Raw genomic sequence first — 71164 nt, 5'->3', positions numbered from 1 at the left:
TTGGACCTCATTCCAATTTGGGGTGGGGGGGTCCATATAGAATAAAGCTTAAGAACCACACTTCCACAGTGCATTGGATATCTAAAGTGTTACTTTCACTCCATGAGCCACAATGTCAAGGAATATTTGAAACTTTATGAGGCTAGAGTTGTAACTCAGTGGTAGAGCGCTTGCCTCGTGTGGGTGAGGTACTGGGTTCCATCCTCAGCACCACATTAAAATAAAAATAAAGATATTGTTTCCAACTACAACTAAAAAACTACTTTTTAAAAAAACTTTATTCCTTCATAAGCAACCTTGGAAAGAGAAATTCACATCAGAACTCAGAGCAAGGCAAATACCCCCAAATATTTGGCTATAGAAGTCATAGCAGAATTTAAACCAAGCCAGACCCACTCTAACTCTGGCCACAGCCTCATCTCTACATCCTGGACCCAATCACATGGGCTGGAAACTGGCTTCACTTCATCCAAGGGCTTAGTTCCAGAGCATTCATTGCTTCCTCGAGTTTGAGCATTCCTAAACCAGAAAGAGCAACAGTGAGAATGTGAGCAGAGGGAGGGAGAGAGAGAGGGAGAGGGAGAGGGAGGATAACAGCCCTGACCGTTCTCCAAGTCTTTCGGGGTTGTCTTGTGGACTTTCTGAACCAGGCGTTCTGGGCCTGAAATTCTAGGGACCCTCCAAAAACTAGGCCCGTTTTTCTCACCCTCCAAGAAGTCTGGGGCAGGGGTGGAGTCTGAATTCAGATTTGTCAGATAAGACGACCAGCCTCGCCCCTCAATCTTCAAACTCCCAAAGAACTTCCAGGAACAGCCCAGACGCACAGGGCGCTCCTGGTGATAACCGAGGTTGTCTGGGGCAGCGAAGAAGAGAGAGGGGAGAAACAAAAAGGACTGCTGGAGGAAAGGGAAAGTGAAGCTCCCCCCCCCCCTCGACTTCCCCGCCTCGAGCACTTTGTCACGGCGTCTCTTACCTCGCTCCTGTCGCTGGCGGTGCCACTCAGCCAAGGACTGAAGCATCCATCTGGTCCGGAGCTTGGACAAGTAGGAGCCATAAACCACGATCTCGGTGAATTCTGAAGATTCCAGAGTCTTCAGCTCGAGCATGGCCTTGCTCACCTGCTCGATGTAAGGGATCCGACATCCGCACGGGCCTGTTCGGGAAGGAAGTGAGCGCTCCACCCAGGCCGCGGAGACCGCGACGCTGGTGACTGGGCAGCGGGGCCAGGACTGGGCACTCACCGAACAGGGCTTCCAGCAGCCGCGTCGGGACCTGGAACACCTCTGGGTCTTTCAGGTCTTCGGGAACTTTCACCCATGCTGGGATATCTCTACGTTCCGCGAGCGCACCCATCTTGAGTCCTTAAAAATTACTCTCCAGCGGGGATGAGTCCCAACGGTGCTGCCCAGAGCCGCGGCGCCCGCAGTGTCTCCAGCTGGACGGCCCCGCCCCCGGCCTGCGGCCCAATCCCACCCTTCAGGCTCTCGGCCCGCCCCGCCCACCTTTTGGCCCCGCGGATTACAAACTCCTGGGCACCCCGACCCAGCTGTCTCCTAGTTAACTAGGGTTTCCACCAGCTTTGATCGAGTCTTCTGCGCGGAAATACCGAAGGCTTGAGCTTGAGTAGGAAGAAGATGCTGTATACTTTCCCCGCAGAAAACAAAAGGTTGGACATATTCCCAGAAAGTAAGAATGCAGGCTGGACGGTGCAAGGGCTCCCCAAGAACTGCCGAATCAGTGCCTCCTGCCTCTCAGGTTCCAAATGAGGTCGTTTCCTCTAGTTCCAAAGGAGCTTGTCCCGGTTCTTCACTGTGTAGGTGACTCAGGCGACTACCAGGAACTAAGCAATAATTCCTGCCATTTAACGAAGAGGAAATCGGGATTCGGAAATTCATTATCTTACTTGAAGGGACCAGAAGGTGCTCGAAAATGCTCCCACAGTCCCATTCTTTGAGGCCTCTGTTACCTGTTCTGGAGCTTTTTGAACTGACTTGTTTCAAAGTTCACTAGTGCCCTACCGGGCCACACAGCCCAAATGGGTGAGGGCTTCCTAAGTTAACTTGATTTACTCGTTTTTTGTTTTTTATTTACTTTTGGTATTCGGGATTGAACCAAGGGACAGTTCACCACTGAGCTACATTACCATTCCTTTTTATTTATTTATATTCTTATTTATTTATTTATTTATTTTGAGACAAGATCTTGCCTAATAACTTAGGACATCGCTAAATTGCTTGCTGAGGCTGACCTTGAACTTCCGATCCTCCTCCTTCTTTGGAATTACAGGCACGCTGCTGCTGTGCCAGCCTCAAACAATATATTTTGAAAGCGGATGAACAGGTGGTCACAGAAGCTCATGCCTGAAATCCCAGCAGTCTGGTAGGGACTTGTAACACCTCTGGCAACTTTAGGGATACCCTGTCTCAAAAGATTAAAAGAGCTGGGGATGAAGCTTAGTCTCTCGGTTCCACCCCCAGTACCAGTAGGAAAAGAAAACAAACAAACAAACAAACAAACAGGTTGTTTTACAGGCCACTGTGTAATCTATCTAAAAAAGGATCATCAACAGCTGAAACTATCAGATGAAAGTTATTGAAGACTAGATATTTAAAAGATCTAGAAGTCCTAGCCCACAAATTATGAGTTTTAAAGAAGAAAAATCATTCCTTTATAATACCTAGAGAGTACCACCATAACCAAAGTTAACATCATCAGTAATGGGACAAATGGATGACTGGTCAATGTCATCAAAACAAAAAAAATCAGAAGACTGCTATTAACAACTAAATGATCTGTATGATTCAAGTAATCTTGAATCAGAACATTTCAGAACAATGAAGAAAATTTGAACATGGACTAAATTGCAAAGTTGTGTTTTATTAATGTTTAGAAATTTCTAGAGTGTATACAACTTATACAAGATAAGTCCTTGTTCTCAGGAGCCTCATACTGATAAAAAGTAATTTGCTATATCTGCAGTTTATTTATTTGTTTGTTTGTTTGTTTATTTTTAGTACTGGGGATTGAATGCAGGGGTGCTTTACCACTGAGTTACATCCCCAGTGTTTTATTTTTTATTTTAAGATGGGAACTCACTAAGTTGCTTAAGGTCTGGCCAAGTTGCTGGGGCTAACCTCAAAACAGCCTCAAATCTTCCTCCTCAGCTTTCACAGCTGCTGGAATTACAGGCAATAGCCATTGGGCCTGATGTATCTCCAGTTAAATGACAAGTATTTGGGCTGGGGATGTGGCTCAAGAGTAGCCCGCTCGCCTGGCATGCGTACAGCACCACAAACAGACAAAGATGTTGTGTCCGCCAAATACTAAAAAAAATAAATAAATAAATATTAAAATTCTCTCTCTCTCTCCCAATCTCTCACTCTCTCTCACTCTTTCTTAAAAAAAAAAATGACAAATATTAAACCCCCTTTAAAAAAAAAAAAAAAAAAAAAAAAAAAAACCTCCAGAATTTTATATGTATTGAGAGAGAGCCAATGTGACAAACATTAACAGTTGGGTCTAGCTAACAATTTTTTTTATATAGTCTCTCATCCTTTCTGTAATGTTATTAATAAAATTCAGAAGATGAAGTATTATAGAGTGTTGAGTAGCTAATAAAAAGAAACTTTTCCAGGGGAGAAAATGTAACACATCTCTTCAAAAAGGACTTCTATTACACTTTCTAAGTTATCTTCATCTCCCATTCCTTTGACTGCAAGTGTTAGAGTCTGTAAACAAGTCAGGATGGCGCCTGGCATTTTGCCAGAGAAATATTAGAGTCTGTAAATAAGTCTGGATGGCGCCTGGCAAAATGCCAGAGGGAGTGGTTTGTGAAATAACAAAAGCGAGCCATTAAGTGTGGAGATTCCTTACTGGTTGACTGCTGTATCTAGTTTATGCTAATTAAGATAAGCTGTGTGGAATGTATAAATATTGATCCAGTCCTACAATAAATGGCTCCTACTCCTGCTGTATCAAGGTAACCTGCCCACCCGTTATTTTGCTGCACCAGGTCTGCTGCATGCAAGTTCAATGTAACATTTTTAAAATTTTTTTTAGTTATGCATAAGCACAATACCTTTACTTTACTTTATTTTTATGTGGTGCTGAGGATCAAACCCAATGCCTCACATGTGTGAGGCAAGCGCTGGCTCTGCCACTGAGCCACAATCTCAGCCCTCAACATTTTTTAAAGCACATGCAGAGAACTAGGGGTGTAGCTCAGTGGTAGAGTGCTTGCCTAGCACATGTAAGGATTGTGTTCTTCACAAGCAAGGCAGCGGGGTGGGGGATTGTGGGGACATGGGAAAGCATATTAAAAGGTACTGAAAACTGAAACATAGGAAGCTGAGCCATCTTATCCACCATAGACTCCCTCTCTTCCACGTGGAGTGTTTAGGTTGCTGGGAGGCACTTGGAGAGCCTCTGAGGCAGGCCTAAGTGACTAATCAGGTAAACCCTAGGTAAGTCTAACCAGAGGTGGCTGAGACCTCCAAGACACTCCCATCTGGCCTCTGGGGACCTCAAGGGGCCCGACCTATTGGGCTACACCCAGTCTGGGATTCAAAGGCTTCCAGCCACTATAAAGGCAGAGTACAGGAACTGTTGTGTTGAAGATGTTTCCAGGACTCAGAGTTCACCCAGGAAGTAATTACAGTGCGGTTCCGCGGTTCCCTCAGGCCACCACCTGCAGCACCAGAACCACTCGACCTGCTTCCTGTTGGGCGGTCAGTATGGTAGACTGAGCATCAACCAGGTAGTCTTCTACTTTCAAGTCCGGAAACCAGAGAAATACAATTCCCAGGCCAGACTTGGGAACGGCAGAGACTGGCCTAGGCTGGCCTCAAACTTGCGATCCACCGAGAGTAGCTGGGATTGAGAGTAGCTGGGATTACAGGCTGCGCCACCACACCCGGTATAGACCAGATTGCTTTAAAATAAGATTTATATAGCTATAGCTATTGTTAAACTGTGTGGTATTAACAAAAGGATAGACACAGATGGATGGAAAAAAACAAAGAACCCAGAACCAACCCCACAAATATTCCTGATTCTTGATAAAGGAGCAAAAGAAATTCAATAGAGGAGAGAGAGCCTTTTCATTAAATGATATTGGGGGCAATGGAACATCAATAGACAAAAATAAAAAATATTGAACCTCAATGCATATCTCATTCCCTAAACAAAAAAAATTAACTCAGGTTGATCTCATTGCTTAAATGTTAATTGCATTAATTATAAAGGCTTTAGGGTCTAAGAAAAAAATTAGGATTTAGAGCTAACCAAAGAACGAATATATATATCTCATGTATATAACCAGGGGCCCTTAAGCACTGAGCTACATCTTCAACCCACCCTCTTTTTGTTTGTTTGTTTGTTTTGTTTTGTTGCTGTTGTTGCTTGGGGGTTTTTTGTTTGTTTGTTTTTTGTTTGTTTGTTTTCATGGAGTTTCCCTAAATTGCTGAGGCTTGCTATCCTCCTGCCTCAGCCTCTCCAGTGATTACAGGTGTTTGCCACCACGCCCAACAGAATTCGTAGATTTGTCACCAAAAGCATTATCCATTTTTTAAAAATTAACTAATTGGATCGCATCTAAAGTAATAAAAATAAAAAATGCATCCCAGATACTCAGGAGGCTGAGGCGCGCGCGCGCGCGCGCGCGCGCGCGCACACACACACACACACACACAAATTGCTTTGTGGAAGTTCTGTTTAAGTAAACCATTGTTTTCTTCCAGCAACGGAACTGCCCGTGGAATAGCACTTTTAGCTGCGCGACTGGTCTAGAACGGTCATTTTCCCTCCATAAGGGAGGAAGGCCATGCCCATCACTGAGGCCCGCGTTCAGCAGAAAGACCAGAGTCTGCAACGTTTTCGCTGAGAATTCCCCTACTGTGAAAGGAATGTGGGCCCCCGTTTTTCCTTAAAAATGCGCCAACTATCTTCCAGAACAAACTTACGCCCCAGGAGCGGAGCACATTCCGACCCCAGCCTTCCTGGCTGCTTGGGTAAGAGTCCGCTGCATCCCGCACCTTCATGCCAGCGAGGTTGTGCGCCCTCGCACGGAGTCAGGGACCTCCCGCAGAAGCCCAGTTTCGAAGACCCTGGAAGCTATCGGCCTCAATTCACAATTCCTGGCCAGAAGTGGTTCACTATACACTGTCCTTCTTCATGGATTTAGGCTTTTTACAAGCTGCATCTTGTCACTTCCCTCACTCTTCCCGCTAAGGAATATAATGTGCCTTTAGGAAAATTTGCAAATTACAGGGTTCTTCCGGGAGAGGAGCTCAGTCTACAGGGAAGATTCTAATAAATTCAGGAGCTGGGCATGATGGTGCCAGCTGCTTAGGAGGCCGAGGCAGGAGGATTGCAAGTTCAAACCCAACCTTGGCAATTTAGCAAGGACCTAAGCAATTTAGTGAGACCTTGTCTCAAAATAAATAAATAGAAAGTGCTGAGGATGGAACTCAGTGATAAAGCACCTCTGGTGTCAATTCCCAGTACCCACCTCCCCCCAATATATATATGGAGGAATTCTTGCCAGGGGGAAGAGGATTGTTCAGAAAAGCTGCACACGGGATACTGTAGCCTTTCCATTTATGTCAAGTGATGCTGGATAAAACCCACTCTCAATCCTCAAAGTAAGCAGTGTGTCAACTCCCTTCTTGGTTCCCACCACTTAGTGGTTACTGATGCCTGCCTTATTCCCTCTCTACTTCTCCCAGAGCCTGGTTTCTGTTAAATTGGCTGCTTCTCCACATATCTCAATATTTTCTTGCAAAAGGAGATTTTTGCGGGGAAAGCAAGAGGCAGAATTTCAGTTTTAGTTTTAGACATTTAAAAGGTTAACACTTTTTTTTTTTTTTTTTTATCCTTTGCAATGTTAGAGATCAAACCCAAGGCCTCACACAAGCTAGGCAAGTGTTCAACCACTGAGCTATATCCCCAACCCCTGAAATCTTTATAACCAATTGTATGTTGGTTGTAATAGCCACACTACCCAAATCGATTTGCAGAATCTTTAAAATCCAGTTGAAATATTATCCTAGATGACAACCTAGAAAGTCTCAACATTACATGGGCTCTGTTTGCCACCTAACCTCACAGACATTTTTCAATACATTTTTTTTTCAAAGAAGGAGCGCTTAAAAGTATACCTATTAGTTTTGTCCAAAAATAAATTGCAAGTTTTCTTATTATAATATTAGCAATAAGACTAATGATATATAAATTGGTTCAATCTTAATGGGACACCATTTGGCAACTTTTTTTTTTTTTTGTACCAGAGATTAAACTCAGAGGCACTCAACCACTGAGCCACATCCAGCAGCCCTATTTTGTATTTTATTTATAGATAAGGTCTCCCCGACTTGCTTAGTTGCCTTGCTGTTGCTGAGGCTGGCTTTGAAGTCCCAATCCTTCTGCCCCTGTGATTACAGGCATTTGCCACCACACCCATCTTGGCAACCTCTTATCAATAGAAAAGAAACAAAGCCTTTGACCTAGCAATTCTACATTTAGAATTTTATCCTATAGTTTTACCTTCACACATAAGAAATTACATGCCCAAGGATATTTACTGAAATAGCATTACTTTTTAAAAGTACAAAATAGAACACAAGGTAAGTATTCATGAAAATATATATATATATTTTAAAAGCACTGAAGAGGAAGGCAAACTGTATAAGACTTATGAAATTTGTATTTTAGTGAGAGAAATAAAAATGGTAAGTAAATTTGTAGTATCTTATGAAGTAACTGCCAAATTGAACAATACTTAAGATACATTATTGAGGGGAGAAATGGTGGAAACTGTGTATATTGTATGCTATCTTTTGCGTTAGAAGTATGTGTTTGTTCTGAAGAAATTGACAAGGACATTGGAAGGAGAAAAAACCTCTATCTGCATGGATTAGATGAAACATATTGTTAAATTGGCCATACTACCCAAAGTGATCTACAGATGCAATGCAATCCCCATCAAAATTACTAATGACATTGTTTGCAGAACTAGAAAAAATAATTCTAAAATTCATATGGAAGCACAAAGACCTTGCATATGCAGAGCAATTCTGGAGGCATTACAATACCTGATTTCAAAACATAACCTAGAAGCAGGATATGGTGACCCATGGCTGTAATTCCAGCTTGGGAAAGCTGAGGCAAGAGAATCTCAAGCTCATAGGTCTGCCTGGGCAGTTTAGGGAGACACTGTCTTAAACTACAAATTAAAAGGCGGGGGTAGTAATGTAGTTCGGTTGTAGAGTGCCCTGGGTTCAATTCCCAGTACCACCATAAATCAATCTGCCATGTTATATTCATTTTTTTTTTCCAGTGCTGGGAATGGAGCCAGAGTCTCACACTTGCATGCTTTCTACCATTGAGCTGCAGCTACGTGTACTCTGCTGAGCAGAAAGCTTTTTTTTCAAGTGATATTTTCTATGTTCAGGGAAAATCAGCTCTTCCTCTGCTTCCACCAAAGTCTGGTCTCTGGTCTCCAATCACTGGGGGTCTCGACTGTCCCCATCTGAAGGGTCAATAAAACCATAGCTAGGATTAGGGAATGGTTGAGGATACAGTCAACAAAGAGGGGAACCAGCCAGGACTCAGAGTCTGTCCCACTTCCACCTATCCCCAGGTGGAATTGTCTGGGTTTTTTCTGTAAAACACCTGCTGTGATGATCACCTACATTCTGCAACTTATCTTATTCTGCAACCACCATCTTAGAGCCTAGTTGTAAAGTGTCTACCTGGATTAGGGTGCCCCCACCACTAAGAGTGGGAGACAGGGCTGGGGTTGTGGCTCAGTGGTAGAGTACTTGCCTCGCACATGTGAGGTACTGGGATCAATCCTCAGCACGGTATAGAAATAAATAAATAAAGATACTGTACCCATCTACAACTAAGATAATTTTTTAAAAAAAGAGAGGGGAAGGGGCTGGGGATGTGGCTTAAGCGGTAGCACGCTTGCATGGCATGCGTGTGGCCCGGGTTCAATCCTCAGCACCACATACAAACAAAGATGTTGTGTCTGCCGAAAACTAAAAAATAATAAAAAAAAAATTAAAATTCTCTCTCTCTCTCTCTCTGTCTCTCTCTCTCTTAAAAAAAAGAGAGGGGAAGACAAACACTACTTGTTTGTGCAGTACAAAACTTAAAAAAAAAAAAAAAAAAAGGTTTTCTTCTAACCTCAAATAATGAAGGGAAACTTGAATAAAATGCTTGTGCCCAAAGACCAGAGTAAGGAAATGGAGGGGCAGTAAGAAAAAACATTGGCCACACTACTGCAGCATTAAGTATCAAGGCAAGGTAGAAACAGTTGATCAGCACACAGCTTCAGCTGGGTCCTGCCTCAGGAGACCAGCTCTGACTACACCTCCAGAGTCTGCTCATAGTTGCCAGTCTCAGCACTCTGGCTCCAGGGTCAATTATCAAATTGGTTTCAGGTTGGGTCAGCTTTGGAAACACCTCTTGTTTACGACTCACTGTCTCAACAAAAATGGGATGGGAAGAGAGGTATCCCATTCCTCTCCTAAATGGACCATATCCAACTAATGGATGGGGTGGGCAGCTGTCCAGAATTTTGGGTGCATCATAAGGATCTAGAACATGGGCCAATTTGGCCCTTTGTAGTACAGGTTGAGTGGAGGGTGTGTGGGATCCAGGTCAATTCCTGTCTTCTCCTTGCTTCACCTTCCATCCTTGAAAGCTGCCATCTGTTCCCTGTGCCCCATACCCTGTTACCTGAGATTGGCTTTGAGGGCATAGTCATGAATAGTCTGCGGTGCTTCTTCAGTTTCACCTGGAAAATGGTTTTGGACATCAGCTCCAAGAGAAGCAGAGATCTATCATGAGTGGGCAGGAGGATTTCCAGAACCCCCAGGATTGTGGGTGGGACTCTACCCACAGTCACTCAAGGAGGGGACCGCAAAGAAGAGCACCTAGATGAAAGACCTAATGATACTGCATAGGAGCTCTCAAGGAATGGTCCTCTTGTGAATGTAGAGACTAACATGCTCAGAGTTTCCAGTTAGTTTTTGTTTTTGTTTTTGTTTTGTTTTGTTCAACTCCCAAGCCTTCATGATTAGGAGACAATATAAGAGCAAAGAGATGAAAAAGAAGAATATCAGTCAAGAGGAACCAACTTTTCTTTTCTGGATCTGGGGATGGAACTCAGGGGTGCTCTACCACTGAACCACACCCTCAACCCTTTCTATTTTTTGAGACAGGAGCTCTCTAGTAGCCCTGGCTGGCCTCAAACTCAAAATTCTCCTGCCTCTGCCTTTTAAGTGGCTGGAAATTATGCATCACTTTGTAGGCTCAGATAGCCAACTTTTTTTTTTTTTTTTTTTTTTTTTTTTTTGCACTAGAGATTGAACAAAGGGGTGCTTAATCACTGAGCCACATCGCAGCTGGGATTATAAATGTATACTACTGTACCCAGCTAAGAGGGTCAACTAAATTTTGAGTAACAGAATTCTAGAAAGAAAAAAAAAAACAGAATGGCCTAAAATTCTCAAAAGGATTACTGCAAGTTAGGGGAAAATCAAAGCATGACACTTACTTTTTCTTTTTATTTATTTACTTATTTATTTTTGGTGGTGCTGGGGATTGAACCCAAGGCCGTGTACATGGGAGGTAAGAACTCTACCAACTGAGCTATATCCCCAGCCAAAGCATGAAATTTTGAAGGAATTTTTTCTTTTGGAGGTGGTGGGGTACTAGAGATTTAACCCAGGGACAGTTTACCACTGAGCTACATCCTCAGCCTTTTTTATTTTGAGACAGGTTCTCACTAAGTTGGTTAGGACCTTGCTAAGTTGCAGAGACTGGCCTCAAACTTGTGGTCCTCCTGTTTTAACCTCCCAAGTCACTGGGATTACAGGCATGCACCACTGTGCCTGGCAATAGAAAATTTTATTTCTAATGAAGAAGAATTCTATGGCTATTTTGATGAATAACTGAAGTACAATAAACTGGTTATATTAAAATGTGTACAATTCATTACTTTTGACACATACAAATACACCAATTACTGTAATCAAGACAATGCACATTTCCATCATCCTTAAGAGTTTTCTACTACTTCTTTCCACTCTATATGTTTCTCCATATCCATTCCCAGGCAGTAGCTCACTGGTTTCTGCACTATATATTAGTCTCCATCAGTTAGAATTTTTAACACAAACTAGTTATACTACAATTTTAATTCTCTTAAATATTTCAACTCTATTTTGAAATTTCAGGAAGGAAAGATAATCTACACACACCAAAACACACATGTACGCAAAAGAATAACATGCCTAGAATTTTAAGTACCCTCTTACAACAACTAAGGAACAATTTATCATTGTGGTATAAGAAATAGATTTCAGACTAGAAATTTTCATGCAAATGATAGATTAGATTCTTGTGGGTAACACTGACAGTACATCAAATTTCAATTTTCAGTTGTATGTCAATGTCTCCATCATCTCTAGGTGGGATGATTATGGTTGTAGAGCCCAGATCCTTGAGTTTCTGTTATATGATCACCTAATTGTTCTGCCTACCCACAGAAGTTTATTACTCCATCATTTAATGGGTTTTTGTGTGTGTGTGTGTGTGTGTGTGTGTGTGTGTTTTTTTTTTTTTTTTTTTTTAAACAGGATCTTGCTAAGTTGCTATTGTCTCCTACTTGAAATCCTCACCTCCTGAACAGCTGGGATTACAGGTCACCACACCTGGCCTTTTGATTCTTAATTCATATTCTGTTTAGATTTCAAGACTTTTGATCCTTTTAGATATTTGCAATTTCTTAGATGTTTCCTTGAATTACAGAGTTCCCACAGAGAATACAAGAAGCAGACTGACAGTTCTAGGAATCTCTTCCCTCTGGTTTGGGCATTACACCCCTCCTACTGACACCAGAATCATAACTTCATCTCTTGAATAACACTTAATAAACAGTGCTTTAAGTGGAACAGGAAAATAAACAGAAATAATGTTGTTTAGAGAATGGAGACATTAGAAAAGTTTCAAGCACTCCCTCTTCTAGTATCCAAACCACGTGAATCATCTGTTGTTGGTTAAGGCTGTATTAAAGGTACGCACGTAACCCTTGCCTGTGCTCTGCTGTCTCAAAAAGATAGGAGAAGAATCTAGAAATGTGGTGGCCAGAAGGAGAGAACTCGGTGGCCGAAAGTCAGAAGGATGTGGAGGTTTGAATTTAGTCCTTTAAGTAAATATTAGTCCCACAAGAATCGGTACGTTCCCCCCCACCCCCGTAAGAGATTCTGTGCAGACGTTGGTTCTCTCCTACGCCACTGGAACTGTCCTCACTTTCCTGAGTCCCAGATTGGATGTCTCAAGTCCAGATCCCCGCTTTCCCTCCAGGCGCGCGAGAAGAGCGCGGGTCCAGAAAGCCCAGATACCAGGGCTTTCGCCTGGGGTGGAGAAGTGGGAAGCGAGGCCTGGGATCCAATGAGAAGAGCTCGATTGGGAGGGGCTAGCCGAAAGCCCTTGAAATAAGACTCCTGGGAGAGCCGCAGCTCCTTCCAGCTGTCTCCAGCACAGATTTAGCATCTCCTCGGACACTTTTCGCCGGCCCTTAGCTCCTGCGGCATGGCCACTTCCAAGAAGTTTCACACGCTTGTGGAAGTGCAACAAAAAGGAGGAAAAATTTTTGAGGTCCTGGGAGACCCCACCGAGGTACCTAGCTGGTTCCACTCCCAATACCTAAAGTGTCCGAGAGTGGTGTACCTGGAGGCGTGGCTGGTGGAAGCAATGTTCGGTGAGTGGGCCATCAAGGGACGGGCGATGGAGCCTCCTTTCCTGCCACTTGTACCTACGCCCCTCACAGTCCGAGCGCGTCCCAGGGAAAGGCTCTCCAGGGGCCCAGATCCCAAGTTCTTGCCCCAGCGCGGCACCTTCCCCTCCCAAGCCCGGTGAGTCTTTTGTACCCTCTTGACCTCCCTGCGCAGGCCGGGACGGAGAGAAAATCCCGCATGTCGAGTGTGTGACCCACACCGTGCTTCACGTGAATCAGTGGAATCCTGAAGGCGATGCTAAGATCTTGATATTTGGGAGGCCTAATTTCCAACTGGAGGTATTCGAGATGATCAGACACCTGGCTAACTACTTCCGCCTGCGCCGCGGGGTGCTAAGTACGCAGGGGCCCGGGAATCGGGAGGACCATCCCCCACAAAGCCCCTTTACTTGGGAGGGACCCCGAAGTTTTCTGAGAACCAGGGTGGCAGTCTCGCCCTCTCGGTCGGGCCGGGAAAGGGTTTCGTCTTTGCAAGGATTCTAGAAAGCCAAATTCACTCAGCGCTCTGGGACTCTGGCCCCACATCCTCAGCCAGCAGGAGTGACAATACATTTGTGGGGAGGGGTGAAAATACAGGTGCATTCTCTTCACATTACTTTTCTTCCAGGCTCAAAGAAAGCCGCTGCCCAGATGGATGAGACCCAGGAGACTGGGGCCAAGGAGGCTGAGACCCAGGAGACTGGGACTCGGAGATCTCCAGATGAGATTCCTGAGGCCGGGACCCAGCTGTCTCCGGACCTGAAAGTCCCAGAAGCCGGGACTCAGCAGCCTACCGAGGCAGCCCAGGACCTGGTTACCAGGTTATGAAGGCATCTTTGTGTCGGGAGCGCCAGGAGTTAAAGTGGAAGTCTCCGAAGAAATCGTATTCCTAATAGTTCTCCTTCTACCCTAAAAGCTGGGGAAAGATTGTGTGATATGATTTGTTTCCCCCCTATGTTAAATGTAAACATGAATTTAAAAAGTTCTAATAAAAAAAATCAAATTTCCCTAAGGACTGTTAATTGGAAGGTAGAAAGAGAATACTACATTCCTCCCCAAATTCTGTGTGCTGTTCTCTACCCCAAGGCAGGTGAGACCTTTTGGATTGCTAGCTGCCCAGGACCAATAGTCCCCAGCTGAGGTCAGGTTTCGCTTGTGCTCCTTAACACAGGGCACCTGACTTTGCAAAAGGTAAGAGACCTTCCCATTGAGTCAGTCCTTGTATGGAAACCTCTCCAAACCTTAATTCTACTCAAGGTGACTTGGGATTTAGAAACCTGGTAACTGGGATCCAGTGGCTGCTACCCAGCTGAATATGAAAGGCCCACTTGGGTGTACCCCCCCTCTGCCACCCAATGCTTCCCAACTGGGGCAACTGACCGCAGAGAGGAGGGAAACTGCAAGAGTCGGGAGGCAATGCTGAGATCCTCAATCCTTGTCAGGGTCAACCAAGCTTTGGTGAAATTGGACATGAACCAGCCCCAGGCAGAATAAGGTTAATCTCCTTAGTTAATTCAGCAACTGGAAGATGGGAGACGTGGGGGAGACCCCTCTTGGTTCCCTCTAGAGTTCTAGAGCCCAGCACGGTACAGGAATGCCAGTCCTGACTTGTGCACACTGGAAGTTTGCACACTAACAGTCTTGTATCAGCATACCAGGATTTTTTTCCCTTTATATTGTTTTAATAGGATACTAGGATAAAACTAACACACAAGAATCTTCTTGACATGAAATGTTTCATTTAAAACATTCAAGGAAGCCCGGCTCAGGAGGTTGAGGCAGGAGGATCGGGAGTTCAAAGCCAGCCTCAGCATCTTAGTGAGACCCTGTCAGCTCAGTGGGATCCTATCTCTAAATAAAATACAAAATAGGGCTGGTGATATGGCTCAGTGGTTAAATTCCCTGATTTCAATCCCCGGTACAAAATAAAAATAAAACATTCAATGAGGAGAGGAAAGCAGAGCACAGCAGCTGGAAAAGCGTTCTGGATTGAGGACATAGTGCCAAAGTTAAACATGGAGAGGAAACGGAATTTTCGTGAGGATGCATTTCCTTATACAACTTCCTCACCTGCGCGGCCCTTTTGCCACTCATTCCTATGTGCTTAAGTTGTACAGCATATAAAGCATCACATGTAAATACATAGGATGAAGAACTTGGTTGGTTTCTAATCTATTCCTATCTGCAAGTGAATACCCTCAGGATGATGTAAGAGCTCACTGGTAAGCACTTGCCTAGCATGCCCAAGGCCCTGGGTTAAACCCCCAGCAGAGGTTGGAGGGTATCTACTCTTTAAGAACAAGTTTGGCTGGCACTGTGGTGAATGTCTGTAATCCCAGCAACTCTGAAGACTGAGGCAGGAGGACTTCAAGTTTGAGGCCAGCCTCAACAAATTATTGGGGCCCTAAGAAACTTAGCAAGAACTTGTCCCAAGATAAAATTTAAAAACCAAGGATGTAGCTCAGTGATAAAGCATTCCTGGGCTAAATCCCGTACACCAATAGAAAAAAAAAAGCAAGTTTGGCTTTAATAAACTATGGTGCTACATTAAACTTCCTTGATTGGAGGCTGGCAGAAGCCAAAGGCAAAAGAAGGCAGAATTTAAATAATATCATGCTTATTTTTAAAATTTTTTAAATGTATATAGATAAGTTTTTGTAGTACTGGGGATTGAACCCAGGACCTTGTAGCTTAGGAGACAAGCACTCTACCAACTGAGCTACATCCCTAGACCCAAGTTTTTTTTTTTTTGGTTTGTTTTGTTTTTGTTTTTGTTTTTAAAGCAATGCTTTTGGGGCTATGGTGGTGGCTCAGTGGTAGGGAGCACTTTCCTAGCATGTGTGAGTCACTGGGTTTGATCCTCAGCACCACGTATAAATAAAGGTATAAAAAACTTTTAAAAATTTTTTAAAAAGCAATACTTATTACAAATTCTGACAAATAAAAAACATTTAACTTTAGCAAGCCCCTGTCTCAAAAAAATGAAAGAAGTAGCCAGGCATGGTGGTGCCCACCTGTCCCAGTAGCTCTGGAGGCTGAATCAAGTGGATCACAAAATTCAAAGCCAGCCTCAGCCTGTATCAAATTATAGAAAGGGCTGGGGATATGACTCAGTGATTAAGCACTCCTGGGTTCAATCTCTGAGAAAGAAAGGAAAGGAAGGAAAGAAAGGAAGAAAATTAAAGTTCTGGGGATGTAGCTCGATGGTGCAGTGCCCCTGGATTCAATCCCCAGTACTGCTGAAAAGAGTTTTCACTCAGATCAAAATCTCCAGAGCTTTTCTATTGCCCTCCCAAACTCACTTCCTTACAAGACATCACTTTTAATTTTTTATTCAACTGTTAAATGATTGTTATACCTTTTTTCTTCTACCACAATTTTCCTAAGAATGGATATACTTTATTCAACTCATCCCTTACTGCTGATTCATATGTTCCCAAATATCTCAATTACAAACTGGTGCATCGAATTTCATTTTTTTTTTCCCCTCTGTAACAGGAATTGAACCCAGTGGCGCTTAACCACTAAGCCACATTCCCAGTACTTTCCCCTGATTATGCAGAGTGGGGTCACTGTAGAAGGGGTGGTGGGTCCCTCATAGCTATTGGTACCAGTCCTAGCTTACTGTCTCATAATAAAGGATGGTGCAAGGTCTTCTCCCAAAGGCACAGGACTCCACAGCACTTCCTGAGTTCCTGGAGTCTCTCAATTAGAAGATGGGGGTGGGAGTGCACAGCAACAACTAGTTACAGTGGGAAAGGAGCAGTCCAGCCTTGCCTGGGTAGAGGAAGAAATCTCCCACACCTATCCCCACTCCAATCAATAGCCAGAAAAGGGTTCATCCACTGGAGGGTAATAACAGTTGGGCCAGTAGTCAGGAAGAACCAGGTCAGATATCCCCAGCCTCTGATCACACAGGGAAAAAAAAAAAAAAAAAAAAAATCAAGATAATAAACATGAATCCTCACACTAAGAGTAAAGAAAGGGAGTGAAAGGAAGTTCCAACCCCGACTGCCTACAGGCTAGAAAAAGGCAGCCCTTGGCTTATGAAGTGCTGTGACCTCAAGGAAGGCAAATCAGGAATAAACCAGGTTTTGTGTTTTAAGGTACTGGTGATCGAACTCAGGAGCGCTTTACCACGGAGCTAAGTCCCCAGCTCTTTTTTATCTTTATCTCGCTATCTCTTTATCTCGCTAAATTGTGAGACAATTTGCAATCATCCTGCCTCAGCCTCCGGAGTCACTGGGATAATGGCGCGTGCCATTGCACGGGCTCAATTCCTCTCACCAAAACAAGGCTTTTTTAGTCGGTCGCAAATCTGCAACCTACTGCCGAGAGTGACTGGGGAGGGGGAGAATCGCAGGAGTTAAACCGAAGCCAACTTTGAAAACAAAGACCTCTTGGCACCTCTGACCCAAGAATTCCGCTTCTGGAAAGTGCGGGATACCATGCGAGGGGAATGTCTTGGACAGACTGGACGCTGCAGTGTGATAGGTAATGAAAAAAAACAGCCCCCTCGATCCTGAAACAAACACCTGTGTGTTATCACATAAAACCTACAGACGACTCAAACAGGACGCCCTCCGCGGACGAAGGACCTGGGACACTGAATCTTGTGGGAGTCTCAACCAGCCCAGAATATTAAGGGTGGACGACTGAGTGTTTGAACGCCACCTGTGCTCAAGCCAGGTTCCAAGAAATCGCACACCCGGTGTTCCGCGGGAGTCAAACTACCAGGTTTAGAGCCCCTCAAACCTAGACCAGGAGCCCTGGGTAGAACCGCTCACCTGTATTCCCAGGTACTCCAGGAGAGGCAGGAGAATTGCAGTTCTAGGCCAGCCTCAGCAACTTAGAGACATCGTCTCAAAAATAAGAAGTAGTGGAGATGTGACTCATTGGGAAAGCACTCCTGGGTTAAATTTAAAGTACAGAAATACTCCAGATACTTCACCATTTGTGAAATTAGTGAAATCATCAGCTCTCTGCCCTTGAGGACCCAGTTCTGACCATAAGATCAAAAAAGATTAGGACTTTCAAAATGATAAACTAAAATGTAGAAGCAAAACAAATGATCAGCTTCTACCCACCCCTCACATCAAGTAAAGTCAATGTTTTGTAAATTTGCTTTATTTCACGTGAAAAGACTATTCCAGACAAAAATTCCATTAGAATAGTTCTACAAATTTACCACAAAATAAACCACTATTCAAAAGGCACAGGAAAAAGTAATGTAGAGACTTAAGAATACTTGTCTTCCATCTTTTCAGCAGGCTGTCCTCGTTGGCCTAATTATTGCCATCTTGTTTGTATTAAACTGGATGCTGGATAGTTTCTGGATATGGTGAACTAGCCTTCAAGAACTCCTCAAGGCGTTTTATCTTCTTAGCTGGAAGGCAAGCAACTGATAAGCATCCACAAGGACTGGGGAGAAGTTCTGCGACAGTTTCTCAGCGGAGTCCTGAAGCTGGGATCTAGCTATAGTGATATGCCCCAGCTAAGGTTGAATTGGACATTGTGGGCCTGAATGCTTCGGATCTCCGCTGTCTTTCCCAAGGATCCTTCGCTAAAGGGATCACCAGGGCCTCTGCAGCTTCCTGGGGTTAAGAAACTACAAGAAGTTGTGAGAAAGAGGAGGCTAAGAAGCTGTAAGCCTAACGCCATCACTGTAGTTCCTCCACATGTAGGTTCACAAAGACCCTCACCTCGTTGGTCACGAAGCTCTCGGAACCACACTGCCAGGCTCTGGAGAATGTTCTTTACCCGGGTCTTCACGCCGGGCTGCCCAAACACGGTGATTTCGACTAGTTCCCCGGTGTCCGTGGGGTCCACCCTCAGCAAGGCCTGGCTCATCCACTCCATTTCCGAGAGTACGGTTCCGTCTTGGCCTAAACAGGTAAGGAGAGATTTTCAGGAGGAGCTCGATTTGGAGGGGCTGTTGGCTAGGTCAAGGGCGAGCAGGAGCTGACGGTCAAATCAACGTCAGTGACCTGCGAATTTGAGAAAGAGATGGTGGAGTCACTAGCAGCCTGTCCTCCACTGGAGGAGGCGAGCCCGGGGATACCCGGGTCAGGATGGCTCACCAAAAATTGGGTCTACCAGCCAGGGGTCCAGGTGAAACACCAGAGGTTCGTTCAGTTCCTGCGCGGGAAACCACCACGGCCGGACACGAATCGGTGGTGGCGGAAGGTGAAACCCGAGCAGCTTATCCAGGGAGTGAAACGACATCCCTGACATCCCTTCGGCCCCAGCGGCTTCATCGGCACCCGAGTGGCCGAGCATGATAGACTCCAGAGAGTCCGCAGCCCAAAGAACGTGCTCCAAATGGCTGTCTCCGGCCTCCTCCAGCCCCAGGCTCCCCCAGCGGGCTCCTTTATACAGTGCTCCACACCCCACCCATCCAGCACCCTCCCACTGCGCAGGCCCACTTGACACCGAGCTTCCCGCGCTGCTCGCGACCCCCAGCTACTTCTGACTTGAGCTGGGTTTTGATCTCAGACGCCCAGGGGCCCTCATTTCAGCCTTGGAACGCGTCCTGTAGTCTCAAAGGCTCGTGATTCAATAACATGTGAATTTGATTTGATGACCCTTTGACCCTGAATCACCTGTGCCAAGGTTAAGGTTTGCATATCACCTTCTAAGCACTAGTGGGTAGATCAGACCTAGGACGGCCTCCTCAAATCTGTAAAAATTTCTCAAGTCCTCCTCGCTGTTGTCTTCTGACTGTCCGGGTGGTTACAGTTTTAGATTTTTATTCCACTTGAACACTTAAATTTTCAGCCCTCTGTGAATTTACATTCAGAAGTCTTAATATTGTGCTTCAGTTCATAGACTAGCCATTCTCTTATTGCAAGTATCCAAAATGATCAGTCTCTTCACGGGCAATTAAAACGAACATTTCCAGATGGTTATACGGTACTTCAAAGCTAGTATTTAATCTTAACTGGCATCAAGTTTAGTGCAAATAAAATTCTATTTAGAGGCTTAGGAAAGTTTTGACAGGGAGGCTTCCCTAGAGTGAAATCATTCCCGCCTTTCTGTCAGTACCAATGTTGGCCATTCAAACCTATTGAAACTATTAATAACAAATCTGCTTGTTACACAGGGAGTTTCTCTGAAAGAAGGTTTCAGTCATTATGCAAACGAGCCGCATGCTTTATACACTGGAAAGTTCTCTTTGGGTTTACACAAAAAAACCGGTCCTGAACGCCTGTCATTTCTCTAGGGAGTGGACTCAAGGTCAGAGTTGGACCTCATCTGCCTAGTTCTCTGATCAGTGAATAAATCCAAAAGAGGCACTCATTTCTTTGTGCACTAGCCACCACACGTTCAACTGAGAATACTCAGGCTCAACTCTGAGAAATTTCTTAAATTCTACTCACCAGTAATAATTTCATCACACTGATTTAACACCAAAAAAACATCCAAAAAAGAATCAGAATATTTCAAGCCACTCTATCATGTTTTCAACAAAATATCAGAGGTGGTCATTACAGAACAGGAAGCAAGTTAAACAAATTTTGTTTATTTCCACCATCCTAAGTAAACATGTCAATGAATATTTCCTCCATATGTTCTTAATTTTAATTAAATTTTAAATTATAAAAAATTTCACACATTCAAAAAAACGTGTAACACACCCAGGTACCCTCCTTCAATTTCACAGATGTTGACATTTCCCCACCTTTGCCTCAGTTCTCTTCTTTAAAATAGTATATCTTTGAAGGTTGAGGCAGGAGGAGCGCAAGTTCAAAGCCAGCCTCAGCAACTTAACAAGGCCCTAAAACAATTTAGCAAGACCTGGTGTCAAAATGAAAAATAGAAAAGGCTGGGGAATGTGCTCAGTGGTTAAGCATCCCTGGGATCAATCCCCAGTATCCCCAGTACAAATATTATATACATATGTATATATACACATACACACACAAAGTTGAGAGAGAAACACTGAATCTCATTTTAGTGGCTATTTCTACCTCTAATTTTAAAAATCAATACAATACATATTGTAAAAAGTCATGAGGATATGCAATAAAATGTGAAAGTTCTCAGACCCAATCTTCCTTAATCTCTTAGTATTCCTTTTCAATTATGCACATTATGAATTTCCTTTTCCAGTATAAATTGTCTTTTTATGTTTAAGCTGTCTTTTGTGTTTTTGCCAGGTTTAGGTAGTGCATGCCTGTAATCCTAGCTAGTCTGAAGCCTGAAGCAGAGGGATCCTGGGTCACATAGCAATACTTCATTTCAAAGAAGAGAGAGAGAGATGGGGCGGCGGGGGGGGGGGGGGGAATCCTTCCTTGTTCTCTGAAGAAAATTCCCTCTACTTACTAAGAATATTGAAATTTCTGTCTTAACATTTAAGACAGAATCCTCAAACCATCTGTTCTTTTTTTTCTTGTTGTTGTTTGTTTGTTTTTAAATAGTGTTGCAGAACTACTGAACCTAGGGCCTGACACAAAGCTAGGCAAGTGCTCTACCACTGAATTACACCCCCAGTTCTGAGGTTAATTCTTTTAAATTAGGGATAAAGTAGAGATACAATTTCATCTTTTCATAAAATTGGTACTTTTATTTATTTAATACTTGGGATTGAATCCAGGGGTCCTTTACCACTGAGCTACATCTCCAGTTCTTTTTATTTTGGGACAGTCCTGTTAAATTAGTGAGACTGGCCTTGAATTTTCAATCTTCTTGTCTCAGCCTTCGGCATCACTGGGATTATAAACATATGCCTCTGCACCTGGTAAATTGGTGTGTTTTTGTTTTGTTTTTGATACTTCGGATAGAACTTAGGGGCACTTGACCACTCAACCACATCCCCAGCCCTATTTTGTATTTTATTTAGATACAGGGTCCCACTGAGTTGCTTGGCAGCCTTTCTGTTGCTGAGGCTGGCTTTGAACTTGAAATCCTCCTGTTTTAGTGCCCCCGGGACACACACACCCCACCCACCCCCACCCCTAGTCTGGGATTATGGGCATGCACCACTGCACCTGGCGCTTTTTTATTTCACCTTTTCTCCTGAGAATGAATTCAACTTAAAACCACTTCAAATTATCTCTTTGAGGTTTGCAAATTGGAGACCAGCCTTAGCAATTTATTAAAACCCTAGCTCAAAATAAAAAATAAAATGGGCCAGGGATGTAGCTCAGTGGTACAAGATCTCAAGATCTCTCAGTTCAATCCCCGGTACCTCAAAATTTATATATGTTTTACACACACACACACACACACACACACACACACACACACACATATACTTAAACATTTTCAGATTCCCACATGTAGCTTGAGTTAGCTGCAGGCAATTAATTATAATGTGCAGACATTTGAGAAAGACAAGTTTCTTTGTCATTCTCATCTACATGGCAGTTTGTTTCTGGTTTCCTTTTATTTTGGAGGTATACTTTTTTTGGATTTCTGTCTTATTGTTTCCAGCACCTGGCAAGTCCTAAATTTTATTTGCTGGTTTCCATGCCAGCTTCTAGCAAAATTAGAATGATTTTAGCATTTAACAGAACCTGCAGCATGTTTTTAGCATTTAACAGTTGTTTTGTCATTCTGTTACCTCCCAGGTGTCCTGCTTTGATATTGGAAATGGAGGTGATTTAAATATTGACTTCATCATTTTTCTAGCTTCTATTTAAACCTTTTGTACCCTACCAAAACCCAGGCAAAACAAAACAAAAAACTACCAAGATTTCCTGCAGATTATGTGCTTTCATTTTGTCTGCTAAGCCCTGGAGAAACCAGCCTGAGGGGCTTTGGGTTCAGCAACAGAATATGTGAATGAATTGCTTTTGTAATTTGTCATTGAGACATTTTTAGTCTTCATTATATCACTTTTTGATCTAACCTTTAACTTATAAAATGAAATATTTGTGTAATGAAAAAGGGTATAAAACAAAATGAAGACACAATATCTTTTTACATCACATAATAAGATCAAAATATATGTAATAGATTATTAGAAAAAATGGTTAAAATAAAGAAAATAGCTGATCCAGGTGTGATGGCACACATCTGTAATTCCAGCTACTTGAGACACTGAGGTAAAAGAATGAAAGTTTTTGGCCAACCTGGACAATTTAGCAAGACCCTATTTCAAAATAAAACAAAAAGAGCTGGGAGTAGTAGAGCACCCCTGGGTTCAATCTCCATTACCACTGAAAGAAAGGAAAGGAAAAGAAAGAAAACAACCACTGCAGTGGGGCACACTTGTAATTCTAGTAATTCAGGAGAATGAAGCAGGAGGACACGGATTTGGAGGCCAACCTCAGCAACCCTGTCTCAAAATATAAAATTAAAAATTAAAAGGGCTGGGCATGTAGCTCTGTGGTGGAGCACTTGCCCAGAATGTCCAAGGACCTGAGTTTGATCCAGCACCATAAAAAATAAATAAATAAATCAACAAGCCAAAACGGAAAGAGTTAACCCTTTAGTCATTTATTGCAATGAGAATAAGCAAGAGGAGGAAAGAACCCTCAGGTAAAAGCTCACGTGAACCAATTTGGGGGCATGGAAGGTGTCTCACAGTTAAGAGTGATTTTAAGGAACCTGACTAGGGAAGGGAAGGGAGGCTAGCAGTATGAAAATACTAGTGACTCAGCTACATCAATGTTATACCAGTGCAATTCTCCATAGCTAAACTATGGAACCAAACTAGGTACCCTTCAACAGATGAATCATATACATACACAATGGAGTATTACTCATCCATAAAGAAGAATGACTTTATGACATTTGCCTATAAATAGATGGATTTGGAGACTATCATGCTAAGTGAAATAAGCCAATCCCCCAAAACCAAAGGTTGAATGTTATCTTTGATACATGGAAGCTAATCCATTATGGGGGGTGGGGTGGGATAGAAGTTCAGTGGATTAGACAAAGGGGGATGAAGGGAAGGGAAGGAAGATAGGAAAGGGAAAGATAGTAGAATGAATCTGACATAACTTTCCTATGTAAGTATATGAATACACCACAGTGAATCTCACCATTGAGTGCATATACAAGACAGGGGTCCTAATTAGAGTAAGACATATTCCATTCTTGTATAATTATATTAAAATAGATTATACTATCATATATATCTAAAAAGAACCAATAAAATTTAATAAAAGAAAATACTGGTTACTGTGGGAGGCCAACCTTATGGGTGACTGAGTTATACTCCCCAGCTGGGTGCTGAGGCGCTCAGTCACAGAAATGGGTGTGTCTTGCTACAGCCCCATGGGTGAAGCTATACTCACCTGTTCCTTTGTAATATAACCCCTTGCCCTGTTTAGGATAGAGTCTTCCATGGAAGTGCCTTGTGTGTCCCCTCCTCTTACTGTGCTCTTGGGTGTGGCCTACCCAGGTGTCAGTCAACCTGCTGACAGTGGACATCATGAAGATAGACTCAGCCCCCTGAAACCTGACCCCTTGCCTTATTTGAATAGCTTCTCCTCAATAAAAGGGGTCAGCACGTGCTTTCCCTCTCTCTCTTTCTGCGGACCCTTAAGGTCAGAGGAGCCGTCACAGCAACCCCAAAGAAAAAGGTATTTGTGTCTCTTGTGTGGTTATTTCGTGAAGCCCAGTTAGCCCATTTTAACTAGAGTGACCCCTGAGCCTTTTAGTCTCGAAAACAGGAACCCGGCAGGATACAAAGAAGGTGAAAATGTCTTAAGGTTTCCTCTTCCTTCTCTCTTTGGGCCTTCATGAGATCTCAGCAGACACTCCACAAGAGGACCTCTGCACCAGGTCCCAAACAAAGAGCCCTAGAAATGAAGATAGAAAAGCTAGGAATGTAAATATTTGGGACAACACAACTAGCTAGGGAGCCAGGTCTCCCTGTGACTCCTTTCAAAACTGAAATACACTGATGCTGCACAAAATCTTTCATCAATTCACTTGTTTTAGTGGAACACATTTTGCCTCAGGCTGCAGCAAAATAACCGGGAGGTGACGAACAACTTATGTACGTTGATACAGCAGGAATGGGAGCCGTTTATTGTAGGAAAGGAGTGGTATTTATACATTCCACACAGCTTATCTAATTAACATAAACTAGATACAGCAGTCAACCAACAAGGAATCTCCACACTTAATGGCTCCATGGCGTTACTTCACAAACCACTCCCTCTGGCATTTTGCCAGGCGCCATCCTGACTTGTTTACAGACTCTAACAGCATTTTTCTGTTTATGAGAAATAAATGTACTGACACTTTAGATGTCTAAAATGTTTTAAATAATCTGTGAAATAATTTGACTGGATTATATAATTTTGAGTTTTAAATAATTTTCCTCCAGAATACATTTTTTTAAAATTTACTGCTTGCTATCACGTGCTCTACCACTGAGCTACATCCCTTATCCTTCCATCTCCTGCACCCCATTTACCCCCCAACTGGGGACTGAATCCTGGAGCAGTCAGCACTGAGCTATATCCCCAGCCCATTTTATTTTTTGAGACTGTCTTACTAAATTGCTCAGTCTGGCCTCTAACTTTCCATCATCTTGCCTCAGCCTCCCAAATTGCTGGGATTATAGGCATGCACCACGGCACCAGGCTAAAGACTATTTTTTAAGAGCAGTTCTAGGTTCCTATCAAAATTAGAGCAGAAAGTACAGGGAATTCTCATATACTTCTGGTCTCCACACACCCACAGTTTGCACCTGAGTGGTACAGTTTTGTTTTGTTTCTGTTTTTTTTTTTTTTTTTTAAATTTGAGAGCAGTACACTTCTTTGTTTTTTTTTTTTAATTTTTTATTTAGTTGTAGGTGGACACAATCACTTTAATTTATTATTTATTTTTATGTGATACTGAGGCTAAATCCAGTGCCTTACATGTGCTAGGCAAGCACTCTACCACAGAGTCATCACAACTCCAGCCCCTGGTACACTTCTTAATAGTTAATGAACCTATATGGATAAATTACTACCAAAGTCCACAGCTTTGCCTCAGGGTACATTCTCAGTGTTGTATATTTTACAGATTTTGACAAATGTTTCTGCCATTACATAGCATCATACAGAAGACTCTCCTATTCTTTTCCATGTGTCATTTTTTAATTCTGTCTCTGTTTTGGATCTTTTCTTTGTCCCTTACATCCTAATTGTCATTATTATTAGTTTTTATCTACTAGGCTCAGCAATTTGTATAACTTCATCTGAAAACACAGGCCCTTTCAACTCTGAGAAATTTCTTGAATTATCTGCTTATAATTTCTTCCCTAACATTTTCTCTGTTCTTATTTTCTAATCTGTTAGTTGATTGTTATATCAAATCTTCTAGATTGTTCTAATTTTTCCACCCCCTCCCCAGTACTGGGATAGAATCCAGGGCCTGGCACATGTCAGACAAATGCTTTATCACTGAGCTACATCTCCAGCCCTATTTATTTATGATGCAGAAGGTCAAACCCAGGGCCTTGCACATGCTAAACACTAGTACTGAGCATCATCCCTAGCCTAAGAAAGATCTGTTCAGCTGCAAGTGCAAACTATAAATGAAACATTGATGAATTTGACATTTTAAAAAGCATCTTCTAGGAGTTAGGGTTGTGGTTCAGAGGAAAAGTGCTCATCTAGCATGTGTGAGGCACTAGGTTCGATCCTTAACAACACATAAAAACTAAATAAAGGTATTGTGTCCACCTATAACTAAAGAATTAAAAAAAAAAAAAAAAAAAAAAAAAAGCACCTGCTAGGGGATGGGAATGTGGCTCAAGCGGTAACATGGTCGCCTGGCATGCGTCCAGCCCGGGTTCGATCCTCAGCACCACATACAAACAAAAATGTTGTATCCGCTGAAAACTAAAATAAATAAATAAATAAATATTTTTAAAATTTTCAAAAAGCACCTTCTATGACAAAAAATCTTTAAAATCTTTAAAAAATAAATAAAATAAAGCAAAGGAGCCACACATGTGTAATCCAGCTACTCAGGAAGCCAAGGTACTTCAGGCCAAGACCAGAAGTGAGCTATGCCAACCAGGTACCTCCATTACATACCAGTAATGGGGATGTAACTCAGTGATAGACCACCTTGGGCGGGTTCAATCTGCAATATATTAATTGATTGGTTGATTGATTGATCGGTTTCATTTCACCTTAGACCAAATTATAAGAAACTAAGTCCCAAGTCACAATGACATTATTCAGAAACTAAAAATTGTGAATCTTTGGTCTCCAATGACTTTTTTGTTGTTGTTTGTTTTATTACTGGGGATTGAATCAGGGCCACTTAATCACTGAACCACATCACCAGCCCTTTTTAGTTTTTCTTCTGAGACAGGGTCTTGCTAATGTTGCTTAGGGCTACATTTGAACTTAAAATCCTCCTGCCAGAGTCTCTAGGTCTGGTCTAGGCAGAACTGAACAATGCTGAAGGAAGTGGGACCTAGGCATACCCATAAAGGTGACCATAGCGGGAGGGTTGGTTGGCAGACTGGAAGGCAATTCTCCCAGTAAAGTCACTTTTATCTCAATAGGAAGCTAGGAGTTGGTTGGCAGGGAGTGTTGTTGTGGGGTTTTTTACTTCCAAATTGCAGAGAGAAATGAGGGGAGTTCACCTACATCGAACCATTTGTAGGATAAGTGGAAGCTGCTGTATGTGTTTTGAAAAACCAGCCTCTACCTCAGAGCAAAGTCTGTCCAAGGAAGGGACATGACCTTTGTCCTTGGAAAGACCCACAGAGCACTCCTAGGAACATTCCCACTCTGCTAGGTTGTTTATCTACAAATAACAGGAGAGATCTGCTGTGTCAGGTGTCCCTGACTCAGTCAGGCTAGGTGGGGATCCATAGCAACCCCCTAGCAGCCACCAATCAGCATGAAACAGGGAAATACCTGGGATGCCAGATGACCCTCCCAGTAGTTTATGGTGGTTGATAATGTGTTGGGAAACCATGTAGTTCAGCATGTACACCCCTCTTGGCTTAAACCAATCAGTTCAAATGAATCCCCCTCTTGTAGTAACCATTCACCCTTACCCAACTTGTTCCCGCCAGTGAATGTGCTAACCATGTTTTAGAGTTGTTGTTTGATTTTCCCCGCGGTGTGTGATGATTTGCTAAGAGATGCTATGATTTATGAGGGGATCCCTGCCTTCTCCACAGAATGTATAAAACTGCTGCAAACCCTAGGCTCGGGTCCTCTCAGCTTCACCAGTTGCTCTGTGTGCCCGGAGGACCAAGCTAGCTTGCAATAAACACCTCTTTGCTGTTTACATCGATCTTGGTCTCTGGTGGTCTTTTGGGGGTCCCGAATTCCAGCATAACAGTTTGTTGCCAAAGAGGGAAGGTGAAGTAGGCATCATAGCCAAAAGATGTGTGTAGCCCTCAGTCCCAGTACCCCTTCTGCTCTCAAACAAGGACAAAAATGGAGGTGATCAGGGTCGATGCTATGAAAATCAGGAAGAAATCATTCCAGGGCCAGTTGATGAATGGTGTCTTGGCTTGCAGGCCACTCATGTAAATAACAAAGAAGACAGCGGCAAGGAGCATCTCAATCATGGAGAGGCGTTCCCTGATGTGAAGCCACAGAGGCGCATCAGAATCAGGCACAATAGAATCTCACCAAACAATTCCCTCGCGGATGCAGAGAATACACCAGCCTGGGGCCAAGAGATTCTGGGAATCCGCCACTCTGTGGGATGGAGTGCCTGCGAGCGCAGAGAATCCGCTCGCTGGCTCTCAGTTCTAGGACACTGCCCCGAAAAATTATCTTTGATCAACACTATTAGAAAAGAGCAAGTTACAAATTTGAACAGCTTGACCTCAGTTTTGTATGAGTACTCGGTAATACTCTGCGACTAAGGACTCCAAGGCTCGGAAAAGATCTGGCAAGAGAGTGGAGCCAAGGACTAGGTTGTGTGAGTGTGGAAAGCGGGATACCGTAGGAAGAGAGACGCAGGGTGCCGGGAGCTAGAGTATCCTGGTTGTAGGTGCTGGAAAGTCTAAAAAAATAGAGCGCCTTGCATGTAGCCCATTCTACCCGACCCAACCTCCCGGGATTCTGTGAACCGAGGCTTCCCTGCGCAAGAAGCTATCTATTGCAGCCATCTCCGAGCCTTCGCTCCACCCAGAACTAGTCATTTCGGAACTATTGGGGATGTGAAAGCCCTTCATAAGCTCTGGGGCGCGTTACTGAGGCCGGACCCTTCACGTAGGGATCCCTGATCACAGAAGACTACATAGAGAAGATGGATCCGTGACCTGTTCACTCACGCACTCCTTACTTGCGCAGAATAAGTCTCCGCCTAGGGGCCGCCGCCCTTAACTTCAACCTGCGCGGATTGGGCGGCCCCGCCTCGCCTGCGGACCAATGAACGGCCGGGGGCAGGGCTCTCGAGGCTCAGACTCTCCACTTCGGGGTCTCTTTCAGGACTTTTCTGTGTTTGGGTGAGCGGGTCTTTGGTTCCTAGTTTGAGGACTTCGAGTTTCTGATTTAAACTTACTTCTGCGCGTCGACGCAGAAACCCAGAAACCTTACAAGTGGTGTTCTGCCTGGAAACCGAACTGGACGAAATGGTGAGCAGAGGAGATGATGCTCCGTGAGGCTATTTCCTCCATCGCCCAGCAGTATTCGGAGCCTCGTCGCTCTCTCCCCGAATTGATCTTCAGGTTGTGGAGTCACCGAATTTCTCTTTGTATCCAAGTTTTTCCATACGTAGACCTCAACCTTGAGAGAGTCATAACGATTGAGAAAGTGACTAAAACTCAGGGTGAGGGTTGTAGCTCAGTGGAAGAGCGCTTGCCTAGCAGGTATGAGGCACTGGGTTCCATTCTCAGCACCACATATAAAGAAAGAAAGAATGAAAAGAAAGTTTGTGAGATTCTTCCTTCTGGTCAGTCCACATTAGGTCCTGGGTCATTCTGGGAGAAGAGAATGATTAGGGATCCCGAAGAAATGAATAAAGATTACAATCAAGAATCTAGACCCAAACTCAGGGCCTCGTACATGGAAGTCAGCTGCTTTACCTCTGAGCTATATCCCCAATTCTCTTTCTTTTACAGGGTCTCACTAGGTAGCCCAGGCTGACTTGGAACTTGTGATACTCCTCCCTCCACCTTGAGTAACTGTGATTACAGGCACTTGCCGCCACGTGGGTACACTACTGCATTCTTAATGAGAAACTTTATATACTATTGGAAATAGTATATAACTATTATATAACTTATATAATTTCCAATAGTACATAACTTTTTATACTATTGGAAATTATATGTCAGTAACAATGAAACGTCCCATTCTTGCCAGGAGAATCTAAATCACTTTCATACAAATTAGCCTTGTGGTGCGCGCCTGCGGAAGGGGGCGGCTGGGGAAGGATTGCTGGTAAGATCCTGAGGGGAGGCTCGTGTGCCCGCCCCGGCCCTGGCTCCCAGCGCCAACCCAGGCGGCCGCCATAATAAAGGCGATTCTCATCTTCAACAACCACGGGAAACTGCGGCTCTCCAAGTTCTACCAGCCTTACGATGAAGATATAAAACAGCAACCATCAGGGTATCTAAGAAAGATGAAAATGTTTGTAATTTCCTAGAAGGAGGATTTTGGTAATCAGTCTTAAGCTGTGTAATTTACTGTGACCTATGGAATTAAATCTAATTAACTGGTGGAACTGACAACAAACTGATTTATAGACATTATGCGACCCTATATTTTGTCTTCAGTGTGGATTCTTCAAAAAGTGAACTTGACATTTTTAGATCTAATTCAAGTGTTCTCGGAAACCTTAGGCAAATGTTTTTGTCTGTGAACTGGATTTAATTTTCCATGTAGACAAGGTACAGGATATTCTTGCAGAAATCGTTATGGGGGAATGGTATTGGAGCCCAGCATGAATGAGATTGTTTCATAATTGATTCACAAAATAAACTGGAGAGATCTGAGGCTGGCTTAGCAGGAGCTCCAGCCCCTGCTGCATCAGTTGTAAATATGAATCTTCCTGAGATCCCAAGAAATATTAACATTGGTGACATCAGTATAAAAATGCCAAACCTGCCCTCGTTTAAATAAAATGTTAAAAAGGCCACTCCCAGGTAAAATCCAGGGGGGAAAGTCATCTAAGTTTACCATGCAGTTGTTTACTAAAAATAGAGGAGGAGAGTCTTAACTTTTGCTCTTGGATTTAAGTCAAGGTACCCTGTAGAAATTGTGTAAAATCAGTACAGAAGTTCAATGTTGCTTTTCTTGCTCAGTGGTTTAATTGAGTAGTTCCAGGGTGATTTTTTTTTTTTTTCCTTCTTAAACTGCATTCCTATGCCCACGGCATGCCTCTGTGTATTGGCTATTACAGTATTTTGAAAAGTAAGATATTTCCTTTATTATGCACAACCTAAAATGTTGGTGTTTTGTATGGATCGTCAGTGCAGCATTCCTTAATTCTCTGCTATTTGTCACAATTGTTATTTAAGAACCAAGTGTGTATTGCATAAAAACATTATGACCTTTTTCTCTTAGTTTAAATAAATTCCAAGATAACTGGACTTCTAAAGCACCTGTCTGACATCTACTTTATCAATAATTTTATGACCCTCTGACTCAATAAAGTAAATAAAAGTATATTTTGTCACTGTTAAAAAAAATTAGCCTTGATTTGCAACTGGTTTCAGATAAGGGGTTTCTAGATACAACATTCCACATCTTTCTCAGTTTTGTAATTTTCAGAAAAACGGATCCCTCCATCCACATCACAGACAAGACCTGATGTTAATCCTTACACATATACCACAAAACAAAACTATTTTTTGAGGCTTGCCCTTGTTATGTTGTGCAGGCTACTCTTTTAAAAATTAATTAATTAATTTAGTTTTCGGCGGACACAACATCTTTGTTTGTATGTGGTGCTGAGGATGGAACCCAGACTTCAAGCATGCCAGGCGAGCGCACTACCGCTTGAGCCACATCCCCAGCCCGTGCAGGCTACTGTTGAACTCTGGGCTCAAGAAATACTTCTACTCTAGCTTCTGGAGTAGCTTAAACTACAGGCACAGGCCACTGACCCACTCACTGTTTTAAAGTTCTCTTTGGTGTTTGGGACTGTAACTCAGTGGTAGAGCACTTGCTCAAGGTTCTGAGTTTGATCCTCAAAAATACACATGCCCATTTCACTTAAACAGCTTTCTTTCCGAAAATACTATGAAAAAGAAAATAATGTTTTTATTGTCGGTGAGATGTCCTTTGGTTTTCTGTTATGCAGTCTCCTCACTGGAATGAGTCAATAAACCTGGTTGTGTCAGACTACAAGTCCCTAATAATCTTTAAGTTGACTTTTTAAGCTAAAATTACTTATTTTATTTGTGTTGGTTTTGGGGATTGAGCTCAGGCACTTTTCTTCTGAGATACATCCCCAGTACTCTTTTATGTTTTAACATGAGACAGGGTCTGGCTAAGTTGCTAAAGTTCTTGCTAAATTGCTGAGGTTGGCTATGAACTTGGGCATCCTGCTGTCTCAGCTTCCCTGTCTCTGGGATTGTAGGCATGCATCATCCTGCCTAGCAAGGAGGTTCTATTGAGGTTTTTACAAGACCCTCAATGCAGTAGATGTAGATCAGGACCCTCAACTTGTTAAAATGTGCTCATCAAATTCAAAAATTCCTTGTTTTTCTTGGATACATTTGCATGGGGGAGGTTGTCTCTCTGTATTTCATTACTTCTTTCTTTCTGTACATATATGAGTGCTGGGAAATAAACCCAGGGCATCCTGAATACATCTATTCATGAGTTGCATCCCCATTATCAAGTTGGATGATCAGGGGGTGCTGGAGATGAAACCCAGGGCCTCCTGTATGTGGGGAAGAACTCAAACCTTAGAGATAAAGTGATTACAACTTTAAACCAGCCTTTATAGAAACTTTAAAAAGTCTCTATTGCAATCCTACTTACTGAACATACAGTTCTGTGAAAACTATAAAGATGTGCTGGGGATGTAGTTCAATGGTAGAGCACTTGCCAGGCATATACATAATCTGGGTTCCATCTGAAGCATAAAACAACAACAACAACACTATGTCTGTGATCTCAGCTACTCATCAGGCTGAGGCAGGAGAATCACATGTTTGAAGCTCCCTGGGCAATTTAGGGAGTCCCTATCTCAAAATAAATAATAAAATCTCAGTGATAAGGTACCCTCTAGGTTCTATTCCCAGTACTACATTAACAAATAAATAAATAAATGAAGCAGAACCTGGAAACTTTGTTTGTTTGTTTATAAGTACTAGGATTGAATCCAGAGGTTCAATGAGTTACATCACCAGCCCTTTTATGTTTTATTTTAGTTCACAGCCTCTCTAAGTTTCCCAGGCTGGCCTTGAATTTGTGAACCTCTTGCCTCAGCTTCCTGAGTAGCTGGAATGACAGACATGCACCACCACATCAGGCAAGATCTCTTTTAAACACACTCAAATAGATCTTATTATGTTTCCCTAAGCAACAGAATTGAATGTGTTTAATCATTATATGTTTATTTTAGGATATATCAAAGTTTTTCTTTTTCTTTTTTCTTTTTTTTTTTTTTAGCACTAGGGATTGAACCCAGGAGTGCTTTACCACTGAGCTATATCCCCAGCCCTTTTTTAATTTTTTTCTTTTGAGACAGGGTCTCCCTAAATTGCTTAGGGCCTCCCTAAATTGCTGAGGCTAGTTTGGAACTGATGATTCTTCTGCTTCAGGCTCCCAAGTAGAGTTGCAGGCATTACAGGTATCAGATATGAGCTATCACACCTGGCTATACCAAAGCTTTTGTTAAAACACAAAACAAAACTTTTCAAGAAAGCACTGGGTATGGTGAGGCGCACCTATAATCCCAGGCTGAAGCAGGAAGGTCACCAGGCAGCCTCAGCCCTAAGTTTTCTTTTTCCTTTTTCTTTTTTTAAGAGAGAGAGAGAGAGAGGGAGAATTTTAATATTTATTTTTTAGTTTTCGGCGGATACAACATCTTTGTTTGTATGTGGTGCTGAGGATCGAACCCCGACCAGGCGAGCGCTACCAGGCAAGCGCTACCGCTTGAGCCACATCCTCAGCCCCGGCCCTAAATTTTCAATCCCCAGTGAGAAAAAAAAAAAAAAAGTGTTCTTTGACCATAATCCTAGATGCAAAAAGAAAAAAAGAAAAAGAATTAATGCAACATATGTGAAGCAGTAGCCAACCATTTTCAGTACCATATATAAACTCTAAATTTCTGTGGTAAAGAATAAGTGCCATTGGCCCTGGGCATGTTGATACCCATCTGTAATCCCAGCAGTTTTAGAGATTGAGGCAGGAGGATTGCAAGCTCAAGGCCAGCCTGGACAATTTAGTCAGACTGTTGCAGAAAGCTTGGTCCTTGTCCCCAATGCCAATCCAATAATGAGAACATGGTTTTTTTTTTAAAAAAGGAATAAGTTTATTGCTTTGCTAGCAAAAGAGAAACACAGTGGACTCCTGTCCCAAAGGCTGTGATTCTGCCCATCAGCAGGAACAGGGGGCTCAGAGAAAATGAGATTAGGGAGGAAAGATTAGAAAGGAAATTAAGGAAAAGAAGATCAAAGAGGAGGAAAGATTAGGGGAAAGATTAGGGAAAAGAAGATCAGGTATCAAATCAGAGACATGGCGTTTGATAGAAGAAAAAGTTGGCTATGATCTACATACTGTGGGGTCGGGCTCCAAATTCCTCAATAGGACACCCATAGCACAACAGTTAATAACTAGAATCAACAAATGGGACTTACTCAAACTAAAAAGTTTTTTCTCAGCAAAAGAAACAATAAGAAAGGTAAATAGGGAGCCTACGTCCTGGGAACAAATCTTTACTCCTCACACTTCAGACAGAGCCCTAATATCCAGAATATACAAAGAACTAAAAAAATTAGACAATGAGATAACGAATAACCCAATCAACAAATGGGCCAAGGACCTGAACAGAAATTTCTCAGAGGAGGACATACAATCAATCAACAAGTATATGAAAAAATGCTCACCATCTCTAGCAGTCAGAGAAATGCAAATCAAACCACCCTAAGATACCATCTCACTCCAGTAAGATTGGCAGCCATTCAGAAGTCAAACAACAACAAGTGCTGGCGAGGATGTGGGGAAAAGGGTACTCTTGTACATTGCTGGTGGGACTGCAAATTGGTGCGGCCAATTTGGAAAGCAGTATGGAGATTTCTTGGAAAGCTCGGAATGGAACCACCATTTGATCCAGCTATTCCCCTACTCGGTCTATTCCCTAAAGACCTAAAAAGAGCACACTATAGGGACACTGCTACATCCATGTTCATAGCAGCACAATTCACAATAGCAAGACTGTAGAACCAACCTAGATGCCCTTCAATAGACGAATGGATAAAAAAAATGTGGCATTTATACACAATGGAGTATTACTCTGCATTAAGAAATGACAAAATCATAGAATTTGGAGGGAAATGGATGGCATTAGAGCAGGTTATGCTAAGTGAAGCTAGCCAATCCCTTAAAAACAAATGCCAAATGTCTTCTTTGATATAAGGAGAGTAACTAAGAACAGAGTAGGGACGAAGAGCATGAGAAGAAGATTAACATTAAACAGGGATGAGAGGTGGGAGGGAAAGGGAGAGAGAAGGGAAATTGCATGTAAATGGAAGGAGACCCTCAGGGGTATACAAAATTACATACAAGAGGAAGTGAGGAAAAAGGAGGAAAAATATAAGGGGGAGAAATGAACTACAGTAGAGGGGGTAGAGAGAGAAGAGGGGAGGGGAGGGGGGAGGGGGGATAGTAGAGGATAGGAAAGGCAGCAGAATACAACAGACACCAGAATGGCAATATGTAAATCAATGGTTCTGCAACTGATGTGATTCTGCAATCTGTATATGGGGTAAAATGGGAGCTCATATCCCACTTGAATCAAAGTGTGAAATATGATATATCAAGAACTATGTAATGTTTTGAACAACCTACAATAAAAATTAATTTTAAAAAAAAAGAAGATCAGGGAGAAGAAGGTTGGGAAAAGAAAAAAATATGTAATTTTCAAAGCCACAAGGGATGTAGTCAAAGCATCAAGTGAACCCTATTATAAAACCTTGTCTCAAAATAAAAAATAAAATGAACTGGTAATATAGCTCAGTGGTAGAGTACCTCTATGTTCAATCCCCAGTAAAAAACAAAACAAATTTTTAAAAAATCACAATGAGCTACTGTGATCCACTAGCTTATATCATGAAGAACATGAACTTCATATAATGGTTTTAGTTTGAACAGACTTTTCAAGGTGAGAAAAAAATTGGGAAAATTATGTATTGTGGTTTTTTTTATAGAAATGTACCATTTTATTACAAAGTCTCACAAAAATGAAAATAGTATCTTAGAAAGGAAGCTAGACTACCAACCTTCACCTGTGGATCTGGGGGGAAGACAGGGCAGTGTGAGTTTCTTGGCTTTCTTGAGGCCAGTGGGAAAGTAAGAAAACAACCAATGGCTGATGTTAGGAGTCTGAAAAGTACAGGGGGTTGCTGAAGACCCACCCATCCCTTCTAGAACACTTGGTAAGGGCACCTTTCCAAAGCTACTAAACAGACCCTTGTCATTTTAGGGTTTTTCTTATGGTTACATCCTTTCCACCCAGATCTGCACTGTAGATGGTTCAAAAGACTTAAAGAGGGATGGAGAACAAGGCAACTGCTGGAAGTTTCCTCAACATAGCTGCCTTGGGATCAGGGCCCTGGCTCCTATCTAGTCCCTGGGGACATTTATATTTAATATATTTTATATAAATACACAGAGAAATAGAAAATATAAAAATCTGAGGGATTGGAGGAAAAAGGTGGGGAACTTGGCCAGAAGCCAAAGCTGGAGAAGTCTGCTCAGGCCAACTTGACCTCCTCTTTGACCCCTTTGGCTTCTGGCTTCTCCTCCTTGGTTGTCTCCTCTTCTGTGACTTCTTTCTTCTCCTCTGGGTCTTTCTCTTTTTCATCCTCTGTTTTGACTCTCTTGGCTTTTTTGAAGTTGGAAGAGTTTTTGCGGCCACCCTCTCCTTCCTCATCCGAGTCAGGTGTAACCACCTCCTCCCAGCATCAGCATAGGCAGGTTGAAGCTCTTGACAAATTCCACACACTTGGCATGCCCTTTGATGGTCAGATTGAAGCAACCTAACCGATCCCCAGACAGGGAATCTGAACCACATTGTAAGACCACCACATTAGGCTGGAACATCTCCATTACTTTGGACATGACCGGCTTGAAAATGGCCTCATAGGACTCCTCATCAATCCCATCTCAGAGTGGGTAGTTAACAGCATAATACTTGCCTTTGCCAGCCCCAATATCCCGTAGGTCCCCAGTTCCTGGGAAGTACTCTCCATATTTATGAAAGGACAGTCATGACCCGGTCTGTGGTATAGAAGGCCTCTTCCACACCATGGCTATGGTGAATATCAATGTCAATATACAGCACCCTCTGGTGATACTTTAGAAGTTCCAGGATGGCCAAGAGGATATCATTGACGTAACAGAAGCCTGATACCTTGGACTTCTTTGCATGGTGCAGGCCCCCAGCCCAATTCACAGCGATGTCTGTCTGCTGCTTATTAAGTTTCACGGCACTTGCTACAGAGCCACCAGTAGACAACTGACAGAACTGAAACAGGACATCAATTACTGGACAGTCCTCACCAACATTGAATCTCTGCATCTACTTGCTATACTCAGACATGTTATCTGGACGAATGGAGCGCAAGAATTTGATGTAGTCATCACTGTGGTACTTGGTCATCTCCTCAGCATTGGCTTTGTGAGGGCAGTAAATTTCCATTTTTCGGTAGAGACCATAGTTGAGCAGCAAATTGTGAGTCATGCGGATTCGGTGAGGCTTCATTGGGTGGCCTTGTCCATAATAGTAATTTCCAACATCCCGGTCGTAGGAGTAACAGACTTTCCTCCTGGTGCCCTGAGTCTGCGCCATCTTGCTGCCTCCTGTCCCCTGTATTGTGTTTCAAATATGAAATCAGTGCCAGCAAAAAACACATTTATTTAAAACTTTATTATTTTTTATTTTTCTTTCCATTGTCATTATTGTTCTTCTTCCTCCACCTCTTCCTCCTCCTTTTTTTTAAAAAATAGGAGATTGATCCCAGAGCCTTATGCAAGTGTTCTACAACTGACCCACATCCCCAGCTCATTTTTATTTTTTATTTGGACTTCCTAAGTCCAGGCTAGCCTTCAACTTGTGATCCTCTTGCCTCAACCTCTTGAGTAGCTGGAATCACAGACATGTGCTCTCACACCTAGCAAAATATTTCTTAAAATGTATATTAGTACATGACCTCTCAAATTGCTTCCTATGTTTTTAAATGCTTCAAAATTAAATTCAGAAAAAAAGTAAATGTATTTATATATTTTCTTCCCTGGGAAATAAAAGCACTGGGAATTTGATAGGTTCATTTATTAATTTACTAAATATTTGTTTAGCATCTACTATAAACCAGATAAGGTTTTAAGTGGTGAATAAAAGAAATATGCTGTACTGATTATAACATTTTTAGGGTCTAGCTTTGTAGCTCAGTGGTAGAGAGTTGCCAGACATTTGCAAAGTTCTGGGCTTGATCCCCAGCATGGGGGAAAAAAATCACAGGGAGTTCACTAATAGACAAATAGTTTTAAATGCTTCAAAGGAAAAGAACAGGTTGAAGTGCTAGCAATTAAATGCAAAATCTACTTAGGGTGGTCACAGGCATGCTGAGGGAAGTCTCTGGAAATGAAATGCTTGGTTGAAAAGAGTAAGCCAGATTGTTTTGTCTGCTTATTTAATTATATATAGGATGTATATAAATGATATATTAAATAGCCTACATGTTTAATTTATTTATTTTTGAAATTGGTTTATGTAATTGTGATGGCTGACAAGCCTGAAAATTGCTAGGGCAGCCAGTAGGCTGGAATTCTTGGGCAGGAGATGATGCTGTAGCGTTTTGTTTATTTTTGTACCAGGGATTGAACCGAGGAATGCTTAACCACTGAGCAAAATTCCCAGGCCTATTGCATATTTTATTTGGAGATGGGGTCTCCCTGTGTTGCTTAGCACTTTGCTGTTGCTGAAGTTGGCTTTAAATTCACAATCCTCCTGCCTCAGCCCCCTGAGCCACTGAGATTACAGCTTTATGCCACTGTGCCAGGCCCTTTATTTATTTTGAGATGGGGTTTTTTTTTTTACCAAGTTGCTTAGGACCTCACTAAATTGCTGAGGCTGGCCTCGAAGTTCGATACTCCTGCCTCAGTCTCCCCAGTGCCTGGGATAAACAGGCATGAGCCACCACGCCCAATTTGATACTATAGTTCTGAGACAGAATTTCACCTTCTAGGAAATCTGTTTTTTCTTAAAACTCTTCAAGTGATTGAATGAAGCCCAGCTAGATTATTGAGGGTAATCTCCGTTACATAAATTGATAGTACATGTTAGTTACATCTACAAAATATCTTCATAGCAGGATTTTGATTAGTGTTTGATTAAATAACTGAGTTCTGTCCAGGCTCCATAGCACACTCACATACTTCCGGTGATGTGGGGAAACTGAGGCAGGAATATGGCAAGTCTGAGCCCAACATCAGCAACTCAGTGAAATCCTCCTATCTCAAACTAAAAAGAAGTGGGAATGTAGCTCAGTGGTAAAGTGCCCCTGAGTTCAATCTCCAATACAAAATAAAAGAAAAATGAAAAATAAGTACTGGGTGTGGCTTATTAAAATTAACATTAAAAAAAACATATTTTCTTGAAAAGAAATGCCCAGATGGCCAGGGATACGCTCCTCCTGCCTCAGCTTCCAGAGTACCTGAAGATTGTAGGCATGCGCCACCAGGCCCAGTTGCGACTTGAGCTAGGGTATCCGTTTTTTCCTGCCTTTAGACTTTGAAGCCCGGATTTCTCAGTCTTTGAGACTCAGATTGGATCACACCACCAGCTTTCCTGGTTCTCCATTTTACAAAGTACAGCTCATTTATGAGCTGCGCCTGCTGCTGCTTCTCAGGGTCCAGAATTTGCCCTTGAAACAGGATTTCGGTCAGTTTCTCCAAGTGCGGCTTGTGGTGTTTTTTGTTTTGTTTTGTTTTGTTTTTGTTCTTTTGTTTTGTTTTGGTTTTTTTGTGTGTGTGTGCCTGGTTGGGAGTTCCTGGTCAGGAAGGTGGACGCCGGAGGAGAAGACCCTGGCAAATTTTTGTACAGGGATTGGGGGAAGGGTAGAGGGACTGGGCAGTTTTGGCCAAGGGTGGGCTACATCAGAACATTAAAGACCATTTCCATTCTCTATGCGTAGGGGAAACACTACCGCATTTCCCAAAAGCTCCTCTTATTCTGTGCTCGGGGTTGAATTCCGAGTGTCATGCTTGCTAATCAACTGAACTATATCGGTTCAGTAAATGGGTCCCAGATCATCCTGGCCAATTCTGACCCGGAGTTCAAGAAAGGGAGAGGAACCAAAGAAATCGCCTCGCAGCAGGCAAAAAGCCGGGCTCACCTTCTGAGATCGAAAAGGTGGAGTGGAAATGTCGCTAATCTGAGCGGACTAGTCTGCAGTCAACCCACGCTGGTCACACCCGAGGCAAAAGTACCAGAGAGTGGAAATTTTTCTGCGTGCTTACTGAAACAAAACACAGCCTCAAGGGGCTCTTAGATCAAAATTGGCTGTGAACTCTTTTAATCCTTTTCGGTGCTGGGCCGTGGTGGGGGCGGGGTAGGACCGGGTGAGCGAAGCAAGGTAGTTGAAGGATCTGAAAATCCTACGGTCGCCAGGATCTGGGATAAGAGATTCTACCGCTTTTTCTAGCAAACGGTTTTGCTATCACAGATCTGGGGTGGGGGTGGGGGGTAAATAGATTTTGCTCTATTTTGAGAAAATTATAAAACACAGAAGAGTACAAATATTCGTATTACCTGGAATTAACGTTTTGGATACTGTTTCTCACTGCTCCTGGCACTTCGGGAAAACAGTAACAAAATGTCATTTACTCATCCTTTCCCCCAGCCCAAGGAATTACCCGATTCAATTAAAAACAAAATGAATCTGGGCGTGGTGGCTCACGCCTGTAATCCCATAGAGAGGAGAGAGACTGGTGAATTGCAAGTTCAAAAGCCAGCAATTTAGTGAAACCCGGTTTCAAAATTAAAAAATAGAAAAGCTTGGGGATGTGATTCAGGGGTTAAGCACTCCTAGGTTCAAACCCCAGAAGAAAAAAAAGAAAGAAAGAAAAAGAAAAAAGAAAGATGAATTTTTTTTTTTTTTTAGGTGGGGAGGGGGGATGTACCGGGTATTGAACTCACGGGCATTGGACCACAGAGCCACATCCTCAGCCCTATTTTGTATTTTAATTAGAGGCAGGGTCTCACTGAGTTGCTTAGTACCCTCTAGAACGCTGGGATTACAAGTTCGGTGCATCCCTAGCCCCATTACTTTGAGATAGGATCTCGCTAAATTGTCCAGGCTGGCCTCGAATTTGCAAACCTGCCTCCGCCTGGGAAATTGCTGGGATTACAGAATTGCGCTACTTGCCATGGGCTCAAACTAGGACTTTTGTGTTTTGGGGAGTGGTGGTGGATGGATGCCAGGGATTGAACTCAGCAACGCTTAACCATTGAGTTCTGCGCTCTCATAACAGCCCCCCTTTTAAAAAAATATTGCGAAAGGTTCCGCTAAATTGCCTATGGCCATTGCTGAAGCTGGCTTTGAACTTGCGATCCTTTTGCCTCCGCCTCCTGAGCCACTGGGATTACCCACGGTAGCCACTGTGCTTGGCTTCAAGACAATAATTTTTAAACTGTGGGTCATTAAATATGTTTTTTAAAAAATTAAGGCCAGTTTTTAAAACAAAGTTTCTTTTCTCATAAGTGTTAGATTTTATAATGTTATTATTTTAAAAAATAGATTTAGGGCTGGGGATGTGGCTCAAACGATAGCGCGCTGGCCTGGCATGCATGCGGTCAGGGTTCGATCCCAGCACCACAAACAAACAAAGATGTTGTGTCCACCGAAAACTAGAAAATAAATAAATATTTTAAAATTATCTCTTTCTCCCACTCTCTCTTTTAAAAAAATAGATTTAAATATATGAAAGCAGTGGTTACATAGCAAGGATACTTTCCCAACCTTTTGTTTTTCTAGGGAATTTTATTGTTTTTCTAGGGAATGAACCCAGAGGGAACTACCATTGAACTACATCTCCAATCCTTATTTGTTTGCCTCATTTTTGAGCCGTGGTCTGCTAAATTGCCCAGGCTGACATTGAATTTGTGACCCTCCTGCTGTGGCCTCCTTTGTCACTGGGATTATAAATGTACACCGCTTTTATCCAGCCTTGTTTCCAAGTTTATTTTGTTTTGTTTTTCTAGTGCTGGAGACTGAACCCAGGGCCACTGTAACTACTGAGCTACACAGCCCCACCCTTTTAATTTTTATTTTGAGACACAGTCTGGCTAAGTAGCCCAGGCTGTCCTCAAATTTGCTATCCTCTTGCCTCAGCCACCCTAAATCCGCTGGGATTATAATCTTATAATTATAATTTTATAATTCCAAGGGGTTTTGTTGTTGTTTTGTACCAGCCATCGAACTCAGGGGCACTCAACCACTGAGCCACATCCCCATCCCTATTTTGTATTTTATTTAGAGACAGGGTCCCACTGAGTTGTTTAGAGCCTCGTCCTTGCTGAGGCTGGCTTTGAACACGCGATCCTCCTGTCTCAGTCTCTCGAGCTGCTGGGATTACGGGTGTGCACCACCATGCCTGGTCCGTGATTAGATTTTTGAGGCACAATTAAAAATGTTTCCAAGGATGCTGAGTAGTCAAGGTGGGTGCTAATAGGGCGAGGCGCAAAGAGCGACCTTGGGAGAAGTCCCACGCCCCGAAAAGGAACCCTCACAGGATCAACGCCATCGACGAGGTCAAGGCACGCTCCCAAGATTAAGAGACCTATTGGATAAAACGGCAAGGTTCCGCCCACAACGCTCACCAGCCAATGACTGTGCGGCAAGGGTAGGGCAGGGCGGGCCAGGGGCGGGGCGAGCCTCGCGCTGGCTCCTGAAGTAGCGGCTGCGTGGGTGCCCTAGCTGAGGGCTTCTACGGCGGCGCGCTGTTGGGTGGTGCAGAGCCTGATAGGTCCGGCGGGCAGAATCTTCGCAGAACCATGTCTAGGCAAGAAGCAGGAGCCAACGCTTCCTCTTGGGTCGTTGCTTCGCGGCGAAACTCGACTGCGCCCCGGGCTCCGGAGAGGAGGCCGGCGGAGGAGCTGAATCGACGAGGTCGGGGAAGTAGCAGGGGCGGCAGAGGTGGCGGCTGGAGAGACTCCTCTGGCCTCCCTGAAGCTGTGGCGGCTGGTCGCGGGGAACCGCCGCTCTGCTTTGGATTCAAGAACGACTTGGTCGGAGCGGTGATCGGTGAGAGCAAGAGAATGGATGTGGCGGGCAAGGGTAGGGAGAAATATGGGTGGGGCCCAGGCAAGGGTACCCCTCCGCAATTGCTCTTTTGCCTATCAGCTGCCGTCTAATGAGAGACAGATCTCTGCCTGGGATAATTTCTAAAACCTTGGGCTAGAATAGTTTAATGCATGTTTTAGTATTTTATAGAAATGTTTTTGGGAAGCAAGCAACTCCCAGAAGACGTAGATTATCTTAGGGGGAAAGAGGGATGCTTAAAAGATCAGGCCTGAGCCTGGTGGCTCACGCCTGTAATACTAGCGGCTCAGGAGGGTGAGATAGGAGGATCACGAGTTCAAAGCCAGCTTCAGCAAAAGCAAGGCACTAAGCAACTTAGTGAAGCCCTGTCTCTAAATAAAATACATAGGATTGGGGATGTAGCTCAGTGGCCAAGTACTCCTGAGTTAAATCCTGGGTACCTAAGGGGGTAAAAAAAAAAAAATCAGGTCTGAGGACAGACAGCTTATTCCCAATCAATTCTCAACACTTAACAAGTAGGTGTTAAGTGAGGCCACTGTGCTACAGTGCACTTGCTTTGTTGAATCTGTATCTAATACTGTGTGTGTGTGTGTGTGTGTGTGTGTGTGTAGATGGATGCATGGATAGATAGATAACATGTGCTGGGGATCGAAACCAGGATTCAATAAATGCTAAACACACACTGTATCACTGAGCTGCATCCCTATCCAGATCTGATTTTTAACTGGTGTAAGAGTGTGACAAATTATTATTATTATTATTATTATTATTATTAGCAGTGCTGGAGATATAATCCACTGCCTCATGAATGCTAAGCAAATGCTCTACTAATCCACAAACCCAGCCCCAACTTAATAAGTGTACAGTACTATATTAACAATAAGAACAAAGTTGCACCCCAGATCTCTAGAACTTGGTATCCCATGTTCCCTTTCTTGGCAACCACCATTCTGTTCTGGTTGAGTTTGGTAACTTTAGATATATAAATATGTAAGAGTTATAAAGTAATTGTCTTTTAGTGATGGGCTTATTTTATTTAGTGTAACAATGTTCTCAAGCCTCAATGCACTTTGTAGCATATGACAGGATTTTCCTTTTAAGGCTGAGTGTGATACTCCATTTTATATATGACCACATTATATTTATCCATTGATGAGTACCTGGGGTTCTTGAGTATTATGAAAATACTTCTACAAACACAGGAGTGTAAATGTCCCACCCTCCTTTTTTTTTTTTATGCCAAGGATGGAACTCAGGGTGCACATGACCACTGAGTTACATCCCCAACCCTATTTTGTATTTTATTTAGAGATAGGGTCTCAGAGTTGCTAAGTGCCTCACTTTTTGCTGAGGCTGGCTTTAAACTCTGTGGTTCTTCTACTTCAGCCTCCCGAGCCACTAGGATTACAAACATGACCCACTGTGCACACAAATATCCTTTTGACATTCCCAGTTTCAGTTCTTTTGGATGTATACTCTGAAGTGGGAATGCTGGACTATGTCAGGATCCCACAAAACCCCCACTGGGGATTGAACTCAGGGTGTCACCTATGCTAAGCAATCTTTTTTACAGGGCCTCACTAAATTGCTAAGGCTGGCCTTGAACTTGTGATCCTTCTGCCTCAGCCTCCTGAGTCAATGGAATTATAGGTATGCAGCACCATACCTAGCTTTTTTTTTTTTTTAATTCCATACTGTTTTTCATAGTGGCTATAATATTTATTTTACAATTCCACCAAAAGTGCACAAGAAGTTCAATGTCCTTACAATATCACTAACACTTGTTATTTTTACTTTTTCATAATCACCATTCTAACAGGTATAAGGTGATATATCTTGTGGTTTCGTCTCCATTTACCTGATTAGTGATATCAAGCATTTTATTCCTTCCTATTGGTCATTTTGGGAAGTGTCTACTCAACTCCATTATTTATTATTTTTATTATTTATTATGATTTATTCTTTGCTGGGCTAGGAATTGAACCCAGAAGTTTTACCACTGAGCTATATCCACAGCCCATTTTATTTTGTTTTTTTGTACCAGGGATCGAACTCAGGGGCACTCAACCACTGAGCAACATCCCCAGTCCTATTTTGTATTTTATTTAGAGATAGGGTCTCACTGAGTTGCTTTAGCGCCTCACCATTGCTGAGGCTGGCTTTGAACATGATACTCCTGTCTCAGCCTCCCCAGCTGCTGGGATTATAGGCATGTGCCACTGTGCCCCACCCTTTTTAAATTTTGAGACAGGGTTTCACTAAGTTAGAATCTTGCTGAATTGTTGAGGCTGGCCTTGAATTTGCAGTCCCTCTTGCTTCAGTCTCTGTAGTTGCTGGGATTACAGGCATGCTCCACTTTGCCCAGCTACAGACCATTTTTTATCTGAATTTTTGTTGTGGTGGTGAATAGTTGTTTCAGTGTTGATCCATTAGTTTTTTTCATAGGTTGGAGTAGGGTTCTTAGACTCCACTGCTGAGAAAGAAGCCTCCTTCTACCACCCACAAAAATTTATGATACTTGGAAAATTTGGAATAAAAACCTTCCCTCTTTCTAAACAGAAAGTGTTTACTGCACCCTAGGAACTTTCTTGGAAAAATTTGGGGAAGAGCTAGACAAGGCTCTTTGAGGAAAGTAGATAAAATCACTTTTGATTTCAACTTGCAATCATATTCCTTCACTCTGTTACTTTTAAAAACAGGTCGTGGAGGGTCAAAAATAAAAGAAATCCAAAATATGACAAATACCAGGATACAGGTAAGTCATCTATTTGTTATGTTTTTGTTTTCATAGTGGGGATTGAACCCAGCAGTGTTTTTATCAGCGGTACATCTCCAGTTGTTGTTGTTGTTGTTTTAACATAGAACATGCTTTAATTTCATATAAAAAGAAAATAAGCAACTAAATACAATGGCTATTTTAATCAGCTTTTTGGTCTTTTTTTTTTTTTTTTTTTGAGATAGGGTCTCACTAATTTGAGGGTATCACTAAATTGCTGAAAGTGGCCTGAAACTTGCCATCCTCCTGCCTCAACCTCCTGAGTCACAGGGATTATAGGCCTGCACCATCATGCCCAACTGTCATCTGTGTCCTTAAATCCTAAAAGCATAGTTCATTCCAAAGGGAAGACTTACCTCTGTTTCTGCTCAGTTATTAACATGCTGTCATAAGTTGCCAAAGTTCTTCATGATTGTCAAGATCATTATGATCATTTTACTTGAGCCATGTTCTGTTCCGTGTATAGGTTTTGAGACTTTCAGAGATATAGATTTTTTTTTTTTTTTTTTGGTACTAGAGATTGAACCCGGGGGCACTTAACCACTGAGCTACATCCCCGGCCCTTTTTATATTCAGAGACAGGGTCTCACTGAGTTGCTTAGGGCCTCACTAAATTGCCAAGGATGGCTTTGAACTCATGATCCTCCTGCCTCAACCTTTTAGGTCACTGGGATTACAGGTATGCATCACCACACTTGGCTAGATCTTTTTTCTTTAAGGGGGAAAGATATATTTTGACTTCTTGTTTCAGAGGTTCCAGACTATAGTTGCTTGGTCCCAGTGCTATGGGCCTGAGGTGAGGCAGAACATCTTGGTGGGGCAGGTGTAGTGGAGCAAAGCTGCTCACCACCTGGCAGCCAGGAAGCAGAGGGAGAGGGAGAGCCAGAGGTATAAGTCTTTAGATTTAAATTTTTTTTAGTTGTAGATGGATACTATATTTTATGTGCTGAGGATCGAACCCAGTGCCTCACACATGCAAGGCAGACACTCTACCACTGAGCTATAGCCCCAGCTGCAAATATTTAGATTTGATCTTCACTTAAGAATTATATCTGTGAGGGCTGGGGATGTGGCTCAAGCGGTATTGCGCTCGCCTGGCATGCGCCTGGCATGCGTGTGGCCCGGGTTCGATCCTTAGCACCACATACAAAGATGTTGTGTCTGCCGAAAACTAAAAAATAAATATTAAAAAATTCTCTCTCTCTCTCTCTTAAAAAAAAAAGAATGTTTTTTTAAAAAAATAATTATATCTGTGAGATAGTTATCATGTCCAAAATGACTCCCTGTCTGAACTCCTCCTCTCAAAACTTGGCTGCCTCCTGTGTTCAAGAGGAGTACAAGAGAATATTAGTACAAGAGAATGATATCATTTATTGAGTTCTGAAGCCAGAAATCTGATTATCTTTGTGGTTCTTCCTTCTTCACCATTGAGTCTTATCTGTTCACTGTACTTCTTAAAGGGAAATGTCATTGTTAGTATTCTCCCTTCACTGTACAGACTGCTTCTATTCTGATCCCCTCTAACAGTTATCTAGTGGAGTCTGAGCAGTTTTTCTAAAACAGAAATTGTGGTCTGCTTACCCCATGTACTTCTGCTATGATGTTCTGCCTCACCTCAGACCCAAAGGAATGGAGTCAGCTAAACGTGGACTGAAACTTCTGAAAGCATGAGCCAAAATCTTTCTTCCTTATCAGTTGACATTCTCAGGCACTAATCATTTTTAACCTCAAATCTGAAAAACAGGCTGAAAAAGAGGCCTTGAAAATGCAGAGAAGTGATCAAAGATGGGAGAATCAGAAAAATTCTGAATCAGGAGAATCAGAAAACTGCCTTTCCCCAGAGCCAGAACAACTAAAGATAAACAGACAGAAAAGTGAACATCACTTGCCGTTAACCAAGATCAACTCTGCAAAAAGGCATGATAATAACTTTTGGCAAGATTCTGCTTTATCGGATATAATCCACAAACAGGAAAAAAAGCCTTTTAAAAATACTAAGAAGATTAAAAATAGGCATTGGAAGAAATCAGCATTTCTAACTGAAGTGAGCCAAAAGGACTATTATGCTGGGGCAAAGTTTAGTAATTCACCACCTCCTAGTATTCTTCCAAAGCCTCCTAATCACTGGCTTGAAAGAAGCACTTTTGAAAATTCCAACCAAAATAGGGAGCTTATGGAAGCAAATTAAGGCTGCTAAAAATTCAAACTTAGATTTATATTGTATATGTATTATATGTATGTTGTACTCGAAAGGTACATTGTATTTTTGTTATGAAAGTATGTATTTTGAACTGCCAATGTGGTAGGTATTTTGTGTATACATACAGTGGAGACATTTCAAGTTGTTCTAGGGCACATGGAAGACTGATTATTTGCATAAGGTACTGAGATTTTTTTCAAGAAACACCTCTCAAATCTCAAAGTGAAGATTTAAATATGCAGTTTACTAATGCAATACTGCATTAGTATTATTATTAGTATTACACTAATGCAATATTAATTAGTATTAATATTGCATTAGTGTAAATCTGTGGCACAATCATTGTGAACATGGGTTTTGTCTGTTTCTTGAAATTTATTTCTGCCTTCTGATCTGTAATTACTGGAAAAATATTTTTAATATATATTTAAGTTATAGGTGAACACAATACCTTTATTTTTATGTGGTGCTAAGAATCCAACCCAGTGCCTCACACATGTTAGGCAAGTGCTGTACCACTAAGCCACAATCCCAGCTCCTATTCCCATTTTTGCCAAACTCAATTACTTAATTTTGCTATATAAGCCATTATTCAAATTCAAAATGCTTCTAATTTTAATGCCAACAAATTGGTTGTAATCAAGTTTTTAAAATAATAATAATTTTGGGCTAGAGTTGTTGGTCACAGTTAAAGTGCTCACTTAGCATGCGTGAGATGCTTGTTTCGATCCTCAGCACCAAATAAAAATAAATTAAAGATTGTGTCCATCTATAGCTAAAAAATAAATTTAAAAAATAATAATAATTTTCCCCTCCAAATAAAACATTGTGTTCATGTTCCTTTCCTACATAATATCTATCATGGCATCTTAGACTTTAAGTCCAGACTCCTCAGCATAGTCCAGTGACCTGGTGTGTTTAACTTTCCTTACTGTCTTGAACACTATCCATTTCCAGATGTTCTCCTATGATTGGTATCTTCTTAAAACTAACTCCTACTCATTCAGGTTAGCTTAGTTATCACATTAGGGATGTCTAAGGCTTCCTGCTCCCTGCTCCCCATTCTATGTAGGTGTCCCTTTTCCATTGTAGCATCTATGACTGCCAACAAAGTTGTTTCTGTAAACCCTACAGAGGATAAACACTGATTCACCAGCCCAAGACAGCATTTAGTGTATAGTACTTTCTAGATAAATTTTCAGTGAGGTTATCTGCTGTTAGACAACCATAAAAGTGTTATAAATTCTATCCTAAATGTTATAACATCAGACTTTGAAAATTTACGTTCAGCTGGGAAGGGTGGCACATACTTGTAATCCCAGAGGCTCAGGAGGCTGAGGCAGTGGGAGTGGAAATTCAAGGCTAGCCTCAGCAACTTATCGAGGCCCTAAGTAACTTGGTGAAAACCCTGTCTGAAAAACAATGGGTTAAGGATTTGGCTCAGTGGTAAGGTGCCACTGGAGTCAATCCCTGGTAAGAAAAAGAAAATCTTGACCTCCATAACAGTATACATGTCTGAGTAGAGAACTGCATGAAATTAAAAATGTACATAAGTAACTTGGAAATTCAATAAATTTTTATTTATTTTTCTAAGCTGGGACTAGTGACATATGCCTGTAATCCCAAGGACTCAGGAGGATGAGGCAGGAGGTTCACAAGACTGAGGCCAGTATAGGCAACTTAGACCCTGTCTCAAAATAACAAAACCAAAAAAAAAAAAAAAAAAGGGTCAGGGATGTAGTTTAGTGGTAGAGTGCCCCTGGGTTCACTGTCTAGTACCAATAAAATAATAAAGTAAACTTTTATCCACATAATATAGTGTAATTCACCTCAGCCCTATAATTCTATCAGATAAGCCTAACAAAACAGTCCCGTCTTATAAGGGAAAGAACTCAAAGTATTGTCACCTGTTAGATTGATGTTCTGATTTCCCCCCTAAAACTTGCTGAATTGTTTTGTTTTGGGCCATACTGGGGATGGAACCCAGTGGTCTTCTACCACTGAGCTATATCCCCAGGCCTCTGTATTTTTTATATTGAAATAGGGTCTCACTAAGTTTCTAACACTGCCTTGAACTTGAAATCCTCCTTCCTCAGCCTCCTGAGTTCCTGGAATTAGAGGGCAATGCCACCATATTCCCCCTGAATTAGTTTTTCCAACTGTCAGATTTTTTTTTAATTTACAAATTATCTTGCTTCTCCCCATCCAATCAGGAGGTAAATCCAGAGTATATAACAAGCCTTCTCTTTAGAAATGTGGATATTGAACTATAGTAATGCTATGTACTATTATATTATTTGAAATTGAGTGGTGGTTCGGGATAGGTGTGAGGGGACTTCATTCTCATCTATTCTTCCTCCTATATTCAGATAATAAAAGGAAATCCTGAGGCAGAAGTCAAAATTTTTGGCAACAAGGCCATGCAAATAAAAGCAAAAGCAGTGATAGAAAATTTTGTTAAAAAACAAGAAAATAATAATTCTGAACGCAAAGTTGGTAAGTAATTTTTACCCACTGAAGCTTTTTAAAATTTTAAAACTTTGTTATAATCCATTATACTTGATTCATTTCTTGAGACACAGGTTTAGATTTTCTTAAATCTAGTAATTTTTTTTCTACAGAAGCCCAGATTATTTTCATTCCTCAAATTGAAACTGTAGTTTAGCTTTATTTCCAGCTACATAAAATAGAAAATAACCCTTTAATACACCTTCTTCAACATTAATGGTGAGAATTTGTCTTGGGCTTCTGACTGTGGTCTCTTCCCTAGATCACGGAAGATTTTGAAAACTGCTTAGTATTTGAAATATTAAAAATTTGACATCTATCTAGAGAAAAGGCCATTATTGAACCATATATAGATGTGAGACGAAAGTAAAACAGAAACTTGAGTTCTGATGGCCACATTTCCCCTCCTTAGTGTTTCTTGGAAAGGAACTTCACCTCCAAGGCGACATGATTTTTATCTGTCAATCTGGGATAATGTCTACTTCACGGGAATATAATAAAGATTAGATAATGGGCTGGGGATGTGGCTCAAGCGATAGCGCACTCACCTGGCATGTGCAGGGTGCTGGATTCGATCCTCAGCACCACATACAAATAAAATAAAGATGTGTGTCCACCAAAAACTAAAATAAATAAATATTTAAAAATTCTCTCTCTCTCTTTAAAAAAATTAGATAATGACATGACAGTATTTTAGCACCCACTAGCCTCTTCATAATATTTTCTTTTATAAGTAAATTTTTTCATAAGTTGATAAATAACAAAACCCATGCAACTAGATCATCATGGTACTATAGTATGATCCTCCCCACCCCATCTTTTTGTGCACATGTTAGTTTACAAAAATAAATTTTATATTTCAAGAATTGGTTTTTGTTTTCAATTTTTTGTGTGTTTTATTTTGTGGCACTGGGGATTAGAATTCAAGGTTTGGTACTTGCTAGGCAAGCAGACTAACACTGAGCTACATCCCTAGCCATTTTTTTAAAATATTTTATTTTGACACAGAATTTTACTAAGTTACCCAGGCCAGTCTTGAACTTGATGCTCCTATCTCAGCCTCCCAAGTACCTGGGATTATAGGTGTGCACTAACACGCTCACTTCTAGTTCTTAAACATAGTATAGAAAAATAGCTTTGAGGATTTTGTGCAGACAGAATTTATTACAAAACTAATTTGGTAAAAAATATTTTTAAAAGACATTGTCGCATTCCAACCTTCTGCTGGAAGAAATGCAAGCACAAATGACAGTGTTACAGAAGATCAGCCATTGATAGATTGGGATCAAATTCGAGAGGATGCTGTGAAATGGGAAAAAAAAAAGTGGGCAGGTCAGTGCTATGTCCTAAGATTTACATATGCTATTGATTATACTGGTTCTTTTCTGTAAGGTATCTGCCATATTTTTAGCAATGAAATCCAAATGAAAAATGGAAAATTTGTCATTGATCTAAATCATAATTATTTCTTTTTCTTTTTTTATTTATTGATTCTTTTTTAAATTTGTTTTAATTAGTTACACATGACAGTACAATGATCTTGACATATTGTACATTTGAGTCAGAGGGATATAATTTCTCATTTTTCTGAGTGTACAAGTTGCAGAATTACATTGGTCATGCAGTGATGTATATACCCACAGCAATAATAATGTCTATTTTATTCTACTATCCTTCCATTCCCCCCTTCCCCTCCTCTTCCCTCCCATCACTTCTCTCTACCCAATCTAATGTGACCCACTTCTTCTTTTTTTTCCCCTGACATCATCATCATACCTGTATTCTGTATAATGAAGGGGGTCTCCTTTCCTCTTCCATGCAATTCCCATTCTCCCTCCCTTTCCCTCCAACCTCTCTTCCCTATCTAGAGGTAATTTTCTTCTCATGCTCTTCCTCCCTACCCTACTTTGAGTCACCTCCCCTATATCAGAGAAGACATTCAGCATTTGTTTTTTGGGGATTGGCTAACTTCACTTAGCATAATCTGCTCTAATGCCATCCATTTCCCTGCAAATGCCATGATGTTGTTATTTTTAGTGCTGAGTAATATTCCATTGTAGTCATAATTATTTCTATAATTCTATTTTATAAATGGAAAACTGAATATTAAGCTTATGCATTATTTGAGGTAACTCACTGTAAAAAGTTTAAGAAAAAGGAAGAAAATCAGTCCCAAGAATTAAGTGTGAAGTGACTAAACATGTGAACCATAAATTGTTGTGGTGGTTGATCAAAAATTTATTTTGGAATGACCTAGCTAACAATAGTGAGAAAAAGGAAAACCATTAAATCATAAAAAGCATAACTTATTGAGACGGGTTTTTTGGGATTTTTTTTTTTTTCACTACTGGGAATTGATCCCATGGGTGCTCTTACATTGAGCCCAGTGTCTCACTAATTTGACCAGCCTGGTCTCCAACTGTGATCCGCCTGCCTCAGCTTCCTGGGTTCACTGGGATTATAGGCATGCACCACCCCATCAGGCATTTTTTAATTCATTTATTTACTTATTTATTTGGGGATTGAACCCAGGGGTGCTTTAACACTGAGCTAAGTCCCCAGCTATTTTTATTTTTTATAAATTGCTGAGGCTGGCCACGAACTTGTGACACTGCCTCACCCTCCTAAATTATTGGGGATTATAGGCAAGTGCCATGCACTTGGCCATTTTTTAATTTTAAATGAAATTTCACACATGGTATATTAAATCTGGGTATGTTTTAGATACTAATCTGGGCAATTAGAATGAGGCAGCAATACTGCATCTTTTATATTAAATTAAAAAGTAATGCACTGGAATAGAATGATCAAATTATAAGTGACTAACATCATTGTTGGTCAGCACATTTGCATGTTAAGTTCCAGAGCTACCTTGACATTAGATCTGTTGTGAGATTTGCTATGGGAAGTCAGAGGAAGGATATAAGTTTGGAAGAGGTCTCAGGCATATAAGATATATTGCTCAGAGCAGAAGAATGAAAATTTTTTAATTTCCTAAAAAATAATGGTATGAAATATTAACTCTATGTTTGAGGGCAAACCATCATAAACTGGTTTTCTGTCTTGTAAAGCATGCTTTACTCTATTTGAAACTTTAGTGATAAAAGTCTCTTTCTTGGATGAAAACCAAAAGGAAATCGCCTAGTGTGACAACTCTTGGTTGTAAAGTATAGAACTGTTTAAAATTATCCAAACACATGGTGAACTTAATACATATTATAGTTTGTTTTTGTGGCTTTGAGTAAATGTTAATGAAATGTAAAATCTTATTACCAAAGTTTGGATTTTCACCTTTATATCCCAGATTTACCTCCAATTAAGAAAAACTTTTACGTTGAATCACCATCAACTAGTTCTATGACAGAAGTGCAAGTAGACAACTGGAGGTATGTAGTTTATTGTTAATTTAAGTATGCTTTTGTATAATTATGTTATTAGTATTAACTCTTTAGGCAAAGATTGAAATGATTGCATATGAAGCCTATGCTTGCTTTCCATATTTATGTTCAAATGAAAATAGAGTTTCCATATTTATTCAGATGAAAACTTGGTTGCATCCTACATATTAGAAGACTGGTATCCAATAATGATGGAAAATGGGTTTTGTGTCTAGAGTAGACATATCGCTATTGAACAATAAAATGTGACTAATATAAGCTGAGGAACTGAATACAATCTTGCTGCTAAAAATGGATCAGTCACCAATGGACTACATATATGAAGGGTGGTCCCATATGGTTATAAGATTATAATGGACCTAACCAGGTGTAGTGGTACACACTGACTCAAGACTGAGGAAGGAGACAGGGTATTTAGGGCTAAAATGCTAAGGCTAGCCTTAAACTTGTAATTCTCCTGTTTCTTTTTAGACAGGATCTTGAAAAATTGCTTAGGGCCTCACTAAGTTACTGAGGCTGACCTTAAGTTTAAGATCTCCAGTCTCAGCTTCCTTAGTCTCTGGAATTCCAGGCATGAGCCACTGCACCTGGAAAATAGCAACTTCTAAAAAAATTGTTATATAAAAATACATCTGAGCCTAGCATGTATATGCTCACAATCCTAATTACTGGTGAGGCTGAAGCAGAAGGATCACAAATTGGAGGCCAGTCTTGGCAACTTAGTAAAACTATAAAATGCAAAGAGCTGAGACTATAGATCAATGATAGAGCATTTGCCCACTATGTGGGATGCCCTAGGTCCAATTCCTAGTATTGCAAATATATAATTTTTAAAAATCTGTTATAAAACTAAGAATGGTATAGCAGGAGTGTGGAGGTATGAGGCTCACTTTGGGTCAAATTACAAATTTTAGGATCATCTGTTAAATTAAGAAAATATGGAACATCACAGGCCTCAAATGTTTGCCCATTCTGGTTTTGAATTATGAAACATGATTTTCAGGTTCTGTTTATAATTTTGCACATGAAATTTATGGGTCCACTCATAATAGTGATGATCGCCTTTCTTCTGAAACTATCCTCAGATAGGAGGAAGATGGGCTTCTGTTTCTAAATTTTATGGTAGTCTGATTTTAATCATTTACAGTTGAATTTCAAAGTAAAACTTTTTTTTTTTAAGAAATTTCTTTCTTGGGCTAGGGATGTGGCTCAAGCAGTAGCACGCTCGCCTGGCATGCGTGCGGCCCGGGTTTGATCCTCAGCACCACATACAAATAGGGATGTTGTGTCCGCCGAAAACTAGAGGAATAAATATTAAAAAAAAAAAAATTCTCTCTCTCTCTCTCTTTAAAAAAAAAAAAAAGAACTATGAGAAGAATGTGACTTTGTTGATAACTACCTCCTCCTTAAAGCTCTCTTTAAAAAAAAATTTCTTTCTTGTGAGTAAAGTGACCTAAGCCACTAATCCTCATTTGTTTTTGTTTTTCCTGTAAAGGAAGGAAAATTTTAATATAACATGTGATGACTTGAAAGATGGTGCGAAGCGCCCTATCCCCAATCCTACCTGTAAATTTGAAGATGCCTTTCAATGTTACCCTGAAGTTATGGAAAACATTAAAAGGGCAGGTTTCCAGAAGCCAACTCCAATTCAAGTATGCGTTCCTTAATTCTAGTGTTTCACTGAATGTTTTACCTAAGCAATATTGGATATATATTAAATCACCATAGAACAATTATCTCTTATGAACATTCTAGTTCTTCCTACCACTACCACCAATGCCTTGCATTCAAAATTGTTAAATGAAGTGTGGAGCTAGGAGGAAGACAGAAAGACATAACAAGAAGAGATATGCTTTTTTATGTTTATTATTCTTTTTTAGTCACAGGCATGGCCAATAATTCTGCAAGGAATAGATCTTATTGGAGTCGCACAAACTGGAACGGGGAAGACACTATCATATTTAATGCCTGGATTTATTCATCTGGATTCTCAACCAGTGTAAGAAATCTTTTGGCTGCCTTCTTTAAGAGTTTCATAGCTACAGACACCAAATATGTAATGAAGATTTCTTTATCTAGTACATTAATCAAAAAGGAATTAATTCCTTGTCTCCAGCAAGTACATGCTTATACAGTGCTGATGAAAGTATAAATTGGCAAATATTTTTAGGAAGCAATAGGTAATGCTACAAAAGCCTTAATAGAGGAACACTGATTCAAATTATTTAAATTATCATGTTCAATCCAGTTCTCTTTTCAATGAGAACATGTTTCACATTTTAAATGAATGTTAATGAAAAGGCCATATTAAATGAGAAAGTTGGTTATTTGGGACACTGGGTTTTTTCTTTTGTTATTTATGTTTTGTGAGGAGGACAATTTATTCTAGGCCAGGTCTAAAATTGCATGCTGTACCATTCCCTATTATAATCCACACCGACAAGAGAAAGTGCCTTAACACCAGCTCTGCTGGAAGCTGGCAAATGTCTGCTATTTGGTTCCTATGAGTTCATTCAGTCTTCTCCATTGGTACACTTAGCAAGGCTCTCCACCTTCATAGTACAAGACCCCTTAAACATAAATTCATTTTGTATAGAGAAGAGAAAAGACTGGTATATTGATTGTTCCTCATTTAAACCATGACTTAAACCCTGTCAGGATTTAACTATGTTATTTGGATTTTTTATTTGTATGACTTCTTATATTTCCCCAATTTATGGTTAATATTGCTTTTGTAATCAGAAAGAATTTACAAAAACTTGTCATACCATTAGCTTATTTTATTTGGTATGTAACAAATAGTAAGCCAAAGTCTATTGAAGGACACTGTAATATCTTTTTTAAAAACTTTTTTAGTTGTAGATGAACACAATACCTTTATTTGATTTATTTATTCTCATGTAGTGCTGAGGATTGAATCCAGTGCTTCACACATGCTAGGCAAGCACTCTACCACTGAGTCATAACCCTAGCCCTTGTAATGATATCTTACAAGGTACAAATGTCTCTCTACATACATACATCTTTGAAATTCATTGCTATAAATTTCTGAACTAAGTATACCATGCATCTGAGATAGGCAATCTGTTTTTCTTTCCAAAGAGATAGAGAGAAAAGGAATGGACCTGGAATGTTAGTCCTTACACCAACTCGGGAACTGGCTCTTCAGGTTGAAGCTGAATGTTCTAAATATTCATATAAAGGTCTTAGGAGGTAAGTAATTTCTTTGGTCAATTCTATGCCTGTATAATATTTATCTATTTGTAGTACTGGGAACCTAACCAGGGTTTTTCATATGCTAGGGAAGAACTTACCACTGGGCTATTTCCCCAGGCCCATAAACTGTATGTTAATGGGGTACCATTGTAAAATTTCAATGCATGAATACATTGTATAACATTTAAATCAGAGCAGACATCTTTTCTCAAATATTAACTCATTCATTTATACATTTATTTATACTAAGGATTGAACAGGGGTACTTTACCCCAAGGCTAAATTAAAACACCGCCCCTATTTTTTAAAAAATCTATTTAGTTGTAGATGGACACAATACCTGTATTTTATTTATTATGTGGTGCTGAGGATCGATTCCAGTGCTTCACACATGCTAGGTGAGTGCTCTACCCTTGAGCCACAACCCAGCCCATAAGCCCTTTTTTATTTTAAGACAGGGTCTTACTAAGTTGTAGGCTCTGGTCTGGAACTTGCTACACTCCTGCCTCAGCCTCCTATGTCACTCAGATTAATGATTTATACATTAATAATGTGTATATTTATGCATCTTCTTGCTTTTCACCTATTTAGAAGGTGAAGAGCTTAACAAGGGTCCTGCATCTATTCATTGATCCAATCAACAACAACTGTGTTGTATGATTAAGTTATGATACATGGTTCTTTAATTTTTACCACTGTGAATTGGTGGTTGTGGATAGTTCTTAGTCATCTGACACTTCATCTTATCTATACTCAGAATGCATAGATTAATTGAGATTTTCAGTTATGATGGGATGTCTAACCATGAACCTCTGAATTTTTTTTAAGTGTTTGTGTATATGGTGGTGGAGATAGAGATGGACAAATACAAGATGTTTCAAAAGGTGTAGACATAATTATTGCAACTCCCGGAAGACTGAATGATCTGCAAATGAATAACTTTGTGAACTTGAGAAGTGTAACATACTTGGTAATCATGTAGACATTGGGAATGTTGGGGAGGAAAACGACTCCTTCTTAAAATATTTTTAGGATGGCTTATATAATAGTTTTAGATTCTAGGAATATTTCCCATTTCTTTAAGTATATTGAAATAAGGATTGAAAATGTAATTAATTACAAAGGAATTATTAAAATCTACTTAGTTGGTTTAGGTATTTATTCTCATTAAACAGATTTAGAAGATACTGGAAAGTCAACTAAAACAAATCTTTTTTGTGTGTGTATGTGCAGGGGATCGAACCCAGAACCTTGTGCTTGCAAGGCAGGCATTCTACCAGCCCACAGATCTGTTCTTAAGACTTCAAATGGCTTAATTATTTTTATCTCTAGGGAAATGAGGGATTTTTTTTTATTTTGTTTTTTTTTTTTTTTGGGGGGGGGGGGACTAGGGATTGAATCCAGAGTGGGTTTTTTTTGTTTTGTTTTGTTTTGTTTTCCGAGACAAGGTCTCAGTTACTGATTGTCTTGCTAAGTTGCTGAAACTGGCATGGAAGTGACAATATTGTTGCAGCCTCCCAAGTTGCTAGGAATACAGGCATGTGCCACCATGCTCAGCAAAATGGTTATTATATTTGTAAAGAAAGCATACATATTAGCTAACTCTCATCTAATCAGCCACATTCTTAATTGTGAATTCAGGTTTTAGATGAAGCAGACAAGATGCTGGACATGGGATTTGAACCCCAGATAATGAAGATTTTGTTAGATGTACGCCCTGACAGACAGACTATTATGACAAGGTAGGTATGCTTAATTTGTGTAAAATAAAAGTCAGTGGATTAGAAACTCACCTTGGTTGATTCTCCAGAATATTTTAGAGCATCACTAGAAAGTATTTTGAGATCCTTAGGTGAAAGAAGATATCATCACTTAGTTTAGCAACTCAGTGTAAGCATAAGATGACTGCTTCACTCCTGACTACTCCTAAATTACAGTTAGGGGCTTTTGGTCTTTTTGTTTTTGTTTTTGTTTGTTTTGTGGTGCTGAGAATTGAACCCAGGGTCTTGTAAACATTTACTTCTCATGGAAAGAGCTACATTGAATAATGCATAACTTGTCCTTAGACACTCTACATTTATGTAACAGTTTCTATTGATTCTATATATTTTGTCTTTATTTACATTAAGGATCGTGTAAAATTGAGGAAATACACTAAATCTCACTGTTTTCGTTAAAATTGAGGAAATACACTAAATCTCACTGTTTTCTATAATCTTGCCATTCAAGAAAAGTAAAATTCAATTTCATTGTAAGTACTCTAAAAGTACAAAATGTGGTCACTTTCATTTTATATATGGTTGAAGAAACATTGAAATTTATATCCTTTGACCACTGTACTTAATGATGTGTTTTGTTGTTGTTGTTCTTTTTGGTACTGGTGATTGAATCCAGAGGTGTTTAACTAATAAGCCACATCTCCAGTCCTTTAAATAATATCAACTAACAAGTCACTGTTCATATTTACTTGTATCTTATTATCAATCCTGTTTAGATCACAATCTAAACACAAGTCTACAAATGTATGTATATGGAAATCTAGTATTCCTTTTTATAAAGTTAAAATGATCACTGAATTCAAACATTGTTAGCCCAACCCATATTAAAAAGGTTTGGATATTATATATACATATATACTTTTTTGGGGGGGATACTGGGGATTGAACTCAGGGGCACTTAACCACTAAGCCATATCCTCAGCCCTATTTTGTATTTTATTTAGAGACAGTGTCTCACTGAGTTGGTGAGGCTGGCGATCCTCCTGTATCAGCCTCCCAAATTTCTGGGTTTATAAGCATATGTCACCATGTCTGGAAAAATATTTGTATGAGATATCAACAAAAGCCTGACATTGTATGAAAATTACTAGTTTATGTGTGTTGGTTAATGCTAATTCCTTTTTTGTTCCTTCTGGTACTGAGAATTGAATGGGGTTTCATGCATGCCAGGCAAGCTTTCTACCACTGAACTATATCCTCAACCTTTTTTCTCTTTATTTTGAGACAAGGTCTCATTAGGTTAACAAGGCTATCCTTGAACTCTGGATACTCTTACCTCAGCTTCATTAGTAACTGACATTACAGGCATGTAATTATCATGCCAACCTATAAAAACCTTTTTTTAAAAAAAACTGGTGATTGAAGCTAGAGACTCTTTACCACTGAGCCACATCCCCAGCCCCACCCCTACCTTTTTTTTTTTTTTTTGAGACAGAGTCTCATGAAGTTGCTTAGGGTCTAACTAAGTTGCTAAGGCTGGCTTTGAACTTGTGATCCTCCTTTCTTAGTCTCCCAAGCTGTTGAGAGTACAGGCTTGTGCCACCAAACTCAGCTTGTAAAAAAATTTTAGTTGAACCTACATAAGTTTCTAGTAGTTTTTCTATAGCTCAGTAATTCATTGTCAATGCTGTAACATCTGCCTTATTGAAAAGATAGGAAATAGTAAACTTTTCTTTCACCAGTAACTTGGTTCATATTAAGCTTAATAAATTATAATTTTAAAATGTATTTATAGTAAATGTTTAATGTTGATGTGTCTTTATTCTCAGTGCTACTTGGCCATATGCTGTCCGTCGACTTGCACAGTCTTATTTGAAAGAACCAATGATCGTCTATGTTGGTACTTTAGATCTCGTTGTAAGTTTGTTTTTTATTACTAATATATTGATATGTTTATTAAGACTTTTCATATGACATTTAAAACACATAGCTAAATGGCTAGTGATATTTCTGTGAACAAGAATGAACAAGGCCCTGGGTTCAATCCCTAACAGCAAAAAGTCCAAAACAAAAGCAAACCATAAAAAATAGCTGATTTTGGCATATCCGCTCTGCCCACTCAATTTCAGAGCTGATCCCAGTTGCACATAATCTTACCCATATATCCATATACTTCAGTGTATATGTTCAAGATTCATTTTATTAAAACTACAGTACCTAGTATGTGCAAGGCATTCCAAAAGAGGAAAGTAGGTCTTTCCTAGCTCTGTATTTCATTAGAGATTTGCAGATGGTGATCAAATACTTTTATAAAATCATTAACCATTCAGGAAAGGCTCTATAACTGCTGGATTTCCCCACCCTTCATTAAATACTTAGTAAAATATTATCTATGTAAACAAATATTTTCATTATGGGTTGAATGGTACCAGTAATATTTTTAATTTTTTTTATTAAATGGTCAAAATCAAAATACTCACTGAATTGTGAATCCTCGATTGTAATGTGACCACCCTTCATTCTAAGTGGTACCCAGAATTCAGGATGATATTTTTCAAAAGCTTGACATTCGTTCAGTTGTTTTCCTATAGTGGTAATAATTGCTTTTAGCATACTCTGAACACTATTAAAGTGTTGTCAACTTGAATAAATAAGTGAAAGGGTGAACTAAGCGGGAACAGATAATTTTACTAGGATCTTTGCTTTTTGTTGGCAAAAACCTTAACCAAAATTGTATTTTGAACTAATGATGTCTCCTTCACACATATGTGCTATGATCTTTGAATCTTTTAGGCTGTAAATACAGTGAAGCAAAATATAATCATCACAACAGAGGAAGAGAAGCGAACTCATATTCAAACTTTTCTTGAGAGTATGTCACCTAAAGATAAAGTCATTGTGTTTGTCAGCAGGAAAGCAGTGTAAGTATTTTCTCATGCTTGCATTAAAACCAAACAAACTTATTTGCTTAAGATATTTCTGTTTGTATATTTTCAAATAGGGGCAACCTGTCCTTTACATTATTATTCAGTGTTTTGCTAATAGAGTTGATGGTGTCATGAGAATAAGCACTTAAGATCACTGTCCTATCTTTTCTTTCAGTGCTGATCACTTATCAAGTGACCTAATTCTCAGACACATATCAGTAGAGTCTCTTCATGGCAACAGGGAACAGAGTGATCGTGAGAAAGCATTAGAGAACTTTAAAACAGGTACATATATATCTGTTTTCTGTTACAGTTTAAAATAAACCCAATACCTGGACTTGGCTGAATGACAGCGTCTTTTCATGGAACTCATTTGTAAGTTCATATATCGTCAGCATATACTGCTCCAAAATATACTTACTAGAGCTCTAAATATTAATTTGCTTCTTACAACTAAGTGGCCAAGCCCCCAAAAGGCTAATACTTAAACCTGTGTATCAGTGCATTACTTTGTAATGGGAGCTGTGACGAAATTTACCTAAAGGCATGTATCTTTTTGATATTGGCCAGATGGTGGAGTGACCACTGGCTCAAGTATGTTATCTATTGTGTTGTAATTTGCCATCATTTAAAGAAATTCAGTTACCATTTTCAATGAGCTTTTTAATGAAAGTTAATAATAGTTCACCTGATTAAGAATTAATGGGAGGGCTGGGTCTAGTGGCCCATACTTACAACCCCAGATTCTAGGAAGACAGACATCATGATCCCAACTGAAGACCAGCTTGGGCAATCTAGTAAGAGCCCATCTCCAAATAAAAAATAAAGGGCTGAGATATAGTTCAGAACACCTGGGTTCAATTCCCAGTGCCAAGAATAATAAAGGAAAAGGCACTTTTCATTTGTCTTGGATTGGTTTATATCAGAATGATTTGATATTTATTTGGGTTCACTCTTTAGGTAAAGTGAGAATATTGATTGCTACTGATTTGGCATCTAGAGGTCTTGATGTACATGATATCACACATGTATATAATTATGATTTTCCACGGAATATTGAAGAATATGTACACAGAGTAGGGAGAACTGGAAGAGCAGGGTAAGTAAGCATAATCTACCATTGAAAAGGTCAATTCTGAATTCTCATCACAGACTATTCCTGCCCAGAAAACCATACTTTTCTCTTCCTTATACATTCTGTTCCTCCCCACAATCTGCTTGGCTTCTTCACTCCTATTCATTTGACCTATGCAGATTCAACTATACCATGTCACTACTAGGTTCATGTAATTGTTTCTGATACTTTGGTTTTATGTCTATAATGTCACAATACTGAGCTATAGCAAGTGATTACTTCATTTACCAATTATTCAAAGTGAGTCAGTGTGGTGGTCCATGACTGTAATCCCAACAACTCAGGAGGCTGAAGCAGGAGGATTGTAAATTCAAAGCCAGCCTCAACAATTTATCAAGGCACTAAGCAACCGTACCTCAAAAATAATAAGGACTAGGGATATAGCTCATGGTAAAGCACTCCTGGATTCCATCCCAGTACCAAAAAAAAAAAAAAAAAAAAAAGGTGCTCAAATTGGTAATGGTATGAGAGAGAATTGTTTTTTTCCCTACTGTTATACCCTCTTGTGCAATTTGAACAACTAGATTACAGTCATTTCTTGTCATTCTCTAAAACAATGAAGTAAGCCTGGTATAGTATGGATTAAGCCAGGTGCAATGGCACACATCTGTAATCACAGTGACTCCAGAGGCTGAGGGAGGATTGATTGCAAATTTGAAGCAATCTAGCCAGATCATATCTCAAAAATGACCAGGGATATAGCTCAACAGTAGATCACCCCTGAACTTAATCCTGTGTAACACCAAATAAAAATATTTAAACTGGAAAATATTATAATAACTAATTGTAGTTCAAAAAATTTTTTTCAGTACTGGGGATTTAGCCTAGGGTCTCACACATACTAGCCAGGTACTCTACCACAGAACTACCACATCCCCTGCTATATTAGTATAGCATTTGTATTGTATTAGGTAATATCTAGAATATTTCAGAAAAATTTATGTACTGAATATACGTTTTTCTTTAACCAATGGAGTATAATAGCTATCCATGTGATTTACATTGTATTAGGTAATGTAAGTATTCTAGGGATGATTTTAAAGTATACAGGATAATGTAAATGTTATGCAAATGCTATGGCATTTTATATAAGGGACTTTATTATCGTCAGATTTTGGTATCCTCAGAAGTTCCTTGAGCCATCTCCTTTGAATGCTGAGGGAATGACTGTTTTTAAGTTCTAAAATGCTATTTGCTAACCCTATTTGCATAACATATTTTAACACATAATATATATTTGGTCTTTGAGCAAAAACAGTTGTTGTACCTATTTTTTACATTACTTTCTATGTTAACTAAATAATGAATACATACTATAAAAGAAATTACATGAGGTTTTTTTTTTTTTTCCTTCCCATTAAAGGAGAACAGGCATGTCAATTACCCTTATCACTAGAAATGATTGGAGGGTTGCCACTGAATTGATTAATATTCTGGAAAGAGCAAATCAGGTGAGAATATGCAAATCATTAGAAATCTATACCTTTGTGTTTCAGTCATTATGCCCGACATTGGATCACATAGTTTATAGGGATAAACAGTTAAAAACCAGTTTTTATAACATGAAGGCGTGTAAAATGGCAAAGAATAGGAGCTATGTGAAATATAATTGGAATCTACTCTAATGTTAATGAGCAATGAAAACCCTGCTGAGGAAGCAACCAACTGGTGGAGGTGGGAGTTGTACAAGATGGGGTGAGTTTTCCAGGAGTGGAAACAATTAGGAGTAGAGGTAAGGCAACGTGTAGGAAGTGGTACCCCAAAAAGGAATCTTAGGACATTGGGAATAAGTTGAAGGACTATTCAAGCAGGGGAGTAGCATAATGATGTGTATATTTTAAATCTGTCTAGTTTAGGGGTTAATAGGCAAACATTTCTTTTTGGAAGATGTCATTTAATTTGTAGATTCTTGAAATGATTTGGAGGCATGTTAGTATATTAAAAGAACTCAGAATCCTAATCACACTTTTAATAATTTCAGAGTATTCCAGAGGAGCTTGTCTTAATGGCCGAGAGATACAAGGCAAATAAACTGAAAAGAGAAATGGAAAAAAAAATGGGAAGACCTCAAGGAAAGCCCCAAAAGTTTTATTAATGACTAAATGCTGAAAAGTGGTACTAACCTGCCAGAGGTAAAAATTATCTAACAGACTTTCAAACTTCTGCCTTTTAAAACTAGATTTTGTTAGTATATTTATCAAAATCAGCATTATCTCCAAGAGCCTCAAATTATTAGGTGTTATTCTTTCACCTATTAGCAAAAGTCTAGTTAACCTATCTACAGTACCTTAATTAAATGTAGAGTTGGGGCACATGCCTGTTATCCTAGCGACTCCTTAGGCTGAGGCAGGAAGATCGAAAAAGTTCAAGGCCAGTCTGGAAAATAGCAAGACTTGTCAATAAAATAAAAAGGGCTGGAATGTAGCTCAGTGGTAGAATGTTTGCTTAGCATGTGCAAGGTCCTGGGTTCAATATTTTATGTAAATAAATATACATATTTACTAATTCAGTGTTGACAATAAACTAGTTGTTCAGAGAAGTCATTGAGTGTAAAAGATCTGGAGACAGAACCACCTTTGAGATGTATAAATACATACCTTTTTTTATCAAAGAATTTAACCTTTATTGTTTTTATGTGGAGCTAAGGATCAAATCCAGTGCCTCACCTATGTTTGTTCCACCACTAAGCTACAACCCCAGCCCACATATACCTTTTGATCTAGTAATACTTCTAGGAAAGTATTCTGTTAGTGTGTGTGTGTGTGTGTGTGTGTGTGTGTGTGTGTGTGTGTGTTTGTGTATGCGCACGTGCATATTTAAAAAATTCATAACAATATTTGTAGTTGCAAAATCTAATATGTCCTCTAAGGGAATTAGATGAATAAGCAATGGTAGATCAAATGCTACACAGCACCACGTTTGCTCTCCAGCTGTTCAAAAATATGTGAACCATCCTTAGATGTCTGTTGTTCAAAGCAAAATTTTTCCCTAGGGCAATGAACTGAGTTAACACAAGACACCCTTCTTTATTTCAGGTTCAACAGAAATATTGGATATATTTTAATACTTTAAAAACTCAAAAGAAGTTAGAACTGACAATAGTTGTTGACAAGATCAGAGGAAATCATGCACTGCCTCTGATATACAGGGAGAAAATAGAGCAAAGCTCAGAAATAATGTTCAAAGTATCCTAATTTTTTTAACATTTTAATATACATTTTTCATAAAATCACAATTACCAGTGTTGGCATATAGTTTGTTTCTTCGTTTTATCAAACTCACCATGTTGCCCAGAGTGGCCTCCCAACTCCAGGACTCAGGCAATCTTCCTGCCTCACCTCCCAAGCCCCTGAGAGTACAGGATTCATATGCCACAGATCCTGGCTTGTACCCGGTTTTACTTTTGTTTGAAAATATTAACCAAGAATAACCTAAGATTAAATCATAAAAAAATATCAGAACAGAACTATAACTAGTAAGAAGGTTGAATCTGTGTTAAAACTCCCCCACAAAGGAAAACCTAGAATTAGATGGCCTCACTGAATTCTGGCAGACATTTAAAAATCAACACTAATCCCCTCAACCTCCATTTTCAGTCTCCCTCCATGGGGCCCTTATCACCCTGACAATAAGGCCAAACACTAACACCACAGAATAATATCCCTGAATACTGAAGACTCTAAATAATAGCTAAATGATTCAGTAGTACTTTAAAAAGGTTAATTCTATAACAAGGTGGGATTTATTTTATTCCTGGAATGCACACATTGCTCAGTATACAGAAATCAAATATTCCAACATTAATAAAAGAGGGGAAACAATATGACAAGTGGCTATTTATATTGACATAGAAGAATAATTTAATAAATATATTAACAATGATCACGATGAAAACTAAAAACAGAAGGAAACAACCTGAATATAATAAAGCCATAAAAATGGTCCGTGGGGGAAAGAATAGAAATTCACTGGATTAGAAAACCAGGAATGATGGGAAGGGAGTGGGGATGGGAATAGAAAAGATAAAACTTTCTATATTCACATATGAATATACCACTAGTGAAATCCACATCAGGTGTAACTACAAGAATGGGATTCTAGGGCTGGGGATGTGGCTCAAGCGGTAGTGCGCTCGCCTGGAATGCGTGCGGTCCGGGTTCAATCCTCAGCACCACATACAAACAAAGATATTGTGTCCGCCGAGAACTAAAAAATAAATATTAAAAAATTCTCTCTCTCTCTCTCTCTCTCTCTCTCTCTCTCTCTCTCTCTCTCTCTCTAGAATGGGATTCTTAATTCGAAGTTTACATTATATGTATGATATGTCAAAACAGCTTCTACTGTAATGTATAACTAAAAAAAAATACTAAAAGAATGGGCTCTAATTAGAATAAGTTATACTCCATGTATGTATAATACATCAAAACACTCTACTGTCATGTACATGTAAACGACAAATTTTTAAGTCTGTGGTAAAAACAAAGGACTATGACAAGCATGCTGTCACTACTTCCATTCACCATAGTTCTGGGAATTCTAGCTGGAGCAAGGAGGCAAGAAAACGCAAGGACCTCAACTGGAAAAAGGGGTATCTTTACAGAATACATGAGCTTTAGAAAGTCCTAAACATTCCACAAAAATCTGGCAAGTTGTAGAATGTAGACTTAATAAATTAGTTGCATTTCTGAAATATACAAATAATAAACCAAGAATTTAAGAAAATGATTGTTTTATAGTGGTATTAAAGAATAAAACATTCAAAAATAAACCAAGTACATGTACTCTGAAAACCAGAAGTTAAATAGAATGGTAACCCTGTCTGTAAACCACAGTATTTATTTTAATATATATAGTATTTCTGGAAACACTACTAAGACTATATGTAAATGTAATGATCCTGGCAAAATACTTGTCTCACTGGTCAAGCAAAAATATTTTACAAATGTTCTGGGGAAAAAATGCTGATAGTCACATAGGAATTATGAAAATTTAGGCAACACTTCAAAGTTGGTAAAAGTTGGTGGTTTTTTTATTTTTGTAGGGTACTGGGAATTTAACCCAGGCCCTTGCACATCCTAGACTCCTTATAACTCCTCAACTTTTTGAGGGTGAAGTATTTTTCTAAGAAGAATTATTTTACAAATAATTTCTTATTTTCCTTTATGTATGAGACATAATCTTAGACCCTGCTCTGCTGTTTATTCTTAAGATGTCAATACTACCCAAAGCAATCTACAGATACAGTACAATTTCTATCAAAATCCCAATGGCTATTTTTTTTTTTTTTTTTCCAAAATGGAAAAAGTTGCCAGACGTGGTTGTGGATGCCTGTAATCCCAGTGACTCTGGAGGCTGAGGCAGGAGGACCATTTCAAGCCCAGCTTCAACAACTTATTGAGGCCCTGAGAAACTCAGTGAGACCCTGTCTCTTAATAAAATACAGCAAAGAGCTAAGGATGTGGCTTGATGGATAAGCACTGCTGGGTTCAATCCCTGATACAAAAAAAATTTAAAAAAATAAAAAATTTGTCCTAAAATTAATATGGGATCTCAAAGGACCCCTAAGTACCAAAACAATTTTGAGACAATGTAATTGGCCAGGTACACACACCTAGTTCAGGAGGAAGAAGCTGGAGGATTGTGAGTTCAAGACCAGCCTAGGCAGCAAAGGGAGACATTGTCCCAGAAATTTAAAAATAGATAGTTGGAGTACTCACTTCCTCGTGTCATTTTATAAAGCTATAGTTATTAAAATAGTGATATTAGCATAATAGATATATATCAATAATATAGAATACACAACCCAAAAATATACCCTTAAATAATTTAAAACCTGTATTATCAGTTGATTTTCAACCATGCATCAAGACTACTCAATAGGGAGGGGGGATAGGAAGGGCAGCAGAATACAACAGACACTAGTATGGCAGTTTGTATAAACCAATGTGATCCTGCAATCTGAACACGTGGAAAAAATAAGAATTCATACCCCATTTGGATCAAATATATGATATATGATATGTCAAGATCATTGTAATTTTTGAGCAACTAATTAAAAAAAAAGACTACTCAATAGGGCAAGGGCAGTCCCTTCAACAAATGTTGCTGAAAAAAATTGTAGAACCACATTCCAAAAGAAAGAACATGGAGCCTTAAGTTACAACATACAATAATTAACACAAGATGGATTAAAGATCAAAAATGTTAAGACCCAAACTATGAAACTCCTAGGAGAGAAAAACAGGAAAAACTTGACGTTGGGTTTGTTAGTAATTTCTTGGGTGTAACATTTGTGCACAATAAGGCATAAAATGAAAAGGCAGCCTATGCAATTGGAGAAAATATTTTCAGATCACATCTGACTAGGAGTTAACATCCAAAAGAACTGGTACAACTCAACAAAAACATAAAACAACCTAGTGAGAAAATGGGCAAATAAATATGTATTTATCCAAAGATAATATACAAATGGAAAATAACCATATGAAAAAAATGCTCTCTATATCACTAGAGAAAGTTAAAATAACAAAAGAACAATGAGATAAAAAAAATGACAAGTGTTGGCCAGCAAGTCCAGAAACCAAATGGATGAGCCTTAGAGCTATTATGCTAAGTAAAATAAAACAGTCACAAAAAGGTGTACCCACTTATATCTAAAATAGTAGAAACAAAGCAAAATGGTGGTTATCAAAGACCGGTAGGGTTGCAGGAAAAGCAAGAGTTATTATTTAATGGGTAAGAATTTCAGTTTTTTAAGATGAAATGTTCTGGAGATTTGTTTTATGACAATACTAACACTACTGAACTGCACACAAACAAATGGTTAAAATGGTAAATTTTATGTACATTTCATCACAATTAAACTTTAAAAACAATGTTGAGAATAGTAATTTATATTTTTTTCTCTGCTTACTTTTCAGAATTCAAGATATTTTAGAAATATGTTATTCGAGATGAAAAGAAGTATTGAAACGTCCAGTAGTATGAAGAGACAGCTGATTCTTAACATAATAGTGTTTAAAAATGTAGAATCCAAAAACCCCCAGTACTGCAAAAAAAAATGTAGATTTCAATATTTTATACTTTCTTTAATAAAATCAAAAGTATTTAAACTTGAGTTGAAATTTTTTTCATGGATATTTATAAAGGATGATGCAGAAGGTTTTCCTTTATTTAAAATATTTTTATTAAAAAGACTTTAAAAAATTCTCTGTAATGTTGTAAGGTCAGTCTTTAAAGAGTTCTTGTTCAGATGTTATGACAGTAAAAAAGATAACTGTTAACAAAATAAATGTTAATTTCTGTGATAAAAAGGACAAGTTGAACTTTGTCTCTCTGTGTAGTACCTTAATTTTGTATTTGTAAGTAGTATTTTCCTTTTCTTTTTGGTACTAAGGATTAAACCCAGGGGTGCTTAAGCATTGTCACATACCCAGCCCTCTTTATATTTTAATTTTGAGACAACGTCTTGCTAAGTTGCTCTGGACCTTTCTAAGTTGCTGTGGCTGGCTTTGAACTTGAGACCCTCCTGCCTCTCCCAGGCTTGCTCCACCATGCTTGGCACATATGCTTTTCTTAAATGATTATACTTTACTTATTTGGAAATATGAATCAAGCAAATGAATTGTTTGAGACCAAAAATATGAAACAACCTGTTATCTTTATTTTAGCCCATCGACATGTGTTAACATCCCAGAAAATCAAATGGAATTTCCATAAACATTCCTTGATCACATTAATTATATTTTTCCCTTATACTTTTAAGTTATCTTTTCCTCCATACATAAGTTAATATATATTTATTAATTTCTAGAATTTGTGCATTTATAATTATATTTGTGTATAATTAGTTTAGGCCTTCATTACAAATTATTCATTCAAGTCATGAGTTTCCTGGTGTTAATAGTAAGATTAACAAGAACTTAAGAGAAAAGGAAATAAAATTAACAAATGAATAACTTAGGAGACAAATTAGTGAAAACATAACAGCTGATTTTTTAAAAATATTTTTAATTGTATGTGGACACAATATCTTTATTAATTTTTATGTGGGGCTGAGGATCAAACCCAGTGCCTCATCCATGGTAGGGGACTGCTGTACCCCTAAGCCACAACCTCAG

At 40.0% G+C, this 71164-nt stretch overlaps 4 protein-coding genes and 2 pseudogenes across 4 annotated transcripts; 3 read left to right on the top strand and 3 right to left on the bottom strand.

Annotated features, from left to right (window-relative positions):
- Positions 1-460: 460 nt before the first annotated feature.
- On the bottom strand, positions 461-1353 carry Dppa5 (developmental pluripotency associated 5). Its single transcript, XM_076860003.1, has 3 exons — positions 1242-1353; positions 974-1153; positions 461-519 (listed from the first exon to the last, which is right to left on the bottom strand). The coding sequence occupies exons 1-3, from the start codon at positions 1351-1353 to the stop codon at positions 461-463; spliced, it is 351 nt and encodes a 116-aa protein (XP_076716118.1).
- An 11250-nt stretch (positions 1354-12603) lies between these two features.
- Khdc3l (KH domain containing 3 like, subcortical maternal complex member) lies at positions 12604-13615 on the top strand. Its single transcript, XM_076859482.2, has 3 exons — positions 12604-12772; positions 12963-13145; positions 13416-13615. The coding sequence occupies exons 1-3, from the start codon at positions 12604-12606 to the stop codon at positions 13613-13615; spliced, it is 552 nt and encodes a 183-aa protein (XP_076715597.2).
- A 4481-nt stretch (positions 13616-18096) lies between these two features.
- Positions 18097-19066, bottom strand: Ooep (oocyte expressed protein). The gene is made up of 3 exons (XM_076859481.1): positions 18868-19066; positions 18490-18672; positions 18097-18173 (listed from the first exon to the last, which is right to left on the bottom strand). The coding sequence occupies exons 1-3, from the start codon at positions 19064-19066 to the stop codon at positions 18097-18099; spliced, it is 459 nt and encodes a 152-aa protein (XP_076715596.1).
- A 10028-nt stretch (positions 19067-29094) lies between these two features.
- LOC143401927 (AP-3 complex subunit sigma-1-like) lies at positions 29095-30789 on the top strand (annotated as a pseudogene).
- A 5645-nt stretch (positions 30790-36434) lies between these two features.
- LOC143402497 (histone deacetylase 1 pseudogene) lies at positions 36435-37694 on the bottom strand (annotated as a pseudogene).
- A 5204-nt stretch (positions 37695-42898) lies between these two features.
- Ddx43 (DEAD-box helicase 43) lies at positions 42899-65139 on the top strand. Its single transcript, XM_076860002.2, has 16 exons — positions 42899-43148; positions 45866-45921; positions 50512-50638; positions 51851-51982; positions 53955-54036; positions 55544-55700; positions 55929-56047; positions 57151-57261; positions 58093-58234; positions 58906-59006; positions 60812-60899; positions 61776-61903; positions 62085-62194; positions 62870-63008; positions 64408-64495; positions 65026-65139. The coding sequence occupies exons 1-16, from the start codon at positions 42899-42901 to the stop codon at positions 65137-65139; spliced, it is 1944 nt and encodes a 647-aa protein (XP_076716117.1).
- Positions 65140-71164: the final 6025 nt, after the last annotated feature.

Source organism: Callospermophilus lateralis, chromosome 6 (assembly GCF_048772815.1).
Source record: "Callospermophilus lateralis isolate mCalLat2 chromosome 6, mCalLat2.hap1, whole genome shotgun sequence".
Classification (NCBI taxonomy): domain Eukaryota; kingdom Metazoa; phylum Chordata; class Mammalia; order Rodentia; family Sciuridae; genus Callospermophilus; species Callospermophilus lateralis.
This window is presented reverse-complemented; position numbering and strand designations above follow the sequence as displayed.

Bases quoted from the DNA above. Each gene is read 5' to 3' on its own strand.
- Dppa5 (XM_076860003.1), bottom strand. From the start codon at position 1,353: ATGGGTGCGCTCGCGGAACGTAGAGATATCCCAGCATGGGTGAAAGTT. The intron at 1,154-1,241 runs GTGAGTGCCCAG...CTTCCCGAACAG, and splicing joins GCTGCTGGAAGCCCTGTTCG to GCCCGTGCGGATGTCGGATC. The intron at 520-973 runs GTAAGAGACGCC...TTTCTGGTTTAG, and splicing joins CCGCCAGCGACAGGAGCGAG to GAATGCTCAAACTCGAGGAA.
- Khdc3l (XM_076859482.2), top strand. From the start codon at position 12,604: ATGGCCACTTCCAAGAAGTTTCACACGCTTGTGGAAGTGCAACAAAAA. The intron at 12,773-12,962 runs GTGAGTGGGCCA...CTCCCTGCGCAG, and splicing joins GCTGGTGGAAGCAATGTTCG to GCCGGGACGGAGAGAAAATC. The intron at 13,146-13,415 runs GTACGCAGGGGC...CTTTTCTTCCAG, and splicing joins CCTGCGCCGCGGGGTGCTAA to GCTCAAAGAAAGCCGCTGCC.
- Ooep (XM_076859481.1), bottom strand. From the start codon at position 19,066: ATGCTCGGCCACTCGGGTGCCGATGAAGCCGCTGGGGCCGAAGGGATG. The intron at 18,673-18,867 runs GTGAGCCATCCT...TTACCTGTTTAG, and splicing joins GCTGGTAGACCCAATTTTTG to GCCAAGACGGAACCGTACTC. The intron at 18,174-18,489 runs GTGAGGGTCTTT...CTTGCCTTCCAG, and splicing joins AGAGCTTCGTGACCAACGAG to CTAAGAAGATAAAACGCCTT.
- Ddx43 (XM_076860002.2), top strand. From the start codon at position 42,899: ATGTCTAGGCAAGAAGCAGGAGCCAACGCTTCCTCTTGGGTCGTTGCT. The intron at 45,922-50,511 runs GTAAGTCATCTA...TCCTATATTCAG, and splicing joins TGACAAATACCAGGATACAG to ATAATAAAAGGAAATCCTGA. The intron at 50,639-51,850 runs GTAAGTAATTTT...TATTTTTAAAAG, and splicing joins TAATTCTGAACGCAAAGTTG to ACATTGTCGCATTCCAACCT.